The sequence below is a fragment of the Salmo salar genome, chromosome ssa09, assembly GCF_905237065.1.
Source record: "Salmo salar chromosome ssa09, Ssal_v3.1, whole genome shotgun sequence".
In the NCBI taxonomy this organism is placed as follows: Eukaryota; Metazoa; Chordata; class Actinopteri; order Salmoniformes; family Salmonidae; genus Salmo; species Salmo salar.
This window is the reverse complement of record NC_059450.1, coordinates 30,529,078-30,601,166: the sequence shown is the minus strand read 5'-3', so window position 1 is coordinate 30,601,166 and position 72,089 is coordinate 30,529,078. Positions and strand designations below refer to the sequence as shown.

Sequence of the window (72,089 nt, the reverse complement as noted above, 5' to 3'; positions counted from 1 at the left end):
GTCCCCCATGGGAATCATATCCACAACTCTAGCATTGCAAGCGCCATGCTCTACCAACTGAGCCACATCATCACATCACAAACCATTTGATGTCTCAATGTACTCAATTACTGTATTATTTTTCTTCACGGTGAAGGAAAGTCTACAGGTACAAACCTAGATGACCAGTAACACATTTACATTAAGTGGTTTGAAAGTATTGTAAATTAATACTGCACAAAAAAAGTGGTTGTTTTCCATGTTATTTGATCAAGAAAATAGATATACATATTTAAGGACAGGGTATTGTTATTTCTGGAATACATTAGAATGACAATCACAGAGAAAGGGACAGTTACAATTCCAAATATTGAATCCGGCAAGATACTGTTCTTAATATAGAACTACCTTTTTTGCAGAGATGCTGAAAAATAGTTTTGGCCCGCACTACAGACATCTATATCAGTTTGCTAATTCTAGTAAAGGCACAGTGCACTAGTTTTGTGAAAATATATAAAAACATATATACACACAGTTGAAGTCGGAAGTTTACATACATTTAGGTTGGAGTCATTAAAACTCATTTTTCAACCACTCCACAAATTTCGTGTTAACAAACTATAGTTTAGGCAAGTCAGTTAGGACATCTACTTTGTGCATGACATAAGTTATTTTTCCAACAATTGTTTACAGACTGATTATTTCACTTATTATTCACTGTATCACAATTCCAGTGGGTCAGAAGTTTACATATACATACATCTTGGAAAATTCCAGAAAATTAGTCAATTGGAGGTGTACCTGTGGATGTATTTCAAGGCCTACCTTCAAACTCAGTGCCTCTTTGCTTGACATCACGGGAAAATCTAAAGAAATCAGCCAAGACCTCCGAAAAAATATTGTAGACCTCCACAAGTCTGGTTCATCCTTGGGAGCAATTTCCAAACGCCTGAAGGTACCACGTTCATCTGTACAAACAATAGTACGCAAATATAAACACCATGGGACCACGCAGCCTTCATAACGCTCAGGAAGGAGACGCGTTCTGTCTCCTAGAGGTGAATATACTTTGGTGCGGAAAGTGCAAATCAATCAAATGACCTTGTGAAGATGCTGGAGGAAAAAGGTACACAAGTATCTGTATCCACAGTAAAACGAGTCCTATATCGACATAACCTGAAAGGCCGCTCAGCAAGGAAGAAGCCACTGCTCCAAAACCGCCATAAAAAGCCAGACTACGGTTTGCAACTGCACATGGGGACAAAGGTCGTACTTTTTGGAGAAATGTCCTCTGGTCTGATGAAACAAAAATAGAACTGTTTGACCATAATGACAATCGTTATGTTTGGAGGAAAAAGGGGGAGGCTTGCAATCTGAAGATCACCATCCCAACCGTGAAGCACTGGGGTGGCAGCATCATGTTGTGGGAGTGCTTGGGACTGGTGCACTTCACAAAATAGATGGCATCATGAGGATAGAAAATTATGTGGATATATTGAAGAAACATCTCAAGACATCAGTCAGGAAGTTAAAGCTTGGTCGCAAATGGGTCTGCCAAATGGACAATGACCCCAAGCATACTTCCAAAGTTGTGTCAAAATGGCTTAAGGACAACAAAGTCAAGGTATTAGAGTGGCCATCACAAAGCCCCGACCTCAATCCTATAGAAAATTTGTGGGCAGAACTGAAAAAGCATGTGTGAGCAAGGAGGCCTACAAACCTGACTCAGTTACACGAGCTCTGTCAGGAGGAATGGGCCAAAATTCACCCAACTTATTGTGGGAAGCTTGTGGAAGGCTATCCGAAACGTTTGACCCAAGTTAAACAATTTAAAGGCAATGCTACCAAATACTAATTGAGTGTATGTAAACTTCTGACCCACTGGAAATGTGAGGAAATAAATAAAAGCTGAAATAAATCATTCTCTCTACTATTATTCTGACATTTCACATTCTTAAAATAAAGTGATGATCCTAACTGACCTAAGACAGGGAATTTTTACTTGGATTAAATGTCATGAATTTTGAAAAACTGAGTTTAAATATATTTGGCTAAGGTGTATGTAAACTTCCGACTTCAACTGTATATATATATGCAGTACCAGTCAATAGTTCGGACACACCTACTCATTAAAGGGTTTTTCTTCATTTTTACTATTTTCTACATTGTAGAATAATAGTGAGGACATCACATCTATGAAGTAACACATATGGAATCATGTAGTCAACCAAAAAGTGTTTATATTTTAGTTTCTTCAAAGTAGCAACTTTGCCTTGATGACAGCTTTGCACACTCTTGGCAATCTCTCAACCAGCTTCATGAGGTAGTCACCTGGAATGCATTTCAATAACAGGTGTGCCTTGATAAAAGTTAATTTCTGGAATTTCTTTCCTTCTCAATGCATTGGTGCCAATCAGTTGTGTTGTGACAAGGTAGGGTTGGTACACAGAAGATAGCAATTTTTGGTAAAAGTTCATGTTATGCCAAGAACAGCTCAAATAAGCAAAGACAAACGACAGTCCATCATTACTTTAAGACAATGAGGTCAGTCAATACGGAATATTTCAAGAACTTTGGAAGTTTCAGTGCAGTCGCAAAAACCATCAAGTGCTATGATAACACTGTCTCTCATGAGGACCGCCACAGGAAAGGGAGATCAGAGTTTCCTATGCTGCAGAGGATAAGTTTATTACAGTTACCAGCCTCAGAAATTGCAGCCCAAATAAATGCTTCACAGAGTTCCAATAACAGACACATCTCAACATCACCTTTTCAGAGGAGACTACGTAAAGCAGGCCTTCATGGTCAAATTGCTGCAAGGAAAGACACTTTTAAGAAGAAGAGACTTGCTTGGGCCAAGAAACACGAGCAATGGACATTAGACTGGTGGAAATCTCTGTCGTTTGGTCTGATCAGTCAAAATATGCGATTTTTAGGCAAAGGGTGGCTACTTTGAAGAATCTAAAATATAAATTTTTAAAATTGATTTAACACTTTTTTGGTTAATAGATGATTCCATATGTGTTATTTCATAGTGTTGATGTCTTCACTATTATTCTACAATGTAGAAAATATAAAAATAAAGAAAAACTCTTGAATGAGTAGATGTGTCCAAACTTTTGACTGGTACTGTACATATATATGTATATATTTCTGATTCTTCTGGAGGTGCTGCAGCAAACTTAGCACCCCTACTTCCCGCCGCCTACAGTTGCATAGGGCAATTCTACACGATGCAAACCTGCATAAAGCAAGCTCAGCCCTGTGAATTTTATTGTCTAATCATGTTGCTCTCTCGGTGTCTGTGTATAGGAAACCCTAGTCCTTCTTTAAAATTGTATTAATATGAGCAAGTACAAGGTTGCTGCAGTTTGACAGTGTTTTCATACTCCCCAAGTCCAGGAGTTTTTCCAGTTTGTTAAAACCATGTGACCTGATTAGATTAAAAGACTAATAATGTCATACCCTATAAGGTCTGGAGTTTTTCCTTGTTAGGTTACCAGATCAGGAAAAATTACGGGGACCAGAATCTTTTTGGACCTGTGGTGCCACCTCTGGCCTACCCTCTTTTCCTCTTTTCTTTAGGAGGTACTATAACTAGCTTCCTTACAATTTGTGATGAGTGAGTGTGTTGTTGCAGAAAGAAATAGGTCTGTGCTAATGAATTTTGAGATGTGAATTATGAAACTCAATTTTATTTTATTTGAATAAGCACCTGCCCCCAGAAAAGCCTGTGCACAACCCTGCCTGACATCACTCCTAACAAAATTGTCTATCCTCCTCCCTCACCATTTAAGCAGGAAATGAGAAGATTGTTCTGTGGAAAGGAAGTGAGAGGCTTTAAGTTAACTGTGATGTTGATACATAAAGAGATATAACATAGTATATGACATTATAAAGGCTCATAGGTGCTTATAACAAGCCTTATACATGCCAGGCTTTAATACTAGAACCTCTGGGACTCCCTTTCATTCTGACTGCAATATTCTAACAGCATAGTTAATACATTTCATATATGCTTTCGCAAAAATATTGATTTGGTTGTGTTTATGGAGGTCTTAGGTAACATTAGAATATTTCATTACTTTTTATAAACACAATAGCATTTTTCAATGGTTTATGTAGGCTACAGTATGTAATAACAAAAAAATTCAAGTGCGCAATACATTTTATTTGTGGAATGCCTTTGTTACAACTGTGAAACAGAAATAATTTGTTGGAACGTGGTAACAGCTTCTTTTTATAATGACAAAATAAAAAAAAATACCCCAAAATTACCCAACCACCAAGACGCATGGTCAGCAAGACACGTGGTCAAATTATGAACACATCAATAGCCTAAACATCATTATAATTCACCAACTGTGCTTGATAATAGTGAAAATCTGCACAAACGCAATAATGGCATTTATAATGAATGAATATAAGTGTTGATATGACACCAGCAAGAATTGTCAGCTAGTGCTTACATGGTGTGCAATAGCAGTTGGAGCATGTCCATGTCACATAAACAATGAATGCTGGTGAGTGCGTTGCTGATGTTGTTTGTTACTTGAGATGTACAGGGCCTGCTTTCTCAATGATGACATAGAACAAGCCAGTGACAATCTAAACGGTGCCATCCCTTTCTCTCCCCTGTCTCACAGTTTCATTTGGTGGTGTCATGGGCACCTGCTCAGTGTGCACCGTTCTGGCTTTATTGAGTTTAGGCCTCTGAGGTTTAACAAAGAAAAAACTATTTTTTTCCCCTTCTAATGTATCAAATAAGATCAAACGAAATATCACATTTACAAAAGTATTCAGACTCTTTACTCAGTACATTGTTGAAGCACCTTTGGCAGCAACTACAGCCTCGAGTCTTCTTGGGTAAGACGCTACAAGCTTGGCACACTTGTATTTCTTGGCACACCATTCTTCTCTGCAGTTCATTTCAAGCTCTGTCAGGTTGGATGAGGAGCGTTGCTGCACAACTATTTTCAGGTCTCTCCAGAGATGTTCGATCGGGTTAAAGTACGGGCTCTGGCTGGGCCACTCAAGGACATTCAGAGACTTGCCCTGAAGCCACTCCTGCATTGTCTTGGCTGTGTGCTTTGGGCCATTGTCCTGTTGGAAGATGAACCTTCACCTCAGTCTGAGGTCCTCAGCACTCTGGAGTAGATTTTCATCCAGGATCTCTCTGTACTTTACACCGTTCATCTTTTCCTCGATCCTGACATGACTCCCAGTCCCTGCAGCTGAAAAACATCCCCACAGATTGATGCTGCCACCACCATGCTTCACCGTAGGGATGGTGCCAGGTTTCCTCCAGATGTGACGATTGGCATTCAGGCCAAAGAGTTCAATCTTGGTTTCATCAGACCAGAGAATCTTGTTTCTCATGGTCTTAGAGTCTTTAGTTGACTTTTGGCAAACTCCAAGTGAGCTGTCATGTGCCTTTTACTGAGGAGTGGCTTCCGTCTGGCCACTCTACCATAAAAGCCTGATTGGTGGAGTGCTACAGAGATGGTTGTCCTTCTGGAAAGTTCTCCCATCTCCACAGAGAAATCTTGGTCACCTCCCAGACCAAGGCCCTTCTCCCCCGATTGCTCAGTTTGGCCTATGAAGGGTCTTGGTGGTTCCAAACTTCTTCCATTTAAGAATGATGGAGGTCACTGTGTTAGGAACATTCAATGCTGCAGAAATGTTTTGGTACCCTTCCCCAGATTTGTGCCTCAACACAATCCTGTCTCGGAGCTCTACGGACAATTCCTTCGACCTCATGGCTTGGTTTTTGCTCTGACATTGGACCTTATATAGACAGGTGTGTGCCTTTCCAAATCATCGCCAATCAATTACATTTACAACATGAAGTTGTAGAAACAGCTCAAGGATGATCAATGAAAACAGGATGAACCTGAGCTCAATTTCAAGTCTCATAGCCAGGGGTCTGAATACTTATGCAAAAAAGCTATTTCTGTTTTTAATCAATTTGCAAAAAAATCTAAAAAACTGTTTTTGCTTTGTCGTTATTGGGTATTGTGTGTAGATTGATGAGGAAAAATCTATTTTAGAGTAAGGTGTAACGTAACAAAATGTGGAAAAAGTCAAGGGGTCTGAATACTTTCCGAAGGCACTGTAGATCATTCAGTCAGTGTAGCCCCTACAGGCTAAAGGTATTAGTGTCCAACAGTCTGTTGTATGTTTCGGGAATAGTGATTCCTCCTTTCATGAAACACAGAGTAAGATGAAGACTAACTGAAGGCTGGACCTAAAGGGATGGGTGACTCAGAGGGGAAGTCATACCCTCAACAAAGTCCCCTGAGCCTGAACAAATATAATGACAAAATGTATGCATCTGTAGGAATAATTTAATGAATCATCCCTTCCATGTCATTTTTTTTAACCACCACTTATAATCTTAAATCCCCAAAATGTGATTTATGTTTATCCCAATGTGTCATCACTTCAAAGGCCCTGTGTCCAAGTCTCTGAGTTCTGAAGTCAAAGGCTGAATGCCTGGTTTGTGTCAGATGAATGAATGCTGTGGTGTATTTCCCTTTGGAACACATTGGCAATCATCCCATTTCTCCCCCCCTTAACCCTCCCTACCCCTTTGACCCCTCCTCCTCCCAAGCTGAAACACTCATTAAGAAGGCCTTCTGGACAAAAACAGCGGAGGGAATGATTAATTAGGATGTGGCTTGTTAAAATCTCATCGCCCTCAGCTCTGTTTTGATGCTGAAAACGTTTGCAAGCCCTGGAGGTGCGGTTCTTCCATTGTGCCTGTGGAGAGATTCAAAGAAAGAAAAGGAGAAAGCGACAGATCGAGAGAAATGGAGAGACAGAGAGGGAGGGAGAGAAATAGAGAGAGGGAGAGAGACAGAGAAATAGATAATGGGAGAGAGAAAGAGAGAAATCGATAATGGGAGAAAGAGAGAGAGCGAGAGAAACAGAGACAGATCGAGGGAGAGAAAGAGAGATAGACAGAGAGAGAGGGAAACAGACAGAGAGACAGATAGTGAGAGAGGGAGAGAAACAGAGACAGAGACAGATAGTGAGAGAGGGAGAGAAACAGAGAGCGAAAGAGACAAAGCGGGAGGGGGCGAACGTGTCTATTCTCTGCCCTGTCTCACTGTGCCATTTGAGGGAAGAGAAGAGGAAGTCCTTACAAAGCTACTTACAGTTAAGTGTTTAGGGCTAAAAATTGCAGAGCAAAGTCTGTAAAGCTGTGAAACATGACTGTTATTGTCACCATTGGCTGATTCACCAGAGCTCTGATGGGAAAATGTAAATAATATTGTGCATTCTTGTGCAGAGAAAGATGTCCCATGTTAAATCATTCCACACGGATGGCTAGTGGACTGATGCTAGTAAAGAAAATCTTCATGGAATAAGAGAGGGAAAATATAGTGAATGCGAAAAAGAGAGCGCTGTAGTAATTATAAGCAGTTTGTTGTGCTACTCCCAATCCTGGAGATTGTGATATTCTATTTTAAGATATTGTAATTATTTCAGCGTTGCACCTAAACAAAGAGACAAATACCATATGTTTGATCAGATTCTATAATCCATTGTGAATCCATAGTGTCAAAGGTCAGAAGGGAAAACAAGTCAGTTTGTTGCCAAGTGAGGCTTACAAAGCTACGTCATGGATTTGTTATATGACAAAAAAAACGGAACTCTGTTGTTTCCAATATATTATGGCGACACTTTTGTGTCTACTGACATGTATAGGCATGGTTTGCAGATGCATTATAGAGCTATAGTGCAATAGAATGACAAATAGTCCATAAAATGTACCCAAAGGTGACTCAACTTTCAAGTCTTTATGAGTTAACCAGTCATACACTAGTGCTTTGATGTGAGAGATCGAAGACTAAAACCAGGAACCTACTTGATTGAGACAAATGGGAGCGTGTAAGAATCCTGACAGTATACTCATCCCAGCTGGCAAAGCTGTTTGAAATGACATCATTACAACCTGTCGGTTATTATTTAAGAGAGAATGCCCGAGGAGCCGGTGTTTGGAGGATATATTGGCACGGTGTTGTAAGGCCCGAGACAAAGTCGAAGGCCAGCAAACCGTGTCAATATATCCTCCAAACACCAGCTTCGAGGGCATTATCACTTTTATACAACGGGTTACCAACATATTAAAATAATGATTGACATATTTTCATTAAAAACGTTATTTTGATTAATTTATTTATACAATTTCATCCTTCCACAAGATATAGTCCCGACACAAATCTACGGTTGCTACCCAAGCCGGCTGGTCGTTCGTTCTATTGGTTTGGTTGCCAGAGACACGACCCAGTCATTCGTTCTAAAGGATCCATTGCCATACTGGCTGGCAATATTCTTATCCCTTGCTTGGTAGCTAGTCAACTACAATAAGCTTACAGTCACCTCAAACAGTGCAGCCAGAATAACAGCAAAGTAACTGCATTTGTATTTTTTTCGAAGCTGTTGTTTTTGAGTGACATTTATTTGGATACATCTATAACAATGAGCTAATGAGGCATCATTTTGCCTGGCATAGAATTTTTTCAATATATTTTTTACAATTTCACCTTTATTTAACCAGGTAGGCAAGTTGAGAACAAGTTCTCATTTACAATTGCGACCTGGCCAAGATAAAGCAAAGCAGTTCGACACATACAGCAACACAGAGTTACACATGGAGTAAAACAAACATAGTCAATAATACAGTAGAAAAATAAGTCTATATACAATGTGAGCAAATGAGGTGAGATAAGGGAGGTAAAGGCAATAAATAGGCCATGGTGGTGAATTAAATACAATATAGCAAGTAAAACACTGGAATGGTAGATTTGCAGTGGATGAATGTGCAAAGTAGAAATACTGGGGTGCAAAGAAGCAAAATAAATAAATAAATAAATACAGTAGGGGAAGAGGTAGTTGTTTGGCTAATTATAGATGGGCGATGTACAGGTGCAGTAATCTGTGAGCTGCTCTGACAGATGGTGCTTAAAGCTAGAGGGGGGGATAAGTGTTTCCAGTTTCAGAGATTTTTGTAGTTCGTTCCAGTCATTGGCAGCAGAGAACTGGAAGGAGAGGCGGCCAAAAGAGGAATTGGCTTTGGGGGTGACCAGTGAGATATACGTGCTGGAGCGCGTGCTACGGGTGGGTGCTGCTATGGTGACCAGCGAGCTGAGATAAGGGGGGACTTTACCTAGCAGGGTCTTGTAAATGACCTGGAGCCAGTGGGTTTGGCGACAAGTATGAAGCGAGGGCCAGCCAACGAGAGCGTACAGGTCACAGTGGTGGGTAGTATATGGGGCTTTGGTGACAAACCGGATGGCACTGTGATAGACTGCATCCAATTTATTGAGTAGAGTATTGGAGGCTATTTTGTAAATGACATCGCCGAAGTCGAGGATCGGTAGGATGGTCAGTTTTACGAGGGTAGGTTTGGCAGCATGAGTGTAGGATGCTTTGTTGCGAAATAGGAAGCCAATTCTAGATTTAACTTTGGATTGGAGATGTTTGATGCGAGTCTGAAAGGAGAGTTTACAGTCTAACCAGACACCTAGGTATTTGTAGTTATCCACATATTCTAAGTCAGAACCGTCCAGAGTAGTGATACTGGACGGGCGGGCAGGCGCAGGCAGCAATCGGTTGAAGAGCATGCATTTAGTTTTACTTGTATTTAAGAGCAGTTGGAGGCCACGGAAGGAGAGTTGTATGGCATTGAAACTCGTCTGGAGGGTTGTTAACACAGTGTCCAAAGAAGGGCCAGAAGTATACAGAATGGTGTCGTCTGCGTAGAGGTGGATCAGAGAATCACCAGCAGCAAGAGCGACATCATTGATGTATACAGAGAAGAGAGTCGGCCCAAGAATTGAACCCTGTGGCACCCCCATAGAGACTGCCAGAGGCCCGGACAACAGGCCGGGAAGTAGTTGGTGAACCAGGCGAGGCAATCATTTGAGAAACCAAGGCTGTTGAGTCTGCCGATGAGGATGTGGTGATTGATGGAGTCGAAAGCCTTGGCCAGGTCAATGAATACGGCTGCACAGTATTGTTTCTTATCGATGGTGGTTAAGATATCGTTTAGGACCTTGAGCGTGGCTGAGGTGCACCCATGACTAGCTCTGAAACCAGATTGCATAGCGGAGAAGGTACGGTGGGATTCGAAATGGTCGGTAATCTGTTTGTTAACTTGGCTTTCGAAGACCTTAGAAAGGCAGGGTAGGATAGATATTGGTCTGTAGCAGTTTGGGTCAAGAGTGTCCCCCCCTTTAAAGAGGGGTATGACCGCAGCTGCTTTCCAATCTTTGGGAATCTCAGACGACACGAAAGAGAGGTTGAACAGGCTAGTAATAGGGGTTGCAACAATTTCTGCAGATAATTTTAGAAAGAAAGGGTCCAGACTGTCTAGCCCGGCTGATTTGTAGAGGTCCAGATGTTGCAGCTCTTTCAGAACATCAGCTGACTGGATTTGGGAGAAGGAGAAATGGGGAAAGCTTGGGCGAGTTGCTGTAGGGGGTGCAGTGCTGTTGACCGGGGTAGGGGTAGCCAGGTGGAAAGCATGGCCAGCCGTAGAAAAATGCTTATTGAAATTCTCAATTATAGTGGATTTATCGGTGGTGATAGAGTTTCCTATCCTCAGTGCAGTGGTTAGTTGGGAGGAGGTGCTCTTATTCTCCAAGGACTTGAAAGTGTCCCAGAACTTTTTTGAGTTTGTGTTGCAGGAAGCAAATTTCTGCTTGAAAAAGCTAGCCTTGGCTTTTCTAACTGCCTGTGTATATTGGTTTCTAACTTCCCTGAAAAGTTGCATATCACAGGGGCTGTTCGATGCTAATGCAGAACGCCACAGGATGTTTTTGTGTTGGTTAAGGGCAGTCAGGTCTGGAGAGAACCAAGGGCTATATCTGTTCCTGGTTCTACATTTCTTGAATGGGGCATGCTTATTTAAGATGGTGAGGAAGGCATTTAAAAAAAATAACCAGGCATCCTCTACTGACGTGATGAGGTCAATATCCTTCCAGGATACCCGGGCCAGGTCGATTAGAAAGGCCTGCTCGCTGAAGTGTTTCAGGGAGCGTTTGACAGTGATGAGTGGAGGTTGTTTGACCGCTGACCCATTACGGATGCAGGCAATGATGCAGTGGTCGCTGAGATCTTGGTTGAAAACAGCAGAGGTATATTTAGAGGGCAAGTTGGTTAGGATGAAATCTATGAGGGTGCCCGTGTTTATGGCTTTGGAGTTGTACCTGGTGGGTTCATTGATAATTTGTGTGAGATTGAGGGCATCAAGCTTAGATTGTAGGATGGCTGGGTTGTTAAGCATGTCCCAATTTAGGTCACCTAACAGCACGAGCTCTGAAGATAGATGGGGGGCAATCAGTTCACATATGGTGTCCAGAGCACAACTGGGGGCAGAGGGTGGTCTATAGCAAGTGGCAACGATGAGAGACTTGTTTTTAGAGAGGTGGATTTTTAAAAGTAGAAGCTCAAATTGTTTGGTTACAGACCTGGATAGTAGGACATTACTCTGCAGTAGATTGCAACACCGCCCCCTTTGGCCGTTCTATCTTGTCTGAAAATGTTGTAGTTAGGGATGGAGATTTCAGAATTTTTGGTGGTCTTCCTAAGCCAGGATTCAGACACGGCTAGGACATCCGGGTTGGCGGAGTGTGCTAAAGCAGTGAATAAAACAAACTTAGGGAGTAGGCTTCTAATGTTAACATGCATGAAACCAAGGCTATTACAGTTACAGAAGTCATCAAAAGAGAGCACCTGGGGAATAGGAGTGGAGCAAGGCACTGCAGGGCCTGGATTCACCTCTACATCACCAGAGGAACAGAGGAGGGGTAGGATAAGGGTACGGCTAAAAGCTAAGAGAATTGGACGTCTAGGACGTCTGGAACAGAGAGTAAAAGGAGCAGGTTTCTGGTGGCGATAAAATAGCTTCAAGGTATAATGTACAGACAAAGGTATGGTAGGATGTGAATACAGTGGAGATAAACCTAGGCATTGAGTGATGATGAGAGAGATATTGTCTCTAGAAACATCATTGAAACCAGGTGATGTCATCGCATGTGTGGGTGGTGGAACTGAAAGGTTGGATAAGGTATAATGAGCAGGGTGCCCACTTGTCAGGACACTTTTGTTCAGAGGAGCTAGCCAACAACACAGCTAACACAATCACTTCAAACTGAAGCTGGAAAGATTGCAAACTAGCTGCACTTTTTTAAGTTTGACCTTTTTTAAATGTACATGTCTTTGTATATATCCATAAAAATGATGCCAGTTGATTGATGATTTTTGACTGGCTGAGAAACGCTGCCTGTCTGTCCGCCTCGTCCCGACTCCCGACACGTTCATTACTATGGGACAGTTGGAGATCAAATTTCAGTATTGAAACAATGTTGCAAATGTCAGAGAGACAGACAGCAAGGTTTATACAAATCTCTGCTGTTGAAAAGTAAATGTTAGTCTAAAAGAAATGTGAGATAATGTCAACATGCTTGGAGATCAAGTTCGTAGAAAGCCTGGCTGGGCTGATAAGACAGTGGATTGCACAGTCAGATGGAACAGAGTAATTAGACATTTTAATGTCATCAATTTAGCCGGTGGTAAGAGTATTATTCGTAGCTGTCTATTTACCACCACAAACCGATGCTGGCACTAAGACCGCACTCAATGAGCTGTATACCGCCATAAGCAAACAGGAAAACGCTCATCCAGAGGCGGCGCTCCTAGTGGCCGGGGACTTTAATGCAGGGAAACTTAAATCTGTTTTACCTCATTTCTACCAGCATGTTAAATGTGCAACCAGAGGGAAAAAAAGCTCTAGACCACCTTTACTCCACACACAGACACGCGTACAAAGCTCTCCATCGCCCTCCATTTGGAAAATCTGACCATAATTCTATCCTCCTGATTCCTGCTTACAAGCAAAAATTAAAGCAGGAAGCAACAGTGACTCGGCCAATAAAAAAGTGGTCAGATGAAGCAGATGCTAAGCTACAGGACTGTTTTGCTAGCACAGACTGGAATATGTTCTCAGATTCTTCTGATGGCATTGAGGAGTACACCACATCAGTCACTGGCTTCATCAATAAGTGCATCGATGATGTCGTCCCCACTGTGACTGTATGTACATACCCCAACCAGAAGCCTTGGATTACAGGCAATATCCGCACTGAGCTAAAGGGTAGAGCTGCAGCTTTCAAGGGGCGGGACTCTAACACGGAAGCTTATAAGAAATCCTGCTATGCCCTCTAATGAAGCATCAAACAGGCAAAGCATCAATACAGGACTAAGATCGAATCGTACTACACCAGTTCCAACACTCGTCCGATGTGGCAGGGCTTGTAAACTATTAAAGACTACAAAGGGAAGCACAGCCAAGAGCTGCCCAATGACGCAAGCCTACCAGACAAGCAAAATTACTTCTATACTCCCCCCCGAGGCAAGTAACACTGAAACATGCATGAGAGCATCAGCTGTTCTGGACAACTGTGTGATCACGTTCTCCGCAGCCGATGTGAGTAAGACCTTTAAACAGGTCAAAATTCACAAGGCCGCAGGGCCAGACGGATTACCAGGACGTGTACTCCGAGCATGCGCTGACCAAATGGCAAGTGTCTTCACTGATATTTTCAACCTCTCCCTGTCTGAGTCTGTAATACCAACATGTTTCAAGCAGACCACCATAGTGCCTGTACCCAAGAACACTAAGGTAACCTGCCTAAATGACTACCAACCCATAGCACTCACGTCTGTAGCCATGAAGTGCTTTGAAAGGCTGGTCATGGCTCACATCAACACCATTATCCAAGAAACCCTAGACCCACTCCAATTTCCATACCGCCCCAACAGATCCACAGATGATACAATCAATATTGCACTCCACACTGCCCTTTCCCACCTGGACAAAAGGAACATCTATGTGAGAATACTATTCATTGACTACAGCCCAGCGTTCAACACCATAGTGCCCTCAAAGCTCATCACTAAGCTAACGGAACCCTGGAACTAAACACCTCCCTCTGCAACTGGATCCTGGACATCCTGATGGGCCGCCCCAAGGTAGGTAACAACACATCCGCCACGCTGATCCTCAACACAGGGGCCCCTCAGGGGTGCGTGCTCAGTCCCCCCCTGTACTCCCTGTTCACTCATGACTGCACAGCCAAGGATGACTTCAACACCATCATCATCATCAGCGGTAGGCCTGATCACAGACAACAACGAGACAGCTTATAGGGACGAGGTCAGAGACCTGACCGTGTGTTGCAAGGACAACAACCTCTCCCTCAATGTGATCAAATCAAAGGAGATGATTGTGGACTACAGGAAAAGGAGGACCGAGCATGCCCCCATTCTCATCGACAGGGCTGTAGTGGAGCAGGTTGAAAACTTCAAGTTCCTTGGCATCCACATCACCAACAAACTAACATGGTTCAAGCACACCAAGGCAGTCGTGAAGAGGGCACGACAAAACCTATTCCCCCTCAGGAGACTGAAAAGATTTGGCATGGGTCCCAGATCCTTAAAAGTTTCTACAACTGCTCCATCGAGAGCATCCTGATGGGTTGCATCACTGCCTGGTATGGCAACAGCTCGGTCTCCGACTGCAAGGCACTACAGACGGTGGTTCGTTTGGCCCAGTACATCACTGGGGCCAAGCTTCCTGCCATCCAGGACCTCTATACCAGGCGGTGTCAGAGGAAGGCCCTAAAAATGGTCAAAGACTCCAGCCACCCTAGTCATAGACTGTTCTCTCTACTAAGGCACGGCAAGCGAGACCGGAGCACCAAGTCTAGGTCCAAGAGGCTTCTAAACAGCTTCTACCCCCAAGCTATAAGACTCCTGAACATCTAATCAAATGGCTAACCATACTATTTGTATTGCCCCCCCTCCCACGCTGCTGCTGCTCTCTGTTATTATCTATGTATAGTCAATTACCTTGACTAATCGGTGCACTCGCACATTGACTCTGTACCGGTACCTCCTGTATATAGACTCGCTAAAACTGCATTGTTGGTTAAGGGGTTGTATGTAGGCATTTCACTGTAAGGTCTAAACCTGTTGTATTCGGTGCATGTGACAAATAAAAATAGATTTCATTTGATTTGGCAACACCGGATGGAATGCAGTTTTAACCAATCAGCATTCAGGATTAGACCCACCCGTTGTATAAATGGTTGTAATGACGTCATTTCAACTAGTTATCATTCCATCTACCACCAATGTGTATGACATGGGTAACAAACAACGTACTTTATTAAAACCAACAACGTACTTTATTAATGTACAGTGTCTATTTTGTATACAGCAGTTTTGTGTGTCTTAGACAATTTTCCCCTCTGGGACATTAAAGTTCATCCTATTTGTCCTATCCTATGTCACTACCCACAGAATTGGTTCAGCAGCATTGTACCGTTTGTCCAGGTTAAAATATCTGGGTTTTGTGTGGAAGAAATGATAAACCCATTTTGGAATTGTACTAAAACATGTAAATCCCGCTCTACTGGTACATGACATTGCAGGCTTAGAGCTCCATGCATCTGGCATCAGATTGATTCAACTCTCCTGAAGTGAAGTCCTTAGGTAGCGTGAGTGAGAATCATCAAACGTGCACGTCAGTTTCCATGCTACACGGATGTAAGCTTTATCTAGTAAAATGGATTTACTACTGTGACATTGACAAGTCCCCATACATCAGTAGTTATTTCCTATCAGCCTTTTTTGGTTTTTGTTTAACCTTTATTTAACTAGGCAAGTCAGTTAAGAACAAATTCTTATTTTCAATGATGGCCTTGGAACAGTAGGTTAACTGCCTGTTCAGGGGCAGAAAGACATTTTTACCTTGTCAGCTCGGGGATTAAATCTTGCAACCTTTCGGTTACTAGTCCAATGCTCTAACCACTAGGCTACCTGCCGCGCCTTGATACATTCCTCTGAATGAATGTGCCAGTAAAATAAGTACGCCTACTATAGTAGCAATTTTCTTATCTTGGTATGGATAATTCCATATGGATTCTGTCAGTGTTTCCCTAAATGGAGGTCCCGCCAGTGAAAGCCTACAATAGCATCTGGAAAAATTCACTTGGTTTAACTGGTAGGTCAGAGGAACATTTAACAAGCTATGGGAACCCAAAAACATTTCAGGACTAATGGATGAGGTTAGACTGAACCTTAGAGATGGTTTCTCAGGTACACTACATTACCAAAAGTCTGTGGACATCTGCTCACCGAACATCTTTCCAAAACCATATGGAGTTGGTCCCTCCCCTTTGCTTCTATAACAGCCGCTATAACAAACTGTTGCCACAAAGTTGGAAGCACAGAATCATCTAGAATGTCATTGTATGGTGTAGCATTAAGAATTCCCTTAGCTGGAACTAAGGAGCCAAGCCAGAACCACGAAAAACAGCCCCAGACCATTATTAATTATCCACCAAACTTTACAGTTGGCACTATGCATTAGGGCAGGTAGCATTCTCCTAGCATCCGCCAAACCCATATTTGTCCGTCGGACTACCAGATGGTGAAGCGTGATTCATCACTCCAGAGAACGCGTTTCCACTGCTCCAGACTCCAATGGTGGCGAGCTTTACAACACTCCAGCTGACACTTGGCATTGTGCATGGTGATATTAAGCTTGTGTTTTGTTGCTCAGCCATGGAAACCCATTTCATGAAGCTCCCAACGAACAGTTCTTCTGCTGACGTTGCTTCCAGATGCAGTCTGGAACTCTGTAGTGAGTGTTGCACCTGAAGACAGACAATTTTTACGTGCTACTCGCTACAGCACTCTGCGGTCCCATTCTGTGAGCTTGTGTGGCCTACCACTTTGTGGCTGAGCCGTTGTTGCTCCTACACATTTCCACTTCACAATAACAGCACTTACAGTTGACTGGGGCAGCTCTAGCAAGGCAGAACATTGACAATCTGACTTGTTCGAAAGGTGGCATCTTATGATGGTGCCACGTTGAAAGTCACTGAGCTCTTTAGTAAGGCTATTCTACTGCCAATGTTTGTCTATGGAGATTGCATGGCTGTGTGCTCGATGTTATACACCTGTCAGCAACGGGTGTGGCTGAAATAGCCGAATCCACTCATTTGAAGGGGTGTCCACATATTTTTGTATATATAGTGTATGGTAGGGCTAGCCTGAGAATATGCCTGTCTGTGATGAAGAGATTACCAACACAAGACCATTGAAATATACTTATTTCATATTTTTTATTTTACACAACATAACAACACAGCAGATGTTGTTTCTATGTACAGTTTTTTTTGTGCCTTTAAACAAAGGCAATATCAATGTCATTGAAAAGAAAGCTTGAATTTGTCTTGAAAAAATATCAATTTAATAAGAGGCCAAGTAACAAGTCTTTGATAGGTTTTTTTGTATTGTCTCTATATGCAGGAAATGTTATTTCCTTGTAATAGAAAGGCTTTTTGTGAAATCGCTCTTGTTCCTCTCGATCCCACATCCTGTGTCAGGGACAGCTGAATTCCTGTTGGTGCTCCTGGCAAAAGGACAACTGTTATGCAGAGGTAAGGCACCAATGCTTTTCTCTTGCCACAACTTTAACAATGGGACTATGTAATGTATAAGTGGACAGGTATGTTGGTTTTCTTTTTCTCAATGTTTTCCTTTTTCATTTCTTTGTTGTATGGGTATGAAAACACTGCATGGACTGCTGAGCTCTGGGCTCCGAGCCCTCCTGGAGATTCTCTCCATCGAAGGAAAGCAGGGATGCAATTCTGACTCCTACAAGGCAAGCATCCATTTTATTGTTGGTCTTTGAAAATAAAAATAAAAGTAAACTGAAACCCGAGGAGAAAAAAAATAAAATGGTTCAAAAACAGATTTCCCAACTCTCTCACACACACACACACGCACGCACACACACACACACGCGCAAACAGAACAGTCACACAGTGCTTTCTAGAATCCACTCTGAACTGGAATAGGTGGCCTTCACACTGTCTATATCTTCCTGTTGAAGTACAATCCCGTTCATGGACATACTCCGCTTAGACCACATATTCCCAAATTGTGTTGTCCCAACGTAGCAGTTTTGCTTGGACGAGTCCTCGTTTAGAGAGTACCTACGTTTGGCCCTCACCCCTTCCACCGGTAAGGTCAGGTACTTGGAGGAGGGTCTGGGGTGTGCACGTCTCAATATGGGGGTGTCCTTGACACGCGAGAAGGGTAGCGGGGAGTGGAATACTGGGGCGGACGGCTGCTGCAGAGCCGTGGAGTTGTTGCGGTTGGTATTCTGGGTCTCAGCATTGGGGAGGGCCTCTATATTGGGCTCAGGGGTGGCAGCAGCAGCGTAGGGCTTTGGTGCAGGCTTGCGCTTTGGCTTCAGAGACCCTGAGGATCCAGGTGTGTTCCAGCTTTGGGTCACCTGGGACGTAGCAGTAGAGCAGTCTGGGAGAGAGGTCTCGGACGAGTGCGTTAGCGTATCCGACGCGTGGCCAACAGCCTTTAGACATCCTCCACCCGCTCCGTCTGACCCTCCCATGGCCTGCTTGGACACAGAGGGTGTGACTGTGCACCCCTGAGACTGCGCCCCGTTGGTCTGTGAGTGGACGTTGGTGACAAGGGTGCCTTTGCCCGAGTCACTGGTGTTGCAGACCTTGTAGCGAATCATGAGGATGATGATGAAGACGAGGACAGAGGCCACGATGATGCCGCCGATGATGATGATCATGGTGCCTCCCAGGAACTGGGACTGCATGAAATGACAGCGCAGGTACTCAGACTCGGTGGTGAACTGGACGCAGCCCACCACGCGGGTGGCGGTGAGGGAGGTGATACCGTCGTCGTAGATGGCCAGAACACACAGGTCGTACGACGTCCCAGCAGCCAGGTTGTTGACCAGGAAGTTTTTGCTTGTGGGGGGAATCATTCTGAGAGGAGAGAAGGACAAAGGAAATATATATCAATGTGGATTTCAATTAAATGTGTTATAAAGACAATTCATGTCATTAATGCATACTCTTTTCTTACCAATTGTTAAAAATATACTTCTGTTTCTGGCAAGCAATTTCCTATAGTCTTAAAAAAAATGCTAGTTGCTGCATTTTATAAATATTGTTTCACATCTCATTATCCCAAAACTACAAGGCTAATAAAAATGAATATATTTTTGGAGAGCAATGAAACCTAAAATGTTCAAAGGCAACATAAACAACCTCAAGATGTTACAGCATTGTGTGTGCAATATTCCTGTATAACATTAGACAGCATACATTGACTAGGTGAATGCTAATGTTATTTATATTCCTGAATATCATTTGACCTCTAATGTTGTCTTTGCCATTGTGGTGTTTATTTATTTGGAAGAAAGTGGCCAAGAAAGCAGCATTTATTGGTGGCTAGCTGTGTTATTATCTCTCTTATTAAAGTTGTCCTCGCTATATCTGCCTAGGACTGTTCATTGCAAGGACTCATTTCATGAACAACACTCTCAGGCCTGTCCATTCCTTCCCTCTTTTTTAACCAACTTCTGACAAATATTTGGAGAATTTAATGGTCTTAAATAACTGCCGGAAAATTCTGAACAGTTAACACATTGATCAATTCTAGAAATGGCTGACAATGGAAAGACTTTAAGCCAATCATGGTAATTTTCGAGTGAAGGGATATCCATTTTTTACATTTACATTTTAGTCATTTAGCAGATGCTCTTATCCAGAGTGACTTACGAGTGTATACATATTCATCACTATACAAAAAGGAGTTAAAACAACATTACTTGGCAGAGATTGTCGTTGTCATTTAAAAATGCTTAGCTATATCGATCTTTCAAACTGTGACCGTCACAGAATAACCAGTAAATACTGTATTTTTTCCCTTTCTTTGTTGTTTATGATTTTGCGATGCTCAAAACCACATGGAACTGACTGCATTGCCAAAGAAATTCAATTAATTGAATCCTTTCATGCAGAAAACGTAGCTTATGGCAGGCACGTAACGTGGCTCTCTACCAGTGTAGAGTACTGTACATTGTCAAGAAAATTACTGTTCAGCTATTAAAATGTAAAAGATAAAAACAATAGCGCCCAAAAAGTAAACAACACTTCCACTGATTTATTTACTATTAACATTTGCTGAGCCTGAGGTTGTCAAACCAAGATAATGTAGGCTGACTTCACATGCAGGTTGACATCCTTGACATCCACCAACAGTCATCGGGCAATGTGCAGAGCACATCTCCATCCAGCCATGTCATCGCAATCTACAGCTAATGGAATGTTTTTCTTCTTTTAGTTTAAACCTATTTAAAATCACGTGAGACACAGACAACACAATTTTAACAAGATTGTTATGTTAGCCTGGGTGTGTTTATTGGACAATAACATGGAAATTGGGACCATTTAATTTGAATGAAGCTGTTTCTTTTATGCCTTAAGCACATCTGAGCCAGGTATTACCTGCCCCACAGGACTTTTTGCTGGCTAAAATGGCCCAAGTTGGAGTGCTTTAAAAAGAGGCTCATTCTCCTGATTTGTGTGCACATAAAAGCTTGCTGTACAATTTGCTTGATGCCCACATTTTTTAATCACCCCCCATTGAGTAATAAATATGCTTGAAAGGAAAATTACTGTGTGCAGGTGAAACAACCATGGGTGCAACTTTGGTTTTAGAAGTGGGGGGACATCTTTTTTTTTTTTTTTTTTCATCCAGTCATCCACATCCACTCAGAGGTGTCCACATGGTCCTAAATCATACCATTGCCTAATTTTGTATCACATTCCAATTATAAAACTGGGGGGGCAAAAATGCAATTTCAGAATGTGGGGGGGACATGTCCTCCCCGTCCCCAGTGAAAGTTGTGCCCCTGGAAACAACTATAGAGAAAATTACAGTAAAACCGAAATGGCCTGTGCTTGTGGGATATATAGACAGGCGACATGCTATTCAAAAGGTCAATGTAACCCAGAGACCATTGGTGATCCTTCATATAAACACAAGAACACAAACTCAGGACTAGTGAGAGGGAATAATGTGATTTTGTAGTTGTGTGAAGCTTTAAATAAGTTATTTTTAAGACTATATTAGTGGAAAATGAGTAATACTCTTCAATGCACAACCTGAAGGTACGCTAATGTTAGAAACCCTTTCAAAAGAAGCCTGGTGTTCGCCACTCCCAACTCTCTGAGGATAGATGCTGCAGCCAGCCATTGCATGCCCTATGCTCAAAAGATATAGGATTGGTTTTCATTCATGCCTCTACAGGCAAAGAGAGCAAAGGGATTGATCCTTCCCTATTAGATCAACATAAAAAAGTGACAGATGTATTCGTTAATGAATCGCAGACGGTTTCTTCCTACCCATTGGAGTTCTCCAACTACGTAAATCAATGTACTGCATGTGCCCATTGCAATTCCAGTTAGTTGTAGTTGTTGAGACTGAATTAGCCATTTTACTGAGGACCTCTTCGAAATTCAATAATCTCTTATTCACATCACAGAGAAAACAGGCCGGTTATGTGCTGCTTCACGATGCAGAGTTCAGCTCATCTTAATCTATATGAAATCATGACTGAGAGACTGCTGTCTTTCTTTGATCCCTCTGTCACACAGCCCGCCTGCTCTGAGCCAATGTGGGGATGTGAGTTTTGCTTTGCAGGGGTTTTACTAATTAATGTTCAAGGATTACAGAGGATCTAAAACAGATGTAATAACATTAGGATCGTGTTTTTGTCATTCCACTCCCATGTATTTTTTGTAAATATTTCTATGTTTACTCAATTCTGTTGTGCAAATACAGTCGCTCACTGTACAACAGCCTAACATGAAATGTAATAGATTACAATCCCACAAATCTAGCATGAGCTACTAGCTAAACATTTTTAAATCTCAGATTGTGGCTAGCGTAATTGCTAAGCAATTGAATATTGGTTGTTTAGTATAATGTGTTGCTTAATAAAGATGGTCACCATCATTTATTTTACAAACATGTGGTTAAAAGCCTATAAAACATCATTTTAGGTTTGCATGGTGTGTGAATGTGATTGAGAAGAAAAAAAAATATTATGCACAGATGAATCTCCATAAAAACATCTCTGAACCAATACTATAAGTGCACTTTATTGAAATTAAATCCATTAGGGCCATTACTAAATTCACCACGAATTTCATACACAAATCCGGTCAATAAAATCACCAAGAGGGGATTGAACGGAACCTACCTGTAAACGAGAGAGTCATCATAACTGCCATTGTACTGAATCTGGAACATCCGGATCCCAGGTATATTCCTCTGGAAGTTGAACTTGATCAGCGCAGTGGAGGATGTGGCCTCAGCGATGACCACCCGTTTATCTGTGCTAGTTTTGGTGTCCCCAGTGTGGTTGCTGCCGTTGGCCCCAGCCCTGGTGGATGTGGAGATGTCCGAGGAGCCAGGGTCAGGCTCCTGGATGTTGTTGGTGCTGTTGGAGATGTGTGGGAGTTTGATAATCAGCAACTCCACAGTCTGATGTGCCTCACCTGCCGGGTTGGACGAGATGCAGGTGAAGGATCCTGTGTCCTTCACTGTGCTGATCAGAATATCCAGGGTGCCGTTGGTGTACACAAGCGTTCGGGAGGAGTTTGCCACCAGCTTCCCCTCTGGGGAGATCCAGTGTATGGCAGGCTCAGGGTCCCCCCGGGCCTTGCACCTCAAGACCACCCTCTGGCCTTCCAGCACCCGCATCTCATGGGAGTGCCGGGTGATGAGAGGAGGTTCACACAGGAACTCCTCCTCAGGTATAGACCAGAAGTAGCGTCCGGAGAGATGCTGCGGTGAGGCGCATGTCTCCAGATCATCCTCTCGGCTCAGGCGCCTCAACCACAGCAGCTCACAGTTGCAGTGCAGTGGGTTCCCACCAAAGCTCAGCGCGAACGAGGGAGAGTTCATGATCCCAGACGTGGCCAAAACCTGGGCCCGCTGGAACAGAGGATCAGGAGGGAGCTTCTGTAACTTATTAGAGGTCACGTCCAAGCGGTTGAGCTTTTGGAGAAGAGAGAAGGTCCCCTCAGGAATGTAGTCGATCATGTTGTGGTCCAGGCTGAGGGTGGCAAGGCTGGTCATCCTCTGGATAGCCTCCCAGGGGATGGACTCCAGGTTGTTGTAGGACAGGTCCAGCTCCTCCAGGGCCAGCAGGTCATTAAAGGCCCCCAGGTGGATCAACGTCAGCTGGTTGTTGTTAAGGATGAGGTGGTGCAGTTTGGACATGCCGCTGAAGGTGTCATTGGCTATCCGGGTCAGACGGTTGCTGTTCAGGTGCAAGGCGCGGAGGTTCTCCAGGTCAGCGAATGCATGCGGCGTGATGAAGCTAATGGTATTCCTGGACAGGGTAAGGTCCTGCAGCCTGGTCATGTTGGCAAAGTCTTTCCTTTTGATGCTGGTGACGAAGTTGTCGGCCAGCCGCAGCTCCACAGTGTGCCTGTCAATGTTCGGGGGGGCAAAGAGGAGCCCTTTTTTGGCACAGAGGGTTGCGAGGTTGGGAGATAGTATTTGACAGACACAGCGCTTCGGACAGATCTGGGCCTTCACTGCCATTCCGATAACCAACAGACAGACCAGCAGTTTTTCCATTGTAAGTCAGGTTCAAACACCTGCAACATAAGACAGAGAGAGGGAGAGAAAAATAGATAATTTATCATCTGAACTGGATCATTTCATTCATTTCATGACACCAGCAGTGACACTGACAGCCTGAGTCGAAGATGCTCTGATACTTAGTTATATTTCACCCCAGTCTTGAACATCCATTTGTATAATGTGTCCATTTAGTCGGACAATACCCAGGGGTCAAAACTTGTTGAAATGACACTAGTATAACTAGAAACAGGTAGAAATGACACCAGTATAACTAGAAACTGATTGAGGTCAGTACAAATAAAAATGGGTTGAAATGACATCAGTACAACTTGAAAGTGGTTGAAATGACATTAGCACATCTATAAACTGGTTGAAATGATGTCAGTACAACAAAAAAATGGGTTAAATAACATCACTACAGATTCTGGTTAAATAACGTCAGTACAACTATAAACTGGTTAAATATTCTAACAGAAAGAATAAACGTGTGTTTACATGCATCACTAGCCTGTTCATACACTATAGTTCCAAACAGAGATTTTTACTTTAAAACACATCCCCTGCTGCTCTCCTCTCCTCTACACCCAGAGTGAGTAATGTTATCCCTGTGTTGGGGTCACTTACTCAGCATTAGAAGTGTGTGGGGGTGCCGAACAGAGGAGCTGTTTCATCTTGCTTAAGCCTGATCTGTGGACTGCAGCGGACACATCTAGCACATGACCCTGACACGCGGGAAGGTATCACTGCCATAATTACACTGAGGAAAGTAAGCTACTCTCTCAGCCTGGCTGCCTGGCTGCCTGCCTGGCTACCTGGCTGCCTGCCTGGCTACCTGGCTGGCTGCCTGGCTACCTGGCTGGCTGCCTGGCTACCTGGCTGGCTAGGTGGCTGGCTACCTGGCTGGCTGCCTGGCTACCTGGCTGGCTGCCTGGCTACCTGGCTGGCTGCCTGGCTACCTGGCTGGCTGCCTGGCTGGCTGCCTGGCTACCTGGCTGGCTGCCTGGCTACCTGGCTGGCTGCCTGGCTACCTGGCTGCCTGCCTGGCTACCTGGCTGGCTGCCTGGCTGGCTGCCTGGCTACCTGGCTGCCTGGCTGCCTGGCTGGCTGCCTGCATGGCTGCCTGCATGGCTGCCTGCATGGCTGCCTGCATGCTGCCTAGCTACAAAGGAAGGATGATGGGCAAATTAAATAAAGTCAATGTGATGAGGTGTGAAAAATTCTGACAGGAGAATTTAATTTCGTGCCATAGAGTGAATGGGATCATGTCGACATAACGGTCTATCAACATAGTCAGCCAGACCATACTTGACACTGACACATGCCAAAACCACAGGCCTGTATGATGTATGAATGTATGATTACCTCACGTTTGGAAAATACCTCATTTAGCCTATAGGATGATCTGGCATGACACAGTATGTCATTTTTATGAAGGAGAAGAGGTACTCGTCACATGACAGGCTACTAAAGGTAGGTAAAGAGCCAATATCTGCATCCGAAATAGCACCCTACTGTCCCTATTCCCTATATAGTGCAATACTTTTAACCAGGGTCCATAGTGCACTGTATAGGAAATATGGTGCTATCTGGGACACAATGAATCACATGACATGCATGTCCAGTGAACTTGCATTGCATGGCAGCCTGTGTGATTTTCTAGTCTTGTCTCCAGAGCACACAGGAAGGTCATACCACCACAGGGTAATGAAAGCAACACTGCTGCCCACTCACAGAGCAGACAGCAGGATCATGTTCATTACCACACTGTAATTCTTTACCATCGATTTTCCTTTCCAGGCTATACATACTGCTGTTTGTGTGTGCATGAGGGACTAGAAAGAACGAGGATGAGGGAGGGAAGAGGAGGAGGAGAGAAATAGGAGATCATAATGGAGAGAGTGCGCTCTCTCTCTCTCTGCAGTCTGTATTGCATATACAGATCTGCAGTGGAACATTAAATATCTGATTCATAGCTGGGTAGATCTGATTCACAAGCCTGGATTAGGGCCTTTACAACAATAAACAAGACATGATGCATCATGCTTAACGAAGTCAATTGCCATGGTCAGTGGTGTAAAGTACTTAAGTAAAAATACTTTAAAGTACTACTTAAGTCGTTTTTTGGAGTATCTGTACTTTACTTTTGAATTTATACTTTTGACTACTTTTACTTCACTACATTCCTAAAGACAATTAGGTAATTTATTTTTACTCCATACATTTTCCCTGACACCCAAAAGAACTAGTTATAATTTGAATGCTTAGCAGTAAAGGAAAAAGGTCCAATTCACATACTTATCAAGAAAATGTCCCTGGTCATTCCTACTGCCTCTGATCTGGTGGAGTCACTAAACATGGCTGTCAAGAAAAGGAAATTGTGCCATCTGGTTTGCTAAATATAAGGAATTTGATGTGTAGAATGTACTTTTACTTTGTACTTTTACTCAATTATGACAATTGAGTACTTTTTCCACCCCTGTACTTAAGTACATTTAAAATCTGATACGTTTAGACTTTTACTCAAGTAGTTTTTTACTGGGTTACTTTCACTTTTACATGAGTCATTTTATATTAAGGTATCTTTACTTTTACTCAAGTATGACAATTTAATACTTATTTCACCTCTGGCCATGCTGGAATGCCAGGACAAATGGAATGTGCCGGGGAAGGTTTAGCTTGCTTTCATAATTCTATATCCATGAACAAGAACCTACAATATAAATACAATATCATCTAAATCCTCAGCTAAATCACAAGTCTAAGAAAGACAGAGAATATGTACAGTAGGGTAATGGACCATCAATCAACACATTTTCTACATGCTTTGGCTTGAAAACAAAGAATGTCACAACTATGCAAATATTCCCATGCATATAAATTAGTAGCTGTTTTTACTGAGGCTAAAACCTCAATGCAATCTCTCAGTGACAGCCACGAGTGGTGGTTTATAAATAGCATTTATACACAGAGAGACTGCAGAGAACCTTAAAAAAGCACTGTTTGATGATTCCCCATAAAATCAGATATGAGAATAGCAGGTAAAGTAGGCACTTTGAGACTAATGGCCTGAATCCCTGCAGAGACACAGTACATACACTCCTGTCTGCTCTGTAAGTCCCAAATAGCATCATTTTCCCTATTTAGGCACTACTTTTGACCAAGGCCTGTAGGGCTCTGGCCAGAAATAGTGCACAATATAAAGAATAGAGTTCCATTTAGGACACAGCCTCGTAACTGTGTCACTGGAAACCAACCAGGACTATTTTCAAACTGAGGAGACTGTGTGGCATATAGCCAGCGATGCTGCCAGGAATGATTGCTAGTATAGCAGTTGTAATGAGGTAGTTGAGCTGAGCACACTATGACTCCCTGATCAACGTTGAGGAGTATGCCAAGATCATTCTTGGACACACAAACAGTATTGGAACATGTTCATGACATCTACTAGATACAGCGCCTTGCAAAAGTATTTACCCCCCTTGATGTTTTTCCTATTTTGTTGCATTACAACCTGCAATTTGGATTTCATGTAAATGGATATACACAAAATAGTCCAAATTGGTGAAGTGAAATTGGAAAAAAGATTTATAATAATTATGGAAAAGTGGTGCGTGCATATGTACTCACCCCCTTTGCTATGAAGCCCCTAAATAAGATCTGGTGCAACCAATTACCTTCAGAAGTCACATAATTAGTTAAATAAAGTCCACCTGTGTGCAATCTAAGTGTCACATGATCTGTCACATGATCTCAGTATATATACACAACTGTTCTGAAAGGCCCCAGAGTCTGCAACACCACTAAGCAAGGGTCACCACCAAGCAAGAGGCACCATGAAGACCAAGGAGCTCTCCAAACTGGTCAGGGACAAAGTCGTGGAGAAGTACAGATCAGGGTTGGGTTATAAAAAAATATCTGAAACTTTGAACTCCCACGGAGCACCATTAAATCCATTATTAAAAAATGGAAAGAATATGGCACCACAACAAGCCTGCCAAGAGAGGACCGCCCACCAAAACTCACAGACCAGGCAAGGAGGGCTTTAATCAGAGAGGCAACAAAGAGACCAAAGATAACACTGAAGGAGCTGCAAAGCTCCACTGTGTAGATTGGAGTATCTGTCCATAGGACCACTTTAAGTAGTACACTCCACGGAATTGGGCTTTACAGAAGAGTGGCCAGAAAAAAACCATTGCTTAAAGAAAAAAATAAGCAAACATGTTTGGTGTTCGCCAGAAAGCATGTTGGAGAGTCCCCAAACACATGGAAGAAGGTACTCTGGTCAGATGAAACTACAATTGAGCTTTTTGGCCATCAAGCAATGTCTGGCACAAACCCAACACCTCTCATCACCCCGAGAACACCATCCCCACAGTGAAGTATGGTGGTGGCAGCATCATGCCGAGGGGATGTTTTTCCATCAGCAGGGACTGGGATGATGGATGGCGCTAAATACAAGGATATTCTTGAGGGAAACCTGTTTCAGTCTTCCAGATATTTGACTTTGAGGGGGTGAATAGTTATGCATGCTCAAGTTTTCAGTTTATTTGTCTTATTTCTTGTTTGTTTCACAAGAAAACATATTTTGTATCTTCAAAGTGGTAGGCATGTTGTGTAAATCAAATTATACAAACCCCCCAAAAATCTACTTTAATTCCAGGTTGTAAGGCAACAAAATAGGAAAAATGCCAAGGGGGGTGAATACTTTCGCAAGGTACTATATTGATATATATAAATATGCGAGAGAGAGAGAGAGAGAGAGAGAGAGAGAGAATGACATTGTAGGATTTGTCCTTGAGGCAAGTGGAGGCAGGATTATTCAATGTAGATGGGTATTCTTTATGGGTGCAAGTCACATACTCAAATGCAATGCTCTGCTAGCAGGATGTTTATCGTTTGTTTACGTATAAGCAAATTATAGGGTGTTACAGAATCCAGAATAGGAAATGCTAGAGCATTGAAAACACAACATTATCGCCTTCTTTTCATGATGGAACATTGTGTTTGCCCTGAATATGCAATTAACCACAAGAGTGTCAATGCAATTACTGCATTATTATTACATTCAACCAAAGTTCAGGAAGTCCATGCTAATTTATAGTCCGAAGGGGTCCTTTATTTAACACAGATTGAGGCAGATTTGAAAGGCATGTTTTACCTACTTTCAATGACTTCCATCTCCTATTAAACTAGGGAAACATCTGAACAAAAGTAGTATTCAGAATGGTAAAGTCCCAATTTATTACACAGCCAGACAAAAACCCTTCATAACTGTGTAAAATAAAAATGCTCATCTGTTTAACAGCATGCCTGCCTTCAGACTTCTAACTAAACTACAGGGTTCATATTAAGAGCATTCTACATTGCAAGAGCACAATAACAATGGCTTATGAAATTAACTCTAGCACATCACAGCACTCAAAGACAAGCAACAATGGCTAGTTACTAATAATCCTATTCGCCAACACAGTCACACTCAATGTTAAGGACAAGGTGGAGTTGTGCAAGAGGTACCGTTCTGTTTCTGTATCCTGTTCATCAATAAAGAATGGCTGACTGACTGTGCAGTGGAGTGCAAACAAAACTTCAGGGGGAGCATTAGGGGAGCGATGTGTGGAAGACACTCCACCCGATGAATTATGCATATAGCCAAAACATGAACACTCCTCTATAATTCACACTGATCAAATTTAACACACAACGCAAACATGAATATTTTAAGTGCTCTAAAAGGGGATGTTTCCATCACATTCAAAATCTGATCCTAAATGTTTAAGATATGTCAACACACGTGCAGGTGGTCTGGTGTACACAGAAAAGGGGGATGAGGAGAAGGATGAACGAGCCCTGTGGCTTGGCAGCTGGCCCTCAGGACAGTGAGAGCATTGACATGAATGTCAACTGGAATTAGGCTGGTATTGTGTCACGGTCCCTAAAATAACCACAGTCGAATCACATCAAGATGTTGACGTTTAACCTGGAATAACCTGGCCACACATTGTTTTCATCACACGCCAATTGCTCAATACATTTATTTTCGAAGTGTTATGGATCATATTTACATCTAACCTCAATGTAGCCAAAGCATAACCTTAAACCCCTAGCCCCTTAACCACTAACACCTAACTACTAACTGTTAACCTTATCATAACCCCTAACCACTAACCCCTAACTGTAAACCTTATCTTAACCCCTAACCCATAACCACTAACCCCTAACTGTAAACCTTATCATAACCCATATCTGTGAACCGTATCATAACCCCTAACCCCACACTGTAATCCGTATCATAACCCAAAAACCCTAACTGTGAACCGTATCATAACCCAAAAACACTAACCCTTAACTGTGAACCGTATCATAACCCAAAAACCCTAACCCTTAACTGTGAACCGTATCATAACCCAAAAACCCTAACCCTAATATAATCCTGAGCAAAAGATTATAGAAGATTTGACAACATCGTCAATATGAAAAATACTGAAATGACAATTTGGCACAAGTGACAAAACAGGCATGAGACTGTACTGTATGTTAATAAATATAGAAGCCAATGCAAATATAGTCACCTTTCTGATAAATGCTCTCGGAAACCTTGGAGCAGTAGAGATACCTCAAAGGGAATCACATGGTGAAGGGGTGCTAAAGGGTTCTTACAGTATCTCAGCTTGGCAGCCCTGCTGTGTACAGACTAGAGTCTCTGAGTGCAGGCCAGTATATACAGGCTCTACTCTACTCTGGTCTGACATTGGCATGGTAGCTTCTGTTAAACTGCAGTCATACTATTAACCCTCAGTGAGTGCTACCCAGAAAGGAGAGCAAGAGGAAAAAGAGAGGGAGAGATAGAGAGACAGAACAAGACAGACAGACACAAAGAGACAGAAAGAGGGGGAGAGATGCTGGAGAGAGGTGTTTCTTTTTCCAGAGAGAGAGTGATAGAGGAGGGTGTTACAAGGACCAGGGCAACACGGTGGCTTCATACTGTACTAACAGCCTACTTACATATTGATGTGTCTGTCTGTCTGTCTGTCTGTCTGTGTGTCTGTCCCTATCTATGTCTGTCTGTCAGTCTCTCTCTGTCTTTCTCTGTTTCCCTCTCTCTCTCTCTCTCGCTCTCTCTCTTTCCCTCTACTTAGAGAGAGAAAGAGAGAGAGAGTGGGGTGGACAGTGTATGGATGCTTTCTTTATTGTAATAAAAGTGATCGGCCTCAAAACAGAACATGTGCGCATGCACATACACAAAAACACACATGCACATACACTGATGCACACACAGTGACATACACAAAAACACACATGGACATTGAGATAGTAGCTAGTAGCCATGTCTCCAATATGAATATACCTATCAAAACAATATATTCTAAGCGATTTGTATGCATGCCCTGTGGTTGGTATGTTTTCTCACCAATATGCACTGTTCCCGGCTTTGGCTTTGTGGTAGTCATAGCAAGACGTAATGAAGCTGCTGAGCAAGACTAGGAAAGTCTGATTCATTCTTTCCCCGAACAAATTACATAGTCATTTCTTTCAGTTTCGTTTGGAGAAACATTTGCATTTGCGATTTTTGATTGTCTCTCTGCATGGCTTTGACATCTTCTTGCATTGCAAAGTAGAATAGTATGAGGTGCTAAGAAAATATTTCCAAAGTGAACATAGCTTCAAGCTGCTTCTACACTGCTAATTGTTTCTAAAGCGCTACAGTATACACTGAGTGTACAAAACATTAGGAACACCTGCTCTTTCCAGGACAGGTTGAAGCTATGATCCCTTATTGATGGCACCTGTTAATTACACTTCAATCAGTATAGATGAAGGGTAGGAGACAACGTACAGAGACAATTGAGACATGGATTGTGTATGTGTGAATGGGAAGGAAGGGTGAATGTGAAAGAAAAGATTTAAGTGCCTTTGAACGGGGTATGGTAGTAGGTGCCAGGTGAACCGGTTTGAGTGTGACAAGAACTGCAACATTGCTGGGTTTTTCATGATCAACATTTTCCCATCTGTATCGAATGTGTACACCAGTATCAAGAATGGCCCACCATCCAAGGGACATCCAGCCAACTTGACACAGCTGTGGGAAGCATTCGATTCAACATGGGCGCGCATCCCTGTGGAACACTTTGTAAAGTCCATGGCCCAACGAATTGAGGCTGTTCTGAGGGAAAAAGGGGGTGCAACTCACTATTAAGAAGGTGTTCCTAATGTTTTATACACTCAATGTATGTTTTTACCTATTTTCAAACAGCTGAAGACGTAGCTTTACTTAGGTGAGGACTTTAGGGATGAAAATACTTTTTTCCTCAGTGATAAATGGCGGCGGCAGCATTTCCACTGAATATTTCACATAAATCACCATCTTAAAGAGGAAACATGAGCTGAAACCCAGCGCTGCATGCTGCAAAAGGCTGCTCCCCCAAGAGCCAGGCAGCAGCATCCGCCACTGTGCTGTATAAAGCAGGAACAGCCTCTCCCTGCCCTGCTCCCTCAGAGACTTTCATCACAAGGAGACAATGGAGTGTTCTGGAAGGAAGGCGCTCTGAGTCACACAGACTCTCTTTTACCCCTCTCTCTCTCGCCATCTCTTTCCATATTTGCTAGTTTAAATATACAATTGTTGTCTTGTCAGCTATTTGTGACGGTAAGTTGGGGGGTAAAAAAGTTTAAAAAATACATTGTCGACAGTATACCCATATCTTATTTCATTCGCACCACTTCCCTCTTTTCTGCAGCAATGCTTGGGGAGCTTCAATAACAAGAGAGGAACAACACTGTTCAGCATGAGTAACAGCATGACTGTGTGTGTGTGTGTGTGTGTGTGTGTGTGTGTGTGTGTACACATGCATGGGTGCATGTGTGAACCTGTTTGCCTGTTCACTCAGGCCTTTTTAATTGTAAAGGAACATAAATCCAGCGCTGCATGTAATGAGTTGCATATTAATAAACAGGCTGAAGCAGCTCATGACACTGTGACGAAGCTTATCGAGCTACCGACCTGATTTCCCATGGTTCCTTAGACATGTTGTTTACTGGTCACTGAATCGCAGGTTACCATCCAGGACAGTTGAACCTGTCCCCTTCCCCCTGCCTGTGTTTCACAAAGGAGAATATGTGTGAGTGTGTTGGTGCATGCGTGTGTGTGTGTGTGGGCATGGGGTGATGTGTAGCTGTTGTGTGGTCCAAGGCCTTCAGCAATAGACGAGCGTCAGTGGAGGAGCCGGAGGCCCCAGAATCCCATCAGGCTTTGCTGGGGAGAGAACCACCAGCGGGCCCATATGCTAAGCGGCCGGCGTGGTGGAGAGCTGTGGAGAGGGCAAGAGTAACAGGCTGTGTAGTGATCCGTATATATAGTATAGCTGGCCTCCACCAGGCCCAATGAGCAGCCAGGCCTCCCTAAGCCCATCTTTCATCTCCCCAGGAGAGCACAGCCCCCTTGCTACAAACCCTCAGTCTGGTGGGTCTGATCAGAACAAACTGACACCACGCTGCAAGTGTTCTAGCCCGGGAGGAAGGAGCTCTCAGTGGGTGATAACGACGAGGAGAGGGGGTTCCAGAAAACTGCTGCCTCAAATCACTACTAGCCTCCGTGACCCCTGTGCTTTGAACAGTGTTGGGGGAACGGGGGTCAACGGCAGCTTTGATCTGAGTCGTGACCACGTCCAGAACACTCCAACTGAGAAGCAGGTGGTGCAGAGATGGGTAGCCGCGAGGGTAATGGGTTCAAATACCTTGTCTTCCCTCTACCTGTCTCTTTTCACCTCTGCACCTTACACTTAATTACATGCACTGTAAGCCTGTAAGATACTCTCCCTGAACTGTTCTTGGGTGAAGTTGAAATAATGGCACCAAGCTGAGCCGAGTAGCCAGCAGAAAACATCCATGGATATGATCTGATGTGGGAATCTGGATGAAGACCCAGATGAGATGAGAGGAGGAGCGGATAGATATGGAAGGCAGCCTCCAGCCTCCAGGCAGGCAGCCTCCAGCCAGGCAGCCTCCAGCCTCCAGCCAGGCAGCCTCCAGCCTCCAGGCAGGCAGCCTCCAGCCAGGCAGCCTCCAGCCTCCAGCCTCCAGGCAGGCAGGCTGCTTAGATGGGCCGATAATGTGCTGAGTAGCTTCCCACTGGCCCCAGGCCTACTTATCGCCAATCACACAACCCTATCTCCTGAGATAGGGCAATTAAACAAGACAGAATCCATGCCCAGAGCCTGGGACTAAGCTGGAACTGACTGTCTGAATAGGATGTGAGAAGCCTACAGTACAGTAAGCCCATAGTATGGTCTTTTGGCAAATTCCACTGTGGTTGCACATGCAGTATGAATGCTATTCACTGTGAGATTATGTTTAAGGCAGTTTTTTCCCCTACTGACGGACACCGTGCGTCTGACTGCAAAGGGATCCATTTCATTTTGTAACAGGGTTTAAGCAGCTTTTTTATATATCCCCCTTTCAGAGACGTGATATCAATTGCCCTGGATTTGTAATGACTAGCATGGAAAACAGCTTAGCTCACCATTATCATTACTAAAACAAACCCATTAGCAGTTTATATGATGACATCACACATATTAAACCACAATGGAGACATTTGTACAATAGCTATGCCTCATTACCAAATGATAAATCAATAATTAAGTATACATTATTTCAGTTTCAATTTTGTTACAGTCTCACATCTGGTTCGATTTCAGGCTGTATCACATCCGGTCGTGATTTGGAGTCCCATTGTCCCAGCGTCGTCCGGGTTTGGCCGGGGTAGGCCTTCATTGTAAATAAGAATTTGTTCTTAACTGACTTGCCTAGTTAAATAAAGGTTAAATTTAAAAAAATGAAAACATCAATGCCTGCTTGCCTTTTACTTTGTTTTCTACTCATGCAACTAATGCCACACCTTTTCAAACATCATATTGTGTTCACTGTCCTCTACTAACATAAGACAAAATATCCAAAGTCACAATTTGTGTTCACTATCTTTGTATCTCCCCCAGCATTATGTGCCAAACCATCTTTTAATAGTCTGTCAATGCGGTTTTCTGCTACGACCGCCCAAACATTTGATGTAAGCTACAGTAACTTCCATCTCTAGTGCCCTGTAAAGAAACCTGGCCTGCTGAATATATACAAAGTAGAGAACAGAGCAGCATACCCTTTAGAGCTGACACAGCTGAGAGGCTAGAGTGTACATGGATCAATAGCTTCAACTTTGCAGAATGGCTCTGATATTTATAAGACAGTGGAGAAGGCAGCGGCAGCACACCACCCATCAACTGGAGCTGATTTAAAAAAAAAAAAACTTTAACACTTATTTTTCTTCAATCTTAACTGTTGGTTAAGGGCTTGTAAGTACGCATTTCACTGTAAGGTCTACACCTGTTGTATTTGGTGCATGTCACAAATATAATTTGATTTGATTTGATTTGATTACCTCATACAGACAACTCTACCGAGAGCCTAGCTAAGCATGGTGGGATATAACAATCACTAGTGAAAGATTACAACATTTGAACCCTAAAACTGAGCTTAAACAACATTACATATCATTGTTATGTTAGTGCAGAGGTGGGACCAAGTAACTTTTAAATATTAAGTCCCAAGGGCCAAGTCGAGTCCCAAGGGCCAAGTCTCAAGTCGAGTCCCAAGGGCCAAGTCTCAAGTCGAGTCCCAAGGGCCAAGTCTCAAGTCGAGTCCCAAGGGCCAAGTCTCAAGTCGAGTCCCAAGTAGGATGTGGCAAGTAAAGTCCAAGTCGTGCATTCTAAGAGCAAGTCTAGTCGAGTCACAAGTCTCAAGACAAGTAAAGAAAATGTCCATACAAGCAATGACTTGTTCAACTAAAAATCTGTGTCTATTTATTGGGGCTACTAGACAGCTCTTGGCATTATTACATTTTTTTTGTAGCTGCATATTTCTTTATGGCAATTCTCTCTCCCTACAATTTCACGTTTGCGCTACACCTGATCTTATGGCTGTACAGCAAATCAACAATCTATTTGCTAGCTCACTCGAAACTGGGTTGATTGAGAGTTTGCTGGTCCAATCAGAGAACCTAGTGTGCGTTTCACTAGCCAATCTTTTGCGATGCTGTGGCTATTGTCTCTGGCTGCATGGAGAGTAATCGACAGGAGACTCTGTGCCACAAAATGAGTGACAAAACATGACAATACTTGGTCAGATAATTTGATCAGTTTCAAGTCAAAGTCGAGTCCCGAGTCTTGTGCCTCCAAGTCCAAGTCATTTTCTTTTATATCAAGTCATCATCAAATTTAAGACTCGAGTCAGACTTGTGTCCAAGTCATGTGACTCGAGTCCACACTGTGATAGGGAGGACAATGATAGAGTTGTCTAAGACATACTGTGCATGTCCTGCAGCACAAACATAAAATGGCATGAGAATAATATAACACAACATGTTATCTATGCAGACTTAACTGAATCTCCCCAAAGCTCCAAGAAAGGGGAGTACTTTTTCATTATGCTCTGAAATGAGTAATGGCTTTGGCATTTGAAGAAAATACAACAACTCCAGATCCGGTCAAGTGCCACTCTCCTTTACAGAGTAAAACCCATCTGAAGTTACATGATCTACGAGTAAACCTTGCCAGGTAAATGTTCCCTTACATTTTCTCTATGTGGATTCCCAGTGGAGATTAAATGCTATGTTGTGATCAATAAACTTAATCTCATCACCTGCCCATGCTAGCAGAAGAATCATTTCTCTACAACGGAAGTGCTGCCTATCTGTGGCTATTATTCTTTCCCTTGTCATCTCCGGCTACGTTGGGGAACATGTCCTCGTACATGAGACGGACAGGAACACCCCTGGGACGCTTCATAAGTGTGTGCGTGCGTGTCTGCCTGTGTGTAGTGTATGTGTGGAGCCTTCAACACGTGAAACTGTGAAGAGCTGTGCCTTCAAACGTTGTATACATGTGCCTGAAACCATAGGCATGTAATACAACACACAGCTGCTACACATGTATGACTATCGCCTCTCTCTCTCTCTCTCTCTCTCGCTCTGTGTGCAGCACCTGGTTAAAAAGAGAAAACAGCCCTGCCAGTCGTACCACTGAATAATTCAAACAGTGTAGAATAGACAGCACACTAGCTATACAAGATCAGGAGCCCTGTGCAATTAAAGAGACATGAATAATGCAAAAACAAATAAGCACTTAGAAATGCATGGAAACTCTTTCATGAAGGGTGGTGGGGATCGTGAGGCAATTAAATGTGTTCATTCATTTTGGATTAGTTTTTTTGTTATAGATGAGGTGGGCAGGCTGATGACCCTTAACAGACGCAGCAGACAGAACGTTATGCTTATGTAACGACGTGTGTGCACCCTGAACCGAACACCTCTGACATGATGTTCCATAGTGCACATTGTGTGTCTTTTTGTGTGTTTGTGTTCCCTCCCTCCAACCACCCCTTCAACCCTCCCTCCATCCCTTCAACCCTCCCTCCAACCATCCCTTCATCCCTTCAACCCGCCAACCTTCCCTTCAACTCGCCAACCTTCCCTTCAACCCTCCCTCCAACCATCCCTTCAACCCTCCCTCCAACCCTCCCTCCAATCCTCCCTCCAACCCTTCAACCCTCCCTCCATCCCTTCAACCCTCCATCCATCCATCCCTTCCACTCTCCATCCCTCCCTCCATCCCTTCAACTCTCCATCCCTCCCTCCATCCCTCCATCCCTCCCTCCATCCCTTCAACTCTCCGTTCCACCCTCCATCCCTTCAACCCTCCGTTCCACCCTCCATCCCTCCCTTCATCCCTCCCTCCCACCATCCCTCCCTCCCTTCATCCCTCCCTCCATCATTCTATTTGCTTATTTCTTCTGGTAAAATCTGTAAATCCTCTTGTCTGAGAAAAATAGGATGTGCGTTTGCTGCACGGCAAAGTCAAGAGAATAACTTTGGAGCTTAACCCCAAATGTCTCAACGTAGCGGGCCATCTACTGAGGCCATCTGTCTGTTTGTGGTGCTAGTGCAGAGAGGAGGGCTGTTCCACAGACACACACGCTTCCTGTCCTGTTCTCTCTCAAAAACACCCGCTTCCTCCCAGCCTGGCCTGTCTACCATGACGCCAGGGATATGAACATAAAACGTGCTACAGATGGACGGGTCCAGAGTTCAGAGTTATTTCTACAGTTAGACTGGCAGCAGCACATACATAGTGGCTGTGGCTCTGCTGCTCTCATGAAACTTGTATGGGATCCAGAAAGAGAAAAATGACCTAATTCCTGTAGCCTCATTATGAGAGGAGACAAAGCAGACTGATTGTTGCATGAATATATGATTTGTTATTATAGCTAGGTGGTAGACCATGATGTCTGTTGAATGTGCTGTTTGTTTGTTTGTTTTCCCAAGACTTATTCCAAGACGATACTGTACCAAGCAGCAAAGGCGCCTCATTCCCAACTGGGGGCAGCAGCCTCGGCCTAGGCCTAATCATTTATACTGGGTGGTTCGAGCGCTGAATGCTGATTGGCTGAAAGCCAAGGTATATCAGATTGTATACCATGGGTAAGACAAAACATGTATTTGTAAGAGCTGTATCCAGGCACTGCTTCATGCATAAGAACAGCCCTTAGCTGTGGGATATTGGCCATATACCACACCCCCTCGGGCCTTATTGCTTAGTGTAGGATTCCTGTACTATACATTTGGATAGGCCTACAGCTGTATGTATATCAGGCACACAGCTCGGACACCCATGCATACCCCACAAGACATGCCACCAAAGGTCTCTTCACAATCCCTAAGTCAAGAACAGACTATGGGAGGCACACAGTACTACATAGAGCCATGACTACATGGAACTCTATTCCACATCAGATAACTGATGCAAGCATTTCAGTACACTCGCAATAACATCTGCTAACCATGTGTATGTGACCAATAAAATGTGATTTGAATCAGATTTTAAAAACAGATAAAAATACGCCTTATGGAACAGTGGGACTGTGAAGAGACACACACACAGGCACAGACACACACGATAAGACACGCACCCTACACACACGTACACCTTTATTTTGTATTGTAGATACTGTATGTGATGGTAGAGTAGTGGCCTGAGGGAACACACTTAATGTATTGTGTAAAGTGTTATGAAATGTAATGCCATGTAATATTTTTTATTGTACAGTATATAACGTGCTTTACTGTTGCTGGACCCCAGGAAAAGTAGCTGCTGCCTTGGCAGGAACTAATGAGGATCCTGAATAAATAAAAATACAAATACTGCCAGTTCCACGGGTCTGTTAGCCATGAATATGGATGACAGAATGATGAACACTACAGAATACAGCAGGGGTGAAAGTAGATTTCATTTCTTACCAGTATGGGACACCAAAATGCGCACACACATTTTTATACTACAAAAATGACATGGTAGCCTACTCTGCTGACACGGACAAGCAGATCAATAAAAGCGATGTTGTCTGATACATATAATAGGCCTACAAAAAGGGGAGACACAAATACAATACCACATTGGTCTAACCTGGAGGAGGAAATGATTGTCCAAAAACAAACAAAGGTGGTACTGACCCAGTGAAAAAGATAGAGATTATGCACCCTCACCGGGGATATGGCCGATGTTCTCTGCTAGTGCTAATATGATAGACTACTGTTTGCTCAATTAAGTTAAGACAGATTAGTCTTTTCATTGTCATCTCTTTACAGCAATAGCCATTTGCTTTCCAAACTGTTTTTCCGCGATTGTATTTGAAATATTGTGATATGCCTGCCTCTCTGCTTTTCATTGACAGTCTCAACTCAACAATCATCTATTTGGTATTTGCAGAGTGCGCTGCCTAAATTTTGGGCCCTTTCCACATTAGGCTATGCGATTTAAAACAATTCAAAGCTTTTTTTTTTTTGAAGCTAATGATCCTCTGTGGCCAAATCATGCTTTCTGGTGTAGTAGCCTATTTTTTATGATATTATTTATCTATGTATAGACAGGAGTAAGCTAATTAAGCTATATATTTTTTGGCCAATTTAATTAAATTTACTTTAGGGAAAGCTTAGCTTCCCCTAGCCTTATGGACACGCACTATGCATCCTTTTAATGTAGCATAAACACAACCAGTCGTGATGTTTTCATCTGATTGTCAGAGAATCACTTAACAAAGGCGCTCCTGTAGACTACCTACACACATTCGTCCACTCACAAAATAATAATTTCAGCATCCAAACCCCAACAGTGCACTGTGCAACCCGCAATTTGATGAATGGAATGAGACATCTGTTAGGAAACCTAGGTGTATTGTAATGACATTCTGTGATTGTCAATAGGCCTACACTTGTAGCCTGAATTAATGCATCCACTGTTGTCCACGCGCACCTCGGTCTAGGCCACTTATCTCCACCTTGTCCAGGAGCGTCTCAGCCACTCATCTCCACCTTGACAAAGTGTAAATGTTCTCCTCAAACCACAACATGGGGGCATGTTGTATTCATTGTGATAGGCTCATGTTTTACCGGTATGTTTTACCGGTATATCTTACCCCCACTATTTATTTTGCACACATTGTATGCAGAATGCATCTACAGTATGAGGCAGCTACAAGCAATTACATGGCACTGACTGACAAAACCTACTGCTTTTTGACTTAGGTCAAGACATAATATTCATATATTTGTTGTTACTAATCTATGACTTCGGCTTTCAGAAATGCATCGAACGGCTTTTCAACATCATGTTTTAATACAATAATGATGTGCAACTGCAACCATTACAGTTCTTTTTGTCATTGATTTCTCTTTGATCCAATGGCAGGCATACTGTATAGCCTTTACCTGATCCCCCTGCCTTTTTATTCCACTCACATTTCACTTCCTGTATTGATTTCACATTTAGGGATTAATGCAGGGCCTAATGGGCAACCACTCCAAATCTCTCTCCTCCTCCATCTGTGTGTCCACTGCCTAGCAGCAGGAGGCAATCAAAGCAATCATATACAGATATAGAATCTTAATTTCATTACCCTGTTGCAGGACAACTTTCCTGCAATGCATGATATTTAAAATGTGTAGTTTATTTTAGGTTTAAAAAGGCTTCTGAAGTTTGTCACATCTACTATCTTGATTTGTATCAAATGTATCAACCCCTAGAAAAAGTGTCCATTAATTATCATCCACATAATAATTCACATGTTCTGATGCTACAGGATTATTTTCCTGCTGTAGCAAATTGGCTCAAATTAAGATCCAACATCTGTATCACACCTAGGCATACAATCAGTCTATAGTTGACCCTGGACCTGCTGATACAAGGCGATCACACCTATAAATCAGTCTATGGCTGTTCCTTGACCTGTTGATTGAATGCTATCACACCTATAATCAGTCTAATTTGTCTACAGGCCATATCTCTCCTTTCCAGCTGATATTGTTTTGGTTAAATCTCAACCTCAGTGCTTTCAGGTCAACTCAGATGTTTTTCTGTCTGAGCAACTGCTGCTAGGGCTGTCATTTCCAAACAGAAGCAGCTACTTATAGAAATCCTAACGGAATGGCATGGTTTGTTCATAATGATAGAAGCAGGTTTGAATATATTATGCTAAGAATGCAGTTTTTAGTGAACAGTGGTAATCAGTGTCAGGGGCTCAACACCAAACAATTCAAAATAGGCTGCTAAAATCATCCCGATTAAATCCTGATTAAAAGGAAGAAGCAGTTTAGCGGTATTAGGGGCTGACTTTAGGACCATGCGGACACCTGGGACCGGAGGGAAAGCTGTTAGTATGGTTGGCTGGCTTTTTGGCGAGCGCCTCGACAGTAGCTGCAGGGAACAGTGCAACTTTTCCTCGAAACAGTGCAGAGGTAAAGATGGCTGTAGTACATGGCTTTGGCTAGGTAACTGCTGTTTGACTTGACATGAAACTAAACTAGAGGTTTAATCCCGGTGCTGAGCTAGTGCGTAGCAGCTAATTCTTGTACAACATGTGTTCGTAGAATGTTAAGTCCCTTATTGACTGAGGTGAATAAAGCGACAGCAACAAGGTGGTAATGGCTGGACATTTTTCTGTTCTCCAAATTGCATGTAGAGTTTCTTAAATTGTGTAGAAATGCAGTAAATGAGCTCCCCTGTGTGTAGAAATGCAGTAAAAAATCCTCCCCTGTTACTTTGGCACACCCTAGGCTTAGCTGAAATGATACTCTTGATCAGTGTATATTCAAAGCAAAGCGGAATATGGAAATGTATCGGTTCACTGTTTGCCATAGTGACATCAGTGACTGTCTAGCTAGTCCAACGGATACATCCATCCAGACAGACAGTCTAGCCGATGCCCTGTCCTTGAGGCCAGACATGTCTGTTTTGGAAACACCTTAAATGCATCCACAAACTGTCTATCAATGGGGGAAAAAAACAGTCCTGAGTGTGGCCGCTGCCCCTGGGGGGGGGTAACCGCTGGCAGTGCAGATGGAAGCAGAATACACCCCTCATTTAAGTGGGCCTATCTACACCTGCTGTTATACTCTGCTCTCCTGGTTGGAAACTATTTCAGCCATTCAGCGATGGGCCATGTCTGACATCTCATCTCAGACATCAATCTCTCTCCTCTCTCTAGTCTCCTCAACTCTCTCCATAACCAAGTTTTGCTGCCAGGTGGAAGGCAGCCAGGTGGGAGCCTCAGAAGAGTCTCTAAAGAGATGCAGGCTATTGAACAGGACACAGTGGGTCTGTTTGATCTATCTAGCTGGTGGAAGTGGTCTTTATGTTCCGAATTCTGATTCTAGAAGTCCATTCAGTGACTGTATGGCTGCTCTCTCAGCTTTCTCTTAGCTAGCTACCTCAACTCTGTACGTTATTGACACACATCCCATTCTTCTGCTGAGAAGTAGGCCATCATATATTTTACCTTAGCACCCAGACAGAATGCTAGAGATGTCCCAACAAGGAGGGGAGCCAGAGTTGGAGCTCTGTTTAGCAGAGCAGAGCTGTAGGGGTTTGTGCCAAGGTCTAGATCAGTCATGGAGATCATATGATTAAACAAACCCTGGATTCAATTTTGTGGACAACATGCAGCTCTGTGTATATTTAACTAACTTAGCTATCTACAATAGTATTTCCCCAGTCCAGCAGCGTTTTCTGTTGTAGTGTTGAGGTCAGGTCCCATATTAGCCTAGCATGCAATGCCTGACTGTTATAGGGCAGCTGTCATTGACTCACCACACAGAGTCATTGAGAGGTCATTCCACTCGCCTCTCAAAATACATGACTTTCTACCTGCCTCAAGCAAGCGCAACCGCTGATTCTACAGTCTGTGCTATCTCTGCCGGCCATCTTCAAAACTTCATGGGCTTAATTCAAAGTGTATAACCCCCCCATACAACAGCCTATGCTACATAGCCCTTCAAAGGACAGAGGTGGGCAGATACCATGCTCTCACAGAAAGATAAGATAGTGATAGATAACAGGCATAGCTACAGTATTACAAGATTCTAATCAGAAATATTTGATGTTATAGCGAGGTTCCGTATACTATGCGTTTTCTTTTTAATTATCAAGATGAGGAAACATCATACCACAGTGTAAAAGCCATACAGTGTCAGTGCTAGCTAGCTGGTTTGTTTCAAAACAATATTCCTGGGGTTAATTGGATCTGTGTGTGATGTCACCCTATTTGACTGCACTACAGCTGAGGCTACTGGCTGAGCAAGGCAAGCATTGTGATCTAAGGCTGAATAATAAACCCAAACTACACAGAATTCATGACCTGTATTGATTTTAATATAGAGGCACATTAATTCAAGCTCAGAGTTAAGTTCTCAACAAATATTTTACCTTCCCGAGACATATTTTTGGCTGCCATGTTGGGTTCCCTGTGTGTGAAGGAGAGATGCGTGATAATTAATAAGGACTGTCTTTAATGGTCCTCTGGTCACTTATGATGTACGATGTGCATCCTGTTCGGGTTACACAGCCTGAATATGTATGAAAAGCCATAAAATGTCATGACAGATTACCCACTCCCACCGCAGTGCACTGTGCCTTGGCGTCTGGCTTCGAAAACGCAAGACAAAATACAATCCGCAGTTGTGTAACTCCCATAAAACATATTATACTGTGTATGCTAGAACACGTCCTATTATTATACGTTCAGGAGAGAATAAACCGAAGGTTTTGTTTAGAATGGGTCCACCGTGCATTAAAATGCAGCTAGGTAAATCCATTAGGAATTTCAAACACTACGATTTTTTAGCTTGATGGTGTTCATGCAATGTCTACAAGACCTACTACAATATGCTTTCTGTCAATTCCCATGCTAGAAGCAAAGCTACTGAGATATTTCTGTATTTAACTGAGAGTTGGGAGAGTTTAAAACTCAAACTTCTCAAATCTAAGAAATATTGTCCTTGCGTTTCACAGTCTTGGGCCTGAGCAGTGTTAAATGTGCTAAAAGGTTGTTCTGGCGTGTACAGGCAGCCACAGCTCTATATCTCTGCGTGCTTGGCGCATAACTACAGCACACCATGCCATGCTGACGTCCCATCCCAGCATGCAACATGTCACAAAGACTCTCCTCTCGAGCCATTACACATGCCCCCATCAACACCAACACACCAATCAACCAACCTAGCTCATCAATCTGCCAATCTCCCCACCAGCTTCGATGAAACTCAAATGCATACTCCCGTCTGCGCTACGAAACAATATCCCAGCAAAGCGCTCTCTCTTTCCCTCTCTTAATCAATAAAACTGGTGCATGCTAATGATTACCTTCCTCTGAAGGTCAAGCAGACAACCTGCAAATGACTGGTGATGGAAAGCAATAGAAAACAGTGAAGGAGGAGAATAGAGATGGCTGCACTATGGGCTTATCCAATACATGCAGGGCCTCATTAAAGGGTCATTATGGGAGTCTCTCTCTCCCTCTCTCCCTCTCTCTCTCTCTCTCTCTCTCTCTCTCTCTCTCCCTCCCTCCCTCCCTCCGGTAGGGAGGGTGATAGTTATTTGCTGAGCTAGATCGCTAATAATTCTACTGTCTCTATAGAAAGGTTATATTATCTGTCTGAGACCCCAATCATCATGCCAGCTGTGGAAGGGTGTGTTTGTATGTTTGTCGTTGGTATATTAAATCTCTTTCTCAAGTTTGTATGTTTGTCGTTGGTATATTTAATCTCTCTCTCAAGTTTGTATGTTTGTCGTTGGCATATATTTCCCTCCCCTCTCTCTAGCCCCCCTCTCCATGTCTCTCTCGCTCTCTGTGTGTGAGTTTGTATGTTTGTCATTAATTGGCATATTTTATCCCTGCCCACATTTCAAATCTCCCTGGGAGGTAATTAGAGAGTGGATTAATATTGTTACTGTGAAAACTAATATCAAAGCAATGCTAATTCACAATAACTAAGAATGGGCTTGAAGTCAACTTTTTCATGTATCCGCCTGTACCCGAATATCCGTGTGTGGCAAAAATTAGGAGATGAATTAAAATGACGTATTTAAAAGTTAAAGGAGAAGGATAAGCTACAATGACCAACAGGTAGGCTGCTACATAATATTTTGAATGGAGTTATTGTTATTTGTAACTGTAGGATGAGAAAGCACATGCACTGCAGCCTCAATTAGCCTAGCTAGCTAACATTAGCTAAGTAGCATCTCCCAGTTTGCTGCAGTCCAAGACAGGTAGTACTATGTAATCATATATGATGATAAATTACCTAGCTATGACAGCTATTAGTCAAATATAGGGCGAGTCGGCTTGGTTGGTTGCAGTCTCTCATCTCTCCCTTCCATCCTCCCTCCTCCCTGTGCCACTCGCTCACAGTACGCCTGGATAACTAGTTGTGAAAGATAGAACTATTGTTAGTTACTAAGAAAAGAAGGAAATCCCACACCAAATGAGCAGAGAATGGCCAACAGAAGTAAAAAATGGATTGTGCTTAGTCGTATTAGCCCATTGTACATAGATATATATAAAGGTATTGCAGCATGGCAGATGAAGCCATTCTAACCGAGAATATAACCCAGGACCCAGCAAGGCAACCATTTTGTGATGTGTCTAACTACTCAACTCTACCATATACTGCAGTTCAGCTTGGCTCTGACTAACAATGTCCGACCTGCTTCTCTGTCTCTCCTGACCTCGGTCCATGGTTGTTTCAGTGGCATAAGGCGCCTCTATCTCCTGTCCTCTAATGAACAGATCTCCTCCCAGCCCTTTCTACACCTCTGCTTCCTCATCTCCATCCTCTTCTCTCTACTCCTCCCTCATCTCCTCCCTCCTCTTCTCTCTTTCCTCTACTCCCCCTCATCTCCTCTACTCCCCCTCATCTCCTCTACTCCCCCTCATCTCCTCCCTACTCATCCCTCATTTCCTCCCTCATCTCTTCTCTCTACTCCCCCTCATCTCCTCCATCCTCTTCCCTCTACTCCCCCTCATCTCCTCCTTCCTCTACTCCCCCTCATCTCCTCTCTTCCCTCTACTCCCCCTCCTCTTCTCTCTTCCCTCTACTCCCCCTCCTCTTCTCTCTTCCCTCTACTCCCCCTCCTCTTCTCTCTTCCCTCTACTCCCCCTCCTCTTCTCTCTTCCCTCTACTCCCCCTCCTCTTCTCTCTTCCCTCTACTCCCCCTCCTCTTCTCTCTTCCCTCTACTCCCCCCTCCTCTTCTCTCTTCCCTCTACTCCCCCTCCTCTTCTCTCTTCCCTCTACTCCCCCTCCTCTTCTCTCTTCCCTCTACTCCCCCTCCTCTTCTCTCTTCCCTCTACTCCCCCTCCTCTTCTCTCTTCCCTCTACTCCCCCTCCTCTTCTCTCTTCCCTCTACTCCCCCTCATCTCCTCTCTTCCCTCTACTCCCCCTCCTCTTCTCTCTTCCCTCTACTCCCCCTCATCTCCTCTCTTCCCTCTACTCCCCCTCATCTCCTCTCTTCCCTCTACTCCCCCTCCTCTCCTCTCTTCCCTCTTCCCTCTACTCCCCCTCCTCTCCTCTCTTCCCTCTACTCCCCCTCCTCTTCTCTCTTCCCTCTACTCCCCTCCTCTTCTCTCTTCCCTCTACTCCCCCTCCTCTTCTCTCTTCCCTCTACTCCCCCTCCTCTTCTCTCTTCCCTCTACTCCCCCTCCTCTCCTCTCTTCCCTCTACTCCCCCTCCTCTTCTCTCTTCCCTCTACTCCCCCTCCTCTCCTCTCTTCCCTCTACTCCCCCTCCTCTTCTCTCTTCCCTCTACTCCCCCTCCTCTTCTCTCTTCCCTCTACTCCCCCTCCTCTTCTCTCTTCCCTCTACTCCCCCTCCTCTTCTCTCTTCCCTCTACTCCCCCTCCTCTCCTCTCTTCCCTCTACTCCCCCTCCTCTCCTCTCTTCCCTCTACTCCCCCTCCTCTCCTCTCTTCCCTCTACTCCCCCTCCTCTCCTCTCTTCCCTCTACTCCCCCCTCCTCTCCTCTCTTCCCTCTACTCCCCCTCCTCTCCTCTCTTCCCTCTACTCCCCCCTCCTCTTCTCTCTTCCCTCTACTCCCCCTCCTCTTCTCTCTTCCCTCTACTCCCCCTCCTCTTCTCTCTTCCCTCTACTCCCCTCCTCTTCTCTCTTCCCTCTACTCCCCCTCCTCTTCTCTCTTCCCTCTACTCCCCCTCCTCTTCTCTCTTCCCTCTACTCCCCCTCCTCTTCTCTCTTCCCTCTACTCCCCCTCCTCTTCTCTCTTCCCTCTACTCCCCCTCCTCTTCTCTCTTCCCTCTACTCCCCCTCCTCTCCTCTCTTCCCTCTACTCCCCCTCCTCTTCTCTCTTCCCTCTACTCCCCCCTCCTCTTCTCTCTTCCCTCTACTCCCCCTCCTCTTCTCTCTTCCCTCTACTCCCCCTCCTCTTCTCTCTTCCCTCTACTCCCCCTCCTCTCCTCTCTTCCCTCTACTCCCCTCCTCTCCTCTCTTCCCTCTACTCCCCCTCCTCTCCTCTCTTCCCTCTACTCCCCCCTCCTCTCCTCTCTTCCCTCTACTCCCCCCTCCTCTCCTCTCTTCCCTCTACTCCCCCTCCTCTTCTCTCTTCCCTCTACTCCCCCTCCTCTTCTCTCTTCCCTCTACTCCCCCTCCTCTTCTCTCTTCCCTCTACTCCCCCTCCTCTTCTCTCTTCCCTCTACTCCCCCTCCTCTTCTCTCTTCCCTCTACTCCCCCTCCTCTTCTCTCTTCCCTCTACTCCCCCTCCTCTTCTCTCTTCCCTCTACTCCCCCTCCTCTTCTCTCTTCCCTCTACTCCCCCTCCTCTTCTCTCTTCCCTCTACTCCCCCTCCTCTTCTCTCTTCCCTCTACTCCCCCTCCTCTTCTCTCTTCCCTCTACTCCCCCTCCTCCCTCTCATCTCCTCGCCTTCCTCTTTGGAAGGTGTGATGGTGAACAGCATCTGTCCACCTCTCCCAACCCCACTGCTTATGAATATAAGCTTAGAAATAAACTCATAGTGACAGTCTGGCCCTGTTTCGTCTCCCGCTGTGCAAATTACGAAGTGTTTAATTGAATCTTTACGGTTTAAACATTTATCTTTTAATGGGAGTCAAATAAGTAGCCTGCACTAGCACACCTCTGTAGAAGATCAGTATAGGAAGCTCAATTCAGCAGTGGAATGATGCAAAGAAGAATTGCAATTGTAATCTCTCTCTTTTCCCTCTCTCTCTCTATCTCTCCCTTTCCATCCCATGTATTCTTACCCAGTTTATAGCTTCACAATAGCACATTGACATTAGGTTTGACAAAAGCCCAATCTAACGTTATGTAATATATAGAGTTTCAGTCATGCATGTAACTGTCTCCTGACTCCTATTTGACAGAGCAAATACTGGGGAGTGGAGACTGTCCTATCATCCTTTTATCTGTCCTCATGGGTTTATTCAACTCAATGCCCTAACTAGCTGGGCTCCTCCAGACACTTTCCTCATCTCTAATGCAATAAATACTTGAAATATCCCCACCACCACCATCAAGGCATTAACGTTATCTCCATCTCTCCCGAGATATTCGGCTCCCTTAATTATTCATCTGTAATATTCTGCCGACTCTTTGTTCTTTTCCGTGTGTTTGTCTTTAAGTGCACCAGGGAAAGAATATGGTACATTACAAAGTATTATATCAAACTGTAACTTAGGGTCACAGAGGAGATTAAATGAACCTGGTTGAGTGCATGCTCAGAGGATGCTCAGAGGATTAAAAAAAATTGTTGGTGTTTGATCAATCGTTTTTTTTAATTAAATGAGAGAAATGCAGGAACCTACATTTGTATTCAGCACAACTGTCTGCAGGCGTATAACTGGTATGAGCCTATCCTCAATGAAGCAAGAGACACCATTATAGTATCACACTGTGGCCTCTATGCTGAATACAGATGTGCACAAAGCTATTCCAATTCATTACTGTGTGTGGAGCAATATAAGAGGTGGCTCTCAGAGAACACTCAGATCAGACGCACCATAAAACCTGAAACCCAACCTCCGTTATCACAACGCGTCAGGAATCTCATTGGAATCTAGATTTAGATTCCTATTCAATCCGCAGCACAGAAAATACACTTCATAGCGCGGTTGACAATATCCCCACAGTCGCAGACTACATTCATGGTAAATGTTGCATATGCCGGCTCAATCTGAAATGACCTTTACTTCGGCGATACGGATTGAATACAGCACAAAACTCTTATGTTGCCTTGATGTTGTTATTCGATCTCATCTCTGATAAATACGCTGCATGTCTGAATTATGGCAATTCCCAATAATAGGACAAGTATGCTATAGGCTACATCGCCACAGAATTAGCCATTCTGTCAATCCACAGCAGGCATCAACCTTTAATTGCAGTGGGCTAAATCAGGGTCACATAGAGAGTTTCACATAGAGAATCTACTTCGAAACAAAAGTATACATCTCACACACATGGTTGTACCATGTCAGATATAGAGTTGAAATGTATTACATTTTCAGTTTGCATCCCAGTATTACACTTTATGTACATCACAGAAGTCTGAAATATAACAAAACTGTTTGACATAGAAACACCAGATTTTCGGCAGTAATATATATATATATAAACTATGGAATTATGAAAAATATGAATAACATTCCACCCATGAGGCCACTAGGTCATTTGACTACAGGATAGGGTTTTTAATAATAGAACACAAGCCAGCCAGGACAGATGGCTGCCACCTCATAAGAGTTGGGGATTAGGGTTCCATGCTCCATCTCACTAAACGTGATGCATGACATACACACTGTACACTGTACCAGACTGGCTACCTCAATGTGCATCATTAGCAGTATCCTGAGTATGGTGCCAGAGGAACATCACTATTCATGCATGTATTCATATCCACCAGGCAAGCTCAATCAAGCCCTGCTGAAGTGTTAGAAAGAAACCCATTTGAAGGTCTGGTACAGTGGTCAATCACTAGCAGTATCCTGAGTAAGGTGCCAAATGATAATCCCTAATCACAAATCAAATAACATTGTATTCATCACATGCGCCGAATACAATTGGTGTAGACTTTACAGTGAAATAATAATAATAATAATAAGGTATTAGAGGTAGATATGTACATGAAGGCAGGGTAAAGTGACTAGGTATCAGGATAGATAATAACAAGGTATTAGAGGTAGATATGTACATGAAGGCAGGGTAAATTGACTAGGTATCAGGATAGATAATAACAAGGTATTAGAGGTAGATATGTACATGAAGGCAGGGTAAATTGACTAGGTATCAGGATAGATAATAACAAGGTATTAGAGGTAGATATGTACATGTAGGCAGGGTAAAGTGACTAGGTATCAGGATAGATAATAACAAGGTATTAGAGGTAGATATGTACATGTAGGCAGGGTAAAGTGACTAGTCATCAGGATAGATAATAACAAGGTATTAGAGGTAGATATGTACATGTAGGCAGGGTAAAGTGACTAGGCATCAGGATAGATAATAATAAGAGTAAAATAAAGAACAGAATAGCAGCAGCAAATGATAAGTGTAAAAGTGTGTGTGTGTAAGTATGTTTGTTTGTGTTGTGTCGGTATGCGTGTGTGTTATGTGTGTATGTGCGTGTGCGCATGTAGTGTTTGAATGTGTTAGGGATTTGTGTGGGAGTGACAGTGTAGTGTGTGTGTATATGGTGTGTATATAAAGTATAGTGAGAGAGCGTAGGGTCAGTGCAAGATAGAGTCAGTGCAAGATAGTTCGGGTATCATTAATTTACTATTTAGTAGTCTGGCTATCACACACACACACACACACACACACACACACACACAGCTGTATATAGCTATACATCAGCTGTGTAATCACAATAAGACTGTTGTGGGAACAGACCCCAGGTGGTCCAACCAAATCAAAGCACCATCAATCATCCATATGGTTTAAACCACTGATCTCTTTGTTGGTTGCTTGGAAAATGCAATACATAAAACAGCTATTAAAATCAATGTGTGGTTTGGCTAATTGCATTCAAACTGAAATCACAAGAAGGTAATTTTTTTAAATAATCTGCCCTTTAGAGTAATATGATTAAGAAGAGGAGGTGGGGCTGCTGGGAACACTGTGTGGCAGTGCTGTAGTGAGCCAAAATGGCTCTGTAGTTTCCTGTAGCTCTACCTCTATCACAGCCAAAGCATAATCCCTAATTGGCATATATCACTCCTCACCTCTCCACCTGATGCGTGGTGAGCGTTCTGGCACATAAATGGTCGCCATGCTTCACCCAGGTGGGTGCTACACATTGGTGGTGAATGAGGTGAGTTTCCCCATTACTATGTAAAGCGCTTTGAGTACCTCAGTTGGTAGAAAAGCACTATATGAATCCAATAAATGGCTTATTGTTACTATACAGAATAGCTCTGCAGCTTGTGTCTGTAGTTCTGCCTCTGTCTGTCACAGCCAAAGCCTCGTAAAGGGCTTTCCCATCAGTGGTGTGTATAATCTTGTCAAATGTGCCATATGTACAGCAGGGTACGGCAGGGTCCGTGTGTTGCTGGGCAGATTAAGGCCAGGCAGAGGAGAGGAAATACCCACCTATTTCACACAAATCTCATCACACTACAGGAAGTCAGCCCAGAACCTTACATACTACAAACACCCTTGAATGAGTAGGTGTGTCCAACCTTTTGACTGGTACTGTATGTGTCATGAAGGTGTTTTTATGAATGTATACATCTACCTATTTGATAGCAAATTATTGTTTTATCCCTTCTACTCTAGCTTCACTAAATACACTCTCACATCCATGCATCTACTTCTGGTAATATTTTCCCAAATGCAAATTGACCAATAATGTACCACCAGGACAGCTCTGCTGATTCTGTGTTATCAAATTAAACCTATAACCCCCAAAAATGTGATATTGGAAGCTAGAAATAGAAAAATAGAATGAAAACAGAAAATTGCATCAACTGTGTGAATAACAAGCCTGGTTCTGGACCCTTCTTGGTAAATACTGTATTTACAAAGTCCTGAGATATTACTAAACAATTGTTTTCCTCAGTGTTGATAACGACAGATGAACTCTCCGGCACCATCAACAGAATACATATGTTTCTTAGTGGGTTTAAATTTTAATTGCTATGCTTATCCCATGCTATAGAACAGGGGTATTCAAATCCGAGCTGGAGGTCCGGAGTACTGCTAGTTTTCTGTTCTACCTGATAATTAACTGCAACCTCCTGGTGTCCCAGGTCTCGATCAGTCCTTGATTAGAGTGGAAGAATAAAAATCAGCAGTAGAACTCGCTAACTTAACCTTTCCTATTCATAGCCCATGCTATCGAACCTCCAAACATCCCCCTGCTCTAGTGGTTGGCAGGTCTTCTGAGATGAATTGCCTTTTGGGTCTCAATACATAATTATTTCATGGGTCTTCTTCCCATAGACTCACTTACTGTGGTTTTACATGTTGTCTGAAGGTAAACTGAGAAATAATTTATATCCAAATACGTATGCGCTCATCCCTGGTACCTCCGCTGTAAAAATAACAGAACATGAAGTTCCGCTGTCATTTCATTTGGGATTTACCCCAGTGCATATCAATCTATCAATATTTTAGTAACTAGGGATCAGTGCCTCATCAGTCAAATGCGTAACCGCATCACAGACTCACTGTCCTTCACCACAGAAACTATTACCATTCCTGACTGCCACTTTTCTCCTGTTTAAACCAGCGGGTGGCTGCAAGATCAAAACAACCCACCGCTGTCACCTTGACAGCTCATTATCACAGACACCCCTCAAAGTCCATCCCACTCACAGACAGGCAGCCCATTCTAGTCACCACATTACAATGACACAAAGCTCACCCTGCATAAACAACACCAAATGAAGGAAATGAAAACAATCAAAACCACCAGGTATTTCAGTCGTTCCCAACTGAGGTTGTCTCCTACACTAATGAACTGTAACTCCTGATTTGGTTTGGGATCCTCCAGAAGCGTTAGGACTCCACAGCTTCCTTGGCAACGATCTATGCCGGTCTGATTCTATGCTCTCTTAAATAAGGTACATTTGATACCAGTCTTTTGTCTATACTATAAGTAAAAACTCTCCTAAAAACTTGCTTCCATTAAATATCACAAACCAATATTTATTTTTTATTTGAAATCCAAAACAACAAAGGTTCATTTACCTATCAGCAAGGTAAAAGTATTGTGTAATCTTTCAAGGTAATCCTGGATCATGGATTTAGGATCAGTAAAGGGATCTATTGCCATACTAGGTGTGTAGCCAGTCTGTCATGTGTTAAACAGACCACCAGGGTTAATCTAAACTATAAGATGTTATTTACATCACATCTGGATCTGCAGCTTATACAGAGCCTAGCAGACCTGATCCCCCGATTGGTATTTCATTCAATTATTCTTAATTAAATGTACATATCCAGGAATCCACTTTGGCCCAATCTCTATTAACCTTGTGCTTAAATGCAATGCTGCCTGGTGACTTTTAAAATTGACTCAACAATCAACTTCTTGTTCAGCAATTAACAAATCATAAAAACTAAGACATCCTTAAACACCACAAACACAGTAGGTAATTAAATGCTAAGAATAATGATTACCACAAAATCCAATGAGAACATCACAAAGGTCAGTTAGATTATAAATACATCTCTCTAATAAGCCTCATATCAAAGCTGTTTTACCAGCCGGCCATACCCTGTTGTGTGCACTCTACCACGCAGAACCCAGATCAAGAGCGAGGAGCTGTCCATGGTTCTGACACAATAACACTTCTAGCCTCCCAAACTTCTGACGCAATCTCACTTGTAACTGTCCATTGTGCTGAACTCTTGACCAAACTATAACAGTCCCCACATCACCAGTTTCATTGAAAGCATATGATGCAAAAAAACACATGGATATACAACATTTGGTAAACACAGCAAAGGGCATATACCACATCATTGTAAAATATAAAATATCTAGAAAGGAAACAGGCATCTTGGGTTACACTAAGTCAGCATACATGGGTCACATGATTTTTAACTGGGTGCTATGTCTAGTTTAATGTTCATGTCACGTCCTGACCAGTGAAAAGGTCATTTGCCATAGTAGAATGGTCAGTGCGTGGCATGGGGGTTGTTTTGTGTGTTTTGGAGTTTGTTTGTTTCTAGGGGAATGTGTTCTAGTTTTCATTTTCTATGTTTCGTTTTCCAGGTTTGGCCGAGTATGGTTTCCAATCAGAGGCAGGTGTCTTTCGTCGTCTCTGATTGGAAGCCATACTTAGGCAGCCTGTTTTCCTTTGGGTTTTGTGGGTGGTTGTTTTCCGTATAGTCGTTGTACCTTACGGAACTGTTGTTTGTCGTTTGTTTAAGTGTTCTCTCAAAAAATAAAAGAAGATGCGCACTATACACGCTGCGCCTTGGTCTGTCCCTTTCGACGCTTGTGACAGTTCAACTCTATCCAGGTTTCATCCCACCAGAGCTGTCAAGTCACACATCTGCTAACACGTATCTGTCTGAGACATACATGTCTCAGGTATCAATAAATGTGTTCAAACCTGTCATGGTATGTCTTCACAGACACACAGAGGGAAAAAGAACACGCATATCAAAGGCATAAAGATGGTGTAGTACCGTAAGTATGTGCTGATCGTATGCTCTCTGTAAGAACAAGTAATATTGGCCGTAAATGTGTTCAAATACTGTATGTCATGGTAACTCCTCACACATGCACCCAGAGGGCATATCAAAGGCAATATGCTGTAGTAGACTAGAGGATACAGTATGTACTTGTTGATCACCCAGGTAGAGTGCGGTGCTAATCCTGCCTGGGGGAGGATGTTTTGCAGCGTTTGATTCCCTCAGTTACCCTACCACAGTAACAGCAGGATCATCACACCATGCTCTTTACTTCCTTGGCTCGGGCTCGCGACATCACAGGGTCTTAAGCACTGCTAGTGTAATTAAAACACGTCTCAGAGCTACAGGGACCGCTGCCACTACATCTCCAACGGCCCAAATCCCTCACAGATAAAAAAAAAAAAGACAAATCTTTCAAATTATATCACAACAATTGAAGAAGTCCACGGGCCTAAAATGAATACATAATGCACTATACAATATTTGATTTTGAATACAGGCTTATTTGTTTATCAAAAATACATTCCACTCTCCACTCCACCCTTAGGCCTATAGGTTGTAGGATAAAGCTGCAGTCCCTCTTCAGTGCTGCCCAGCCCCTCAGAGCTGCAGCAGGCAGCAGTATGGACTTGGAGGTACAGTAGCATAAATTGAATTATAGCACCACCAGCCACTGGCAGGGAAGCTGCAGCTCAGTTTACCTATATACTTGGTCAGAGGATATGGAGTACAGAATACCCTTACATACAGTACATACAACTGTACATTGCATAACTACTGTTTATTAAGTGAAATGAATTATATAGCATATCACAATGTGCATTCAAATGACTATTTCAACCATTTCTAAGAGTGGTTTAGGAATTGAGAGGGGCTGCTCAACTACCTACATATTTGTTTTCTATTCCCCTGCCGTCTAGAAGTAAATGTGTATATCAACTGCATATATGGTAATAATAGTGCTTTGCTCATATGCTTTCATGTGACAGGTGTGAGATACATGTCAATGGATAAACATGCGCAGGTAAGCCTCATCAGAACACAGAGACGTGTCATCGTCTCCTCATAATGACGCCATAAAATAGTATACGTTTGACTATAAAGCACAACAAACACATTGTTGAAACCAATACCGTGACAGCTACCCTGTCCCATTAAGGATGACATGTCGTGGGGTCTGAAGTATTGAAATATGTCGTGTTTATCAGATTTGATTTATAGAAGCGCACGTGCGTAAAGATAGGCTACCCGACAACCAGCGTTGATGAAATAAAATAAACGCCTTGTGATATGGAATTCAAATGGGCATTGACGTAGTCTATTTTACTCACTAGATGTCATAGTTTTGATGCACAAATGGTACCACAAGTACAGAAAGCTAACTCAAACACAAATACGCGCGCAAAAACACTGCGTAAGGAGTGAATTTCCTAAGACACATTGTTGCCATTCTAAATAACATCCATGCATTGTCTGTACCTATACATACAATATATACTCCATATGTCTCACCAAAGGATTATTATAGAATAATGTTGCTCATTTACGTATGGTCGCTATACATGTAATTCCAGTGCATCAAGCATATGTGGGTGGTTATGTGGGCTGCATCAAGCAGCCAGACAGTGGTGCCATGGTAGTGAGCATGATATATCGCCTAGGATCGGGCAAGAAGATGACGACGCCTGAATCCTCTATCATCATTTGAACCTATGCCAAGGTTGAAGACTATTGTAACATGCATGGGTAGCCTACATTATGTACACACATTTCATGGGGGACATTTAGCGGAGTTATCAATCAAGCTGAATTGGCATGGGAACTCAGCTTGCATATAAATGGAGGTGATTTCAATCTAGCTCCTCGTGACAGGGTGAGGCAGTAAAAGAGGGTGCCTGCGTGAACACACCCACACACCATCATTACCACCACATTTTGGACCCCAGGAAGAGTGGTGATCCTAATAAATAATGGGGATCCTATTAAAATACCAATGTACCACATTCACCCAAATCAAGATAAAGATAGAACAGGCCTAGCGATTGATAGCCTACACGGCACCACAACTGATCCTATGTATAACATTTCAACCAGCGACCTGGCCAAACAAATGATCCCACTGCGTAATTTTGATCCGCACCCATACCCTCAAATTGATAATATTGCAGTCAGACAGACTGAATTCCTTAAAACGACCCATTCATTAAGGCTTATTTTTGACCTTGCGATGTACCTGAATACCTGGTTATACTGCTCACACCTAGTTTTCAACAACGTCCTGCAGGTTATCTTGCTTTGGAACCTAATGGGTTCTGCCTTGACAATCGTAGCCCACATCTTAACACTGTTTTGTTCTATATGTCGACAAACGACGAACCAAAGAACACAAAAAGGACTGATGAAAATGTACAAACATTCTTAACATCTAAACTGTAAAAGTTTACCTTGAAGAAGGAACGCCAGTCCTGATCTGAGCACCGAGGGTCAGGGGAATCGAATTTTCTCACATTTCATATTTTCCCATGTTCCTTTTTGTTTTGCTCCATTGGATTTTGGCTAAATTATATCGATACAAGGTGCGCTGGATTTCATAGCGAACAATTCCGCACAGCCCATCTATTCAGAGTGCCCGAGTAATATGCCATCGATTTGTACCCCACAGAATCCAATCCACTTGTGCTGCTTTTCTTCCGAGTTTAAAATAAAGATCCAAATAAACCAACACAGAGAGACAGTCAAATTCCAACGCGGTTCGACAGAATCCTTTGCTGAAAAACGGGCGTTTGCTTTTCCCTCAGACTCGCTAAAGCCCTTGCCATTCTCCTGCCGCTCGTCGACACACCTCACAACAGTAGAGGCTTTCCTCCGCAGTAACACCGGCTTGCTCTATTTAGCCGATTGCACGTCTCTGCAGCCGAGTGCGATAAAGTGGCTGCTATGGGGAACTCGGAACAACTCTCAGCAGGGAGACCTTTGCACCTCTGCACCTTAAACGCACTTCCCCCCGCTGTGCCTCTACGCCGAGTTAATCCACAGTGACTGAGTGCTGCTTGCCCTCCATCCAAGTTATCAAAAGGCTTGCTCCTTCAGTCCTTCTTCAGTTTATTCTCAGCTATTCAGCCCCGCAACAGCGCTGTATTATCCAAATATATGCTTCTCAATGGAGTTTCGATTTGACACCTCGACCAAAAAGAAGGGACGCATATTACACTGCAAAAATGAACGGTTCTCCCCCTATTGCCGTCGTTGTGCTTCCCTCCCCCCAAATACTTAGTTCTACTAGTCGAGAAGATTTAACAAACTAAGAGCTTTAGCAGCAGTTACTGGGACATGTGATGTTTGCTATTTTCCCTCTCCTTTCGATTGGAAAAAAATGGAGGAAGTCATCACGGATTGGCTCAGACTCACGTTCGTTCGCACTCCTTGATTCAGCATTTCACTCTGTAGGACCTACTAAAGAAGTGCTGGTGGTAGAGCTTTTGCAGGGAAGACGGGATAGTATTGCATTGAACAAAAGAGGTAGGCCTAAAGAACGACGCCACATGGGCAATAGAACCGCTCTGATGTCAAACAATAGGACCCCGTGCATAATCTTGGAGGAAACGACTGCACGCACCCGACAATTGTAAAAGTTGCATAACTTTTACAATTGACAATGATTAATACATCTGTTGTATTTGTGCACTAACAATTAAGAGGGATACTGACAATAATATAGTTTATAGTCTTCGCAGAGGTTATGCCTTTACATAGTTTATAAAACATTTGCTAAATTTAGCAACGGCAACTGACGTATTTTGGGTAACTGCAAGGAATATTGCAAGAGTAGGATATTGGCTCATCTAACAACGCACCTGATGTTTACGTATACCCCGCCATATCCTATTCATAGGCACAGCAATGCTGATAACATGGGAGTCTGACATCATTTTTGAGTGGGATACCAGGTTTCAGATTACTTCCAAACGGTGTCTTGTGTTTCGGCCCCAGGGACAGCGCCAACTTCTTCAATGGCATCAAGGGACTCGAGTACAGAACTTTAATATACACTGCTCAAAAAAATAAAGGGAACACTTAAACAACACAATGTAACTCCAAGTCAATCACACTTCTGTGAAATCAAACTGTCCACTTAGGAAGCAACATTGATTGACAATAAATTTCACATGCTGTTGTGCAAATGGAATAGACAACAGGTGGAAATTATAGGCAATTAGCAAGACACCCCCAATAAAGGAGTGGTTCTGCAGGTGGGGACCACAGACCACTTCTCAGTTCCTATGCTTCCTGGCTGATGTTTTGGTCACTTTTGAATGCTGGCGGTGCTTTCACTCTAGTGGTAGCATGAGACGGAGTCTACAACCCACACAAGTGGCTCAGGTAGTGCAGCTCATCCAGGATGGCACATCAATGCGAGCTGTGGCAAGAAGGTTTGCTGTGTCTGTCAGCGTAGTGTCCAGAGAATGGAGGCGCTACCAGGAGACAGGCCAGTACATCAGGAGATGTGGAGGAGGCCGTAGGAGGGCAACAACCCAGCAGCAGGACCGCTACCTCCGCCTTTGTGCAAGGAGGAGCAGGAGGAGCACTGCCAGAGCCCTGCAAAATGACCTCCAGCAGGCCACAAATGTGCATGTGTTTGCTCAAACGGTCAGAAACAGACTCCATGAGGGTGGTATGAGGGCCCGACGTCCACAGGTGGGGGTTGTGCTTACAGCCCAACACCGTGCAGGACGTTTGGCATTTGCCAGAGAACACCAAGATTGGCAAATTCGCCACTGGCGCCCTGTGCTCTTCACAGATGAAAGCAGGTTCACACTGAGCACATGTGACAGACGTGACAGAGTCTGGAGACGCCGTGGAGAACGTTCTGCTGCCTGCAACATCCTCCAGCATGACCGGTTTGGCGGTGGGTCAGTCATGGTGTGGGGTGGCATTTCTTTGGGGGGCCGCACAGCCCTCCATGTGCTCGCCAGAGGTAGCCTGACTGCCATTAGGTACCGAGATGAGATCCTCAGACCCCTTGTGAGACCATATGCTGGTGCGGTTGGCCCTGGGTTCCTCCTAATGAAAGACGATGCTAGACCTCATGTGGCTGGAGTGTGTCAGCAGTTCCTGCAAGAGGAAGGCATTGATGCTATGGACTGGCCCGCCCGTTCCCCAGACCTGAATCCAATTGAGCACATCTGGGACATCATGTCTCGCTCCATCCACCAACGCCACGTTGCACCACAGACTGTCCAGGAGTTGGCGGATGCTTTAGTCCAGGTCTGGGAGGAGATCCCTCAGGAGACCATCCGCCACCTCATCAGGAGCATGCCAAGGCGTTGTAGGGAGGTCATACAGGCACGTGGAGGCCACACACACTACTGAGCCTCATTTTGACTTGTTTTAAGGACATTACATCAAAGTTGGATCAGCCTGTAGTGTGGTTTTCCACTTTAATTTTGAGTGTGACTCCAAATCCAGACCTCCATGGGTTGATAAATTGGATTTCCATTGATTATTTTTGTGTGATTTTGTTGTCAGCACATTCAACTATGTAAAGAAAAAAGTATTTAATAAGATTATTTCTTTCATTCAGATCTAGGATGTGTTGTTTAAGTGTTCCCTTAATTTTTTTGAGCAGTATATTATTTTAACATCTTAAAGGTTTCTGCATTTTCGAAGCAAATTCTTGTCGCATTTGTATTACAATTACGCTGGAATGATGTAGGGCTATAGTTCCCAGTGGCCATGCCTCATGAACACGCCAGTGTAAACTAAAGTTCGATGACGTATTAAGATTATGCAATCTCCTAACTTTGTCAAACACTAGTGCAGGGTTTCCCAAACTCGGTCCTGGGGACCCCAAGGGGTGCACGTTTGGGGTTTTGCCTGAACACTACACAGCTGATTCATATGGTCAAAGCTTGATGATTAGTTGATTATACGAAGAAAAAATAATAGTAATTATGAAATGTATGCATGCATTCGCTACTGTAAATCGCTCTGGATTAGAGCGTCTGCTAAATGACTAAAATGTAAATGTAATGTAAATGTAAATTTGAATCAGCTGTGTAGTGTTCAGGCAAAAACCCAAACGTGCACCCCTTGGGGTCCCCAGGACCGAGTTTGGGAAACCCTGCACTAGTGGATACCCCTATTCCCTCATTGGTGCTTATTATACAACACATTTTACATCAGATACTGGTACATTCTTATGTCAATGAGCTTCCAGGGCCTCTATTTGTATTGATTACATGGTCTCTACTGGGGATTCTCAAGTCATTAAACCGTCAAAAGATTACCTATTGATGGTTATTCTAATGAGTTACCCTGCGGACTGTCTCAGTGTCGGTCTGTGGTGCCTGCCGCTGACAGATGTGGTGAGATGGGGGAGCTGTTGTAATATGGAACAATGGCTCACAAAGAACACTTCCTGGAAGAAAACAAATGTATTTGACCGACATACTATACCTGTGATCAAACTACTGTGAAACTTTAGTATTTTTGGTCTAAAAACAGTACACCAGTGGAGGCTGGTGGAATGAGCTATAGAAAGACAGGCTCATTGTAATGGCTGGAATGGAATTAAAGCAACGGAGTCAAACGTGGTTTCCATATGTTTGATGTGTTTGATACCTTTCCATTTATTCCATTCCAGCCATTACAACGAGCCCATCCTCCTATAGCCCTTCCCACCAGCCTCCTCTGCAAAACACCAGAACGCACGTTACCTCTGTCACAAATACTCAATAATTTCCAGAAAATACAGACTCACTGAAATTATATTACTAGACAATCATTAGAGGAAAGGGGGCTTTTACCCACAAGGACATAATCATATATTACAGACCACCACCTCTCAGAGTTGTGTAGTTTCCATACAACATACTCTCAAGACCCCTCCACACAGATGGAACGATAGCACCCAATAACGACATCTGAAGTACAGTTATTATGGCCATTCGGAAAGTATTCAGACCCCTTGACTTTTCCACATTTTGTTACTTTACAGCCTTATTCTAAAATGGATTGTTTTTTCCCCCTCATCAATTTACACACAATACCCCAATAATGACAAAACAAAAACTGTTTTTTAGAAATGCTTGCAAATTTATACCAAATAAAAAACTTAAATATCACATTTACATAAGTATTCAGACACTTTATTCAATACTTTGTTGAAGGTCCTGAGCACTCTGGTGCAGGTTTTCATCAAGGATCTCTCTGTACTTTGCTCCATTCATCTTTCCCTCGATCCTGATTAGTCTCCCAGTCCCTGCTGCTGAAAAACATCCCCACAGCATGATGCTGCCACCACCATGCTTCACCATAGGGATGGTGCCAGGTATCCTCAAGACGTGACGCTTGGCATTCGGACCAAAGATTTCAATCTTGGTTTCATCAGACCAGAGAATCTTATTTCTCATGGTCTGAGCGTTCTTTAGGTGCCTTCTGGCAAACTCCAAACAGGCTGTCATGTGCCTTTTACTAAGGAGTGGCTTCTATCTGGCCACTCTACCATAAAGGCCTGATTGGAGGAGAGCTGCAGAGATGGTTGTCCTTCTGGAAGGTTCTCCCATCTCCACAGAGGAACTCTGGAGATCTGTCAGAGTGACCATCTGGTTCTTGGTCACCTCCCTGACCTAGGCCCTTCTCCCCCATTTGTCCAGGTGGCCAGCTCTAGGAAGAGTCTTGGTGGTTCCAAACGTCTTCCATTTAAGAAAGATAGAGGCCACTGTGTTCTTGGGGACCTTCAATGCTGCAGACATTTTTTAGTATCCTTCCCCAGATCTGTGCCTCAACACAATCCTGTCTCAGAGCTCTACGGACAATTCCTTACACCTCATGGCTTGGTTTTTGCTTTGAGGGACATTTCCAAATCATGTCCAATCAATTAAATTGACCAATCAAGTTGTAGAAATATCTCAAGGATGATCAATGGAAACAGGATGCACCTGAGCTCAATTTTGAGTTTCATAGCAAGGGGTCTGAATACTTATGTAAATAAGGCATTTCTGTTTTTATTTTTAATAAACCTTGTTTTTGCTTTGTCATTAAGGTATATTGTGTGTAGATTGATGAGGAACATTTTTTATTAAATCCATTTTAGAATAAGGCTGTAATGTAACAAAATGTGGAAAAAGGGAAGGGGTCTGAATACTTTCCGAATGCCCTGTATATCACCTACACTACCAGTCAAAAGTTTTAGAACACCTACTCATTCAAGGGTTTTTCTTTATTTTTACTATTTTCTACATTATAGAATAATAGTGAAGACATCAACACTATGATATAACACATATGGAATCATGTAGTAACCAAAAAGTGTTAAACAAATCTAAATATATTTGAGATTTGAGATTCTTCAAATATCAAATGTCGTGAAGAGGGCACGACAAAGCCTATTCCCCCTCAGGAGACTGAAGAGATTTGGCATGGGTCCTCAGATCCTCAAAAGATTCTACAGCTGCACCATCGAGAGCATCCTGACTGGTTGCATCTCTGCCTGGTATGGCAACTGCTCGGCCTCTGACTGCAAGGTACAACAGAGGGTAGTGCGTACGGCCCAGTACATCACTGGGGCCAAGCTTCCTGCCATCCAGGACCTATATACCAGGCGGTGTCAGAGGAAGGCCCTAAAAATTGTCAAAGACTCTGGCCACCCTAGTCATGGACTTTTCTCTCTGCTACTGCATGGCAAGCGGTACCGGAGCGCCAAGCCTAGGTCCAAAAGGCTTCTTTACAGCTTCTACCCACAAGCCATAAGACTCCTGAACAGCTAATCAAAGGGCTACCCAGACCCCTCGTTTACACTGCTGCTACTCTGTTTATGATCTATGCATAGTCACTTTAACTCTACCTACAGAACATTTACATATTAATTCAATCACCTTGACTAACTGGTGCCCTCGCACATTGACTCTGTACCGGTACTCCCTGTATATAGCCTCGCTATTGTTATTTTACTGCTGCTGTTTAATTATTTGTAACTTTTATTTTCTATATTTTACTTATCTATTTTTTATCGTACCCTTTTTTATTTTTTTTGCCTAAAATGACATACCCAAATCTAACTGCCTGTAGCTCAGGACCTGAAGCAAGGATATGCATATTATTGATACCATTTGAAAGGAAACACTTTGAAGTTTGGGGAAATGTGAAATTAATGTAGGAGAATATAACACATTACATAACGTAAAAGATAATAAAAAATAAAAAACTTTTTTTTTTCTCGTTTTTTTTGTTCCATCATCTTTGAAATGCAAGAGAAAGGCCACAATGTGTTATTGCAGTTTAGGCGCAATTTAGATTTTGGCCTATAGATGGCAGCAGTGTATGTGGAACGTTTTAGACTGTTCCAATGAACCATTGCATGACTGTTCAAAATGTGGTATCAAGTCTGCCCAAATGTGACTAATTGGTTTATTGATACATTTTCAAGTACATTGCTGTGCACTCTCCTCAAACAATAGAATGGAATTCTTTCACTGTAATAGCTACTGTAAATTGGACGGTGCTGTTAGATTAACATGAATTTAAGCTTTCTGCCCATATAAGACTTGTCTATGTCCTGGGAAATGTTCTTGTTACTTATAACGTCGTGCTAATCACATTAACACAAGTTAGCTCAACCGTCCCGTGGGGGGGGGGGACACCGATCCCGTAGAGGTTAATGATGTTATGCTATGTTGAAAAGGTGAACATACATCTGGCATATCAATTAAAGTGCTACTATTAAGAATAATGTGAAAGTCTCCTCATTATGATTTTACAGACACATTTTACAGGTCCTTTTCCTGATGGTTTGATGAATAAAAATCGTCACTCTCAGTGTTCCTTGGTTCTATGCCATCAACATGATCTCATGAAGCTGACAACACACAGGCTTTCCTTACAGCACAGGTTTAGGCAATCTATTATGGTATTTCATATGTTGTGTTATGCGTACAATGAAAGAGATACAGTGAAACCTGAAAGTCTCCTCATTATGATTACACATTGGAACTGAACTGTACACGAAAACCCTATCAATCATTCTCTGACAGCAGGGGATTTACAGTAAAGGCAAAGCACTATAAGAAGAACAATTTATAATATTTTAGAGAAAAAAAAAGAAATCACATAACCAGCATTGTGATACTACTGTGTATCAGTATAAATTACATATATTGTAGTCACACGTCCTGAGCGAGAAGCAGATCATAGGTAGTTTCACAGTAGTTAGTGAGAAGCAGATCATCGGTAGTTTCACAGTAGTTAGCGAGAAGCAGATCATCGGTAGTTTCACAGTAGTTAGCGAGAAGCAGATCATCGGTAGTTTCACAGTAGTTAGCGAGAAGCAGATCATCGGTAGTTTCACAGTAGTTAATTGACTGTATATCATTGTGTTTTATTCTCTCCCATTCTATACATTGGAGATACAGTGTAAACAATAACCCATCAGATTTTCTCAAAACAATTGACACAAGATTATGGTGAATTACATTGTAGAGACTAATTGTATAGACTGCTGTAGAGACAAAGTGCATGGCTATTTTAGAGTAAACTATATCAATTAGATAACTAACCACATCACTACATCACATGGTTAGAGAGTCAGTGAGATAACCAATTGCTGACTCTTGAAATTTGTTTGCATCACGACTTCCACTAAGTACAGGCTCACTGGTTATGATTAAAGACATTTTGATACAGCTATACATACTTGGAAACAGGCCATTTTATGCAGTGTATGCTGTGGCAATTCCTTCACATGATGAAATAAAAGCCATATTAGAAGAATTTACACTAACATGTATGTGTGCTCCTCATGGAAAGACATATCACAACGAGGGAGGGAGATTGGGAATAATAATCCACTAACACTGTAAATCACGTACCTGTCCTATTGATCAGACACACATGCATGGTGCCTTCACTCACACACCTGTGGTCTTCAAACTCATCTCATCTGATTTCCTTAATGGTTCAATGCAGCCATATTTTTATCTCAATATAAATTCATTTCTGGGTAACAATTATGTACCTTACTGTGATTCTTTTTTTTACAATTTTAATCGAAAACAAACAAAAATAGCTTCTTAGCAAAGAGCATTTTCTCAAGCAAGAATTTTGCTAGGACTGTCTGTGAGTGGTCTGAGCAGGGAGGGGAAAACTGAAAACTACTGTAGCTGTTATTAGCAGAGAGGTTTTGAACTGTCTTTCTTATTGGTCTATTAACTAATTTACCACCTGGTAAACAGCTCAAACAGCTCTTACACTAAAAGGACATTATCATAATTTTCGCAAGTTCAAAGTATTATTCCAACCTCATAGTGTGGAAATATATATATAAAACACAGGAAAATCACATCTTTGACTGCACTGGGCTTTTAAACGTGACGTTTTAAATGTATGTACAGTTGAAGTCAGAAGTTTACATACACTTAGGTTGGAGTCATTAAAACTCGTTTTTCAACCACTCCACAAATTTCTTGTTAACAAACTATAGTTTTGGCAAGTAGGTTAGGACATCTACTTTGTTCATGACACAAGTACTTTTTACAACAATTGTTTACAGACAGATTATTTCACTTGTAATTCACTGAATCACATTGCAGTGGGTCAGAAGTTTACATACACTAAGTTGACTGTGCCTTTAAACATCTTGGAAAATTCTAGAAAATTATGTCATGGCTTTAGAAGCTTCTGATAGGCTAATTGACATCATTTGAGTCAATTGGAAGTGTACCTGTAGATGTATTTCAAGGCCTACCTTCAAACTCAGTGCCTCTTTGCATGACATCATGGGAAAATCAAAGGAAACCAGTAGAACTCCATAAGTCTGCTTCATCCTTGGGAGCAATTTCCAAATGCCTGGAGGTACCACGTTCATCTGTACAAACAATAGTACGCAAGTATAAACACCATGGGCCCACGCAGCCGTCATACCGCTCAGGAAGGAGACGCGTTCTGTCTCGTACTTTGGTGCGAAAAGTGCAAATCAATCCCAGAACAACCTTGTGAAGATGTTGAAGGAAACAGGTACAAAAGTATCTATATCCACAGTAAAACGAGTCCTATATCGACATAACCTGAAAGGCCGCTCAGCAAGGAAGAAGCCACTGCTCCAAAACCGCCATAAAAAAGCCAGACTACGGTTTGCAACTGCACATGGGGACAAAGATCGTACTTTTTGGAGAAATGTCCTCTGGTCTGATGAAATAAAATAGAACTGTTTGGCCATAATGACCATCGTTATGTTTGGAGGAAAAAAGGGGAGGCATGCAAGCCGAAGAACACCATTCCAACCGTGAAGCACGGGGGTGGCATCATCATGTTGTGGGGGTGCTTTGCTGCAGGAGGGACTGGTGCACTTCACAAAATAGATGAAGTGATGATGAGGAAAGAAAATGATGTGGATATATTGAAGCAACATCTCAAAACATCAGTCAGGAAGTTAAAGCTTGGTTGCAAATGGGTCTTCCAAATGGACAATGACCCCAAGCATACTTCCAAAGTTGTGGCAAAATGGCTTAAGGACAACAAAGTCAAGGTATTAGAGTGGCCATCACAAAGCCCTGACCTCAATCCTATTGTGAGCAGAACTGAAAAAGCGTGTTACGAGCAAGGAGGCCTACAAACCTGACTGCACCAGTTCTGTCAGGAGGAATGGGACACAATTCACCCAACTTATTGTTGAAGCTTGTGGAAGGCTACCCAAAACGTTTGACCCAAGTTAAACAATGTAAAGGCAATGCTACCAAATACTAATTGAGTGTATGTAAACTTCTGACCCATTGGGAATGTGATGAAATAAATAAAAGCTGAAATAAATCATTCTCTCTACTATTATTCTGACATGTCACATTCTTAAAATAAAGGGGTGATCCTAACTGACCTAAGACAGGGAATTTTTACTAGGATTAAATGTCAGGAATTGTGAATAACTGAGTTTAAATGTATTTGACTAAGGTGTATGTAAACTTCCGACTTCAACTGTAGTTCTGTCCTTGAGCTGTTCTTGTCTATTAATGTTCTGTATTATGTCATGGTTCATGTTTTGTGTGGACCCCAGGAAGAGTAGCTGCTGCTATCGCAACAGCTAATGGGAATCTTAATAAAATACCAAATACCAGATAATGGTAATAGAGAATGTATATTCCCCAAGGGACTTATTTCATGGTGCATATTTGGATAGGCTTCATGTTACGTTGGTTTATTTTTGCATTGGTTGTTTTTCCTCTATTGGGTGGTCTAAATTTAGTGGAGAACATTGAAAAAGAGGGCTAATTACCCTGATGGAGATTAACCAGCTTTAATTTTATGCAACAACCAAACAGGAATACATTAGTGACAGGTAAGGTATATGAGATATGCTTTCTCCCTTTGGTGTGTTTCCTAGTTAATGAAGCTACCGATTTGAAAATAGTTTAAACTTTGCCCTTGAGCTGGTGCCTGCATGAGCTGTTCTTCCATACAACTAATTTATATGCAGGTGAGTAGCTTCTTTATATGTGCCAGGGATGCAGCTGGAGCTGGAGTTTGGTACATCCATTGTATCCAACTATCTAACTAGGACCATCAAGACATAGCCATGAAGTCCATAGGTCCCCATATCAAAACACTCTGTCTGGCAGGCACGTGCACAGATAGGGCTCAACCAGTGCCCAAGCACCTGCCCTTTTGCCCTCCTATGAAAAAGTGCCCTCGCAGCTCAGTGGATTTTATTTTATTTTATGAATTACCTTTAAATGTTATTTAGAGTTTTATTATTATAATTTTTTTAATATATAATGAATTCCACATCAAACTAGCTAATTTCATAAGCTCTTGAATAAAATAAAAAAACTCTCGACCCAAAAGTGCACTGGTCTGACTTGCATGCAGTTGCCACTGGCTGCGGGCGCTGGGCAGGGAGACATGAATACTGGTAGGAGGCTACTTTTGAGTTGGATCTATCATGTATCTCTCTCACTGTTAGAGGAAAAGAATAGGGCAATTCGACTGCTTGCTAGTAAGAGGCAGATGTCAGCAGTAGAACAAACTCAAATCAAGTGAAAACTATTTTGTTTCAACAGCATAGCTAACTAGCTAGCAAGCTAGCATATTTAGTCTATATCATCGTTCGCTCTGATCAGCTTATAGCCACTCTTTTCCCGATGTCAATCATCTCTCATTGTCTCTAGGTCTAGGACTCACTGGCACTAGCTGGCTTACAATGTGTGATGAATGAGTGGGTTGTGTCAGAAAATAAATAGGCCTATAAATGTTGATATGCTGCAGGTATGTTATGATGTTCTGATTTTCGAGTAATGAATTATGAAAGTCGATTAGATTTTTTTTCTCCTTTTTGGTGGTGGGGGGTGGGGCAGCACTATTTTATTTTGAGCATTTTCCCTCCCAAAGGTCTGTGCATGGCCCTGCTGTCTGGGTTTTTAAGTCTAACTGTATTTTAATAGGAAGATGAGATTACCTTTACACTGTACTCTTTGTATTTTGCCCTCCTGCTGTTTAGTCTCTGTGGTCTTTCATGATGTGCCTTCATTGTAGCTGACCAGCAGACGATACAGTACCAATCCAGCATCATTAAAGCATGTGTGTATACTTCAGCGTGTGTACATTGGCTGAGCAACTGAATATGAAGTGTTTGAGACAGCTGGTCATGTGTGGTCTGATCTCTGATTGGGGGAGCACGGGGGTGGGGGGAGTGGGGGTGTTAAGCTCAATGTGACACAGACGCCATTTTGTTCTGTTTTTCTAGTCTGTAGTACATTATGCTCCCTGCATGCACACACACACAGACGCGCACACACACACCTGCTGGTAATCCATCAGTCTTCTGATCCGGCAGAGAGAGAGAGAGAGAGAAAGAGAGACAGTGAGAGAGAGAGCAGCCAGAGCGGCCAGGCATAAACCTCCTTCAAGTGATATAGTCACACGCTTATCTGTGACATAGACAGCTGCCAGAAACACAGGCTCACTCCTAGAGACAATGGAAACAGAATCCCCAAGTGGATTCGAAAGACAAGAATCCTCTGCATAACATTATCCCCATCCACTCCTGTCACCAAGCCAAATTCCTACGTTCATGGAAATGAAAACATGTTATAAACATTATCCACACATATTGAGAGCTGGAAGCTGCCTTGTTGATATTCAAATATATCTGGAATCAAAAACGTGTAATAAGGTGCAATAATTAGCAGCACTTCCAGCACATTGATTATTTCACAATGTTCCACCACACTCCAACCGTGTACATTTGGTGATGTTTTCACTCTGTACATTTGTTTTGGGAAACCCTCATTAAAAGTTTTGCCAGTTAAGATGAGTACATCATTAAAACCTTGTAGTGCCCAAAGCTCCATTGAATGCAACAAATGAGATACTGATCATAGCAATGTGTTTTTTTATGCAATGTTCCCTAACACTCTTTGCCCCAGACATACAACACAGAAGGCTGAACTCCTCACCAGACTTGAAGGTTCTACTGTTAGGTGAGGTATGTGGCATGGATGAAATCCTCAATTTTTACATTTTAGTCATTTAGCAGACTAAGGAATGAAATACACAACCCTGGTGTTGCAAGTGGCATGCTCTACCAACTGAGCTACACAGGATATATGTGTTGTGTCTGCCAGTGGGACAAGTCATTGGATATGTCCGTCATCATTACAGGGCAGATGAGGAGTCCGGGGCCTGGACTAACACAAGCACGCACACCCGCACATGTGCACACACACACACACACCCACCCACCCACCCACACACACACACACACACACACACACACACACACACACACACACACACACACACACTGGAGAGAGGCTTGAGAGGGGCTGGAGAGGGGCTAACATCACATCAGACCATTAAAGAGCAGAGCGGAGAGTGGCTGACAGCGACGCTATCCTCACATCACAAGTACTGTGTGCTTTACTATCAAACCAACTGCACAACACTTTCCAGGAACATTGCTATTGCAGCTAACAATGAAAAACACAGCTGATAATCATGCCCACACTACCTTGTTCTCCTTTAAAAGAAAAGCACCTAGACCATTTTTACATATTTCAGAGCATGGTGCCATAATAACTATCCCATTTGTACTTGTTTATACAATCTCAAGCCCCTTACCTTGAGCTTGTGTTCCTCAGTGATAGGTCATTTCAAGCAGACAGATAAGATTTGGTCAATTTAGTGATGCCATTGAAATCTGCAGTAATCTGTATGATGTAGTCCTATAGTGAAACACAAGGGGACATGGCTTTGCTATGCTCAGATTAGCTAGACAAAAACGTCTTTACCAGACAAACAGTGTTCAATTTAATGCCAATTAAAGGTGGATAATGGTGTGAAATAAAGGGAACAAAGAGAAAGCAGGCAGAGGGAAGACTACTCATCTGTGAGACTTCTGACTGTTTTGTTGTTTCAAAAAGTATGTGACCAGTTTACCTGTTAGACAAGAGATCAATGTGACACAGCAGAGCACTGTTTAAACCAACACCAAGTCTAGAACGCCAGGCCTTCAAACTAAATGACTTCCTAGGTATCTATGGTAACACAAAAAACATGATGCTACTCGCAGAAAATGGTTAATTGTTTTTCACTGTCTCTCTGCATAATACCTAATGTCCACATCCACATTCAAAGTGGTATGAGTGCTGTTCAGACATGTTAGATGGCCCATGCATTTAGGGAAGGGGAGGCAGCTGAGTCTCAGAGGAAAAGGCAAGCTGTTCCAACTCCATCAAAGACAGGATCTGCGTCTGAAATCGCACCCTATTCCCTTTACAGTGCGCTACTTTTGACCAGGGCCCATAGCTCTTGTCAAGAGTAGTCCACTATATAAGGAATAGGGTGCCATTTTGTTCCTGTTGCTTTGTCTGAGCAGAGTGGGGCTCTGTACCATGGTTCCAACATAGTCCACTAGCATACTACTAGGAATGATGTAAGTTACAGTACTTGGGCATGCATTCTGAGTTAGGTGCTAGTAAGGATATTGTAATGTGATAATAAGAGAGTGACAAGCTAGGAAGACTAACAAATTTAGAGGGAAAAGTTGATATCTTGGTTGGATTTGGTTAATCTCTCCACTATTTTGTTTTATGCATTGATAAAAACAGGAGAGCGTGTCTGTTCTGAAATCCACTAGATCGCTGCTTATATACCAGACCATTTTATTCCTCAAAGAGAACTGTGAATACTCCCCATACTGTGAATCTCCTGTACCGGAGTGCCAAGTCTAGGACAAAAAGGCTTCTCAAGAGTTTTTACCCCCAAGCCATAAGACTCCTGAACAGGTAATCAAATGTCTACCCGGACTATTTGCATTGTGTGATCCCCCAACCCCTCTTTTTTACGCTGCTGCTACTCTCTGTTTATCATATATGCATAGTCACTTTAACCATATCTACATGTACATACTACTTCAATCAGCCTGACTAACCAGTGTCTGTATGTAGCCTTGCTACTTTTATAGCCTCACAACTGTATATCTGTCTTTTTACTGTTGTTTTATTTCTTTACCTACCTATT

General features: G+C 42.9%; 1 protein-coding gene across 1 annotated transcript; it reads right to left on the bottom strand.

Annotated features, from left to right (window-relative positions):
* Positions 1 to 17,164: 17,164 nt before the first annotated feature.
* Positions 17,165 to 58,084, bottom strand: LOC106611182 (leucine-rich repeat and fibronectin type-III domain-containing protein 5). The gene is made up of 3 exons (XM_014211139.2): positions 57,029 to 58,084; positions 22,154 to 23,561; positions 17,165 to 18,866 (listed from the first exon to the last, which is right to left on the bottom strand). Exons 2-3 carry the CDS (start codon positions 23,539 to 23,541, stop codon positions 17,882 to 17,884), a joined length of 2,373 nt encoding a protein of 790 aa, XP_014066614.2. The 5' UTR covers positions 23,542 to 23,561; positions 57,029 to 58,084; the 3' UTR covers positions 17,165 to 17,881.
* Between the last annotated feature and the right edge of the window lie 14,005 nt (positions 58,085 to 72,089).

Coding starts and splice junctions, on each gene's coding strand:
- LOC106611182 (XM_014211139.2), bottom strand. CDS start 23,541: ATGGAAAAACTGCTGGTCTGTCTGTTGGTTATCGGAATGGCAGTGAAG. Junction 18,867..22,153: donor GATGACTCTCTCGTTTACAG/GTAGGTTCCGTT, acceptor CTCTCCTCTCAG/AATGATTCCCCCCACAAGCA.